Below are 55,777 nucleotides of genomic sequence, written 5' to 3'. Positions count from 1 at the left end.
GAAGCTTATAAAGCGGGTCCATGTGTTTGGAAGTAATGTATATCATAGTCATGTTGCATGCACTTTTGTTTTTTACTCACCACCTATTGAGTACTTTTAAATACTCAACTTTTTACAATTTTTTTTTTTACATTTTTTTTTATAAGGGAAATGTCATTTTAGGGGTTGTTGTGCTTATTGTGATGGTAATGAGATAGTCAAGTGTGATCTAGCTTCAACAATTAATTTCGTATTATAAGATTTTAGTAAAGCTATTTGATACTAGGTTTGAAATGTTTTGTGATATTTAAACCCTTAGTAGAAGTAGGATCATTACATTAATGGAGCTTAGATGAAGGGTCACCTACTCATTCTTGCTAAAAGGCTTGATTGCTTGTTATTTCATGTTTTATTAAGTTTCAACTTACAAATCTAGATTCTATGAGCTATGGGTGAGAATATTTTGAAGCTATTGTTCACAAATTGTTTTGAAGACGAAGACATGGGCATATTCAGCAACAGGTTTGGCGCCACGTTTCATCAATTGCAAGTCATTCTTAAGTTTCAGTTCACGAGCTTTTAAATGATGGTTGAACGTAGTTTCTAACGCAAGTCAAACGTCACGTGCAGTGGAGAGGTCAACAATGACAGTAATGACTTCCTCAGTGAGAGAGGAGAGCAAGAGACAAAGACGTCGTTGATCGGCTGCTTTCCACACCAAATATTTGGGGTTGAGTGTTGAGGAGGTTTCTAGTTCAAAGGAAGGTGGTGGGATCATAGTTCTATCAACATATCCCAACATGTCTTTACTCTTAAAGAGAGGGAGAAATTGGCTTTTCCAAAGAAGATAATTGGAGAAAGAAAATTCAGAAAGAAAGTTTGATGATGATCATATGAATTAGCGTGAATTAGCGTGTTGAAAAGAAGAAGATGATAAGAGGATTTGGAAGCCATAGAGAAAAAGGGATCATGGTTGTTAAATCCAAAGGCTATGATATAATGAGAATATTTAGTAAAACCATCTCTAATAAAATATATTTGCCTCGAATAAAAAGATAAATATGATAAACTTAGGCAAATAATAAACGGTCAAATATCCTTAAACAATGGATACTTCGGGTTGTTTAAAGTATGGCTTGAAATCTAAAATGACTTGGGGTCCTTAGAAGGTGATTGACGTTGACGTACTTGGCATCTGAAACTCAATAGTCTCCACGCAGAATTGATTCATCAATGGTACTATTTTGACAAGGGTACGATTTTGGAGTGTACTCGAGTGTGACCAGTGAGTCGGTACTCACAGTGCCGCCAAAAATCCATGGTTTCCAATGTTGGTGAAGGACTGTGTGGGTCAAGGGTGGGTGTGGGCGTGAAGGTGTGGCATTGTGCAAAACATATAGTCATCGTTGGTGCTCGCGTCCGTCGGTGGAAAAGATGAAGATTGATCAGTTACTTGTACTTACTATTCATGAACTCATCGCATGTTGTTGGATGGAGGGTCTCTAGTCTGAGTTGAACCTTGGAGTTTCTTAAATCTTAAATTAAAATCAAATTTGAGAATTAGATTTAATTAGTTTAAATTATTTTTATAAAAAGTTAGGTGAGTAAATCCCAAAATAAAATTTTAATTTAGGATGGTGGGATTTTCGAAGTAGAATTAAATTTCAAAGAGTAATATTAAACTAACATTATAGGATTGTAGTAGTTTCGGTTGAGAGAATTGCTTTCAATATGATGATATGTGCTTTCAATATCATATATGTACCTAGTGGCCTGCACGTGTCAAATGTATGATATGTTTGATGATATGATATGTTTCACAATGTAATATGTCAAGTAACACTAAAATATAAATGAAATGTCATATTATTCTACGATGAATTATAATATGCTATGAAATGTCATGATATATACTTGGTACAGTTGTGTCATGAAATGTTATGTCATCCTATAAAATGTTTTGAGATAAGAAGATTTTGGAATCACAACCCCTAAATAGGCTACAGGTATTGACTTTGGACATGCGTCTGGGATGGACCGAACGTCGGACTGGCTAAAGCGCAAGGTGGGCCATGCATTTTGAAGCTATAGGTTGGGTCTCGAAACCTAAGGTTTGAGTTTGGAGTCTTCCTGAGGCTTTGATTTGAACTTAGACTCCTTTGGAGTAATCTCCCAAATCTACTATGACATGTTTAATATGTGTGAAAAATCATTTTAAAAGGTATAATGAAATGTTGCCATGGAATTAAACATTCGTAAGTTTCATTCAAATTAAAAATGATGTATCAAATAACGGAAATAAAATAACAAAAATTTTAAAGTAATGAAAACACTCTTGTCTAACCTAAGGTCTACAACATAAATGAGGAGTGGCTGTCCTAACTTCATTCTCATGGTCACTACAGAGATGCTGTCATCCATACAATGGTGTCTTGTCCAAAAATGTAACTACATACAATGATGATGGGACTTATCTTTTTATAAAACATTATGGCTTTGGTCTCAAGCTTACCGTCAGGAGAAATTAGATGTGTAGTATTTCTCTACAAATGACCCACGACATAAACCCACAATTCGGCTAGCATACACTCACACTGTCTAAAGCCATGGAGGGAAAGAAACGAACATAATATCATAGTGTATGCGTCTATATTAGCATAATGGGGAAGTATCCTAATATACGTAACATAAAAGCCCTATAACTTTAAATTATGACATACTACTACGATGCAACTCACACATTCATTCTTTTCATGACATAGTGTTTCTGAGAGACATACACACACAATACTTATCATGTCTTTCATGATTTACATGCATGATTTACCAATATCTCAAACAGAGTGAACATGTTAACATAATGATATACGAAGGTTCATGTTTCATACAATATTGATATCACAACATAACAAAATCATACAATAGTATAATTTATAACATAGAAAAATCGGTATCATAACATAATTTATATCATAGCATAAGTCATCACATAACATAGCACACGTCAAACAATCATAAAATATGACACATGTAGGCTCCGCTCCGTTGATGCTAGCTTAAAACTGCTCCTTGAAATCTAATTCCACTTAATGAGTCTCACAATCATAATTTAGAATTCTAGTATGAAAATTGGCTCATCTAATTGCATAAAATAATCTAAATTAAGCTTGAAATAATTTCAATTGGGTAAATACTAGCCTCAAATGTCTCTAAAAGTATTAGAACCAACGGGTAAAGATGGTCCAAAAATATCAAACTTGACCATGGATTCTCTAACTAGCTTGGAATCTCCCATGTGGGATGAAACGAACCAATTGTTGTGGTTTAATAAGTCGAGCAATTTCTCGAGCCAAACACCAAAATTTTTTGTTTTTTTTTTTTTTTTCTAATTTTTGTTGTTACAACAACACTAAAAAAGTAATATGATGACCATTTGCTTTTAGTTTTTCATTTTAAGCATGAATTTCACTATTTTGTCATCTAATATATTTTAATAAATGAGTCAATTTTTAAACTAAAAAAGTAGTTCTAAAAAATTTGACTTTATTTTTAAAAATTAAAATTGGTTAAAAGGTCAAATATGTTTCAAAAAAGATAATAATAATTTTGAGAAGTTGATTAGGATATAAAATTTAGAATTAAAAAATGAATTATAAATTTGTGAAAAAGTTGGTGACTAAGGTTGAGTTGTGGAAAGGGAGGAAAAAATAAAGAGGTTATTTTTTTCTATAAATCATCTCACTCACATGGGTCTTAGTTGCAAGAGAAAACAGGGAAAGAAAATGGGTCATAAACCTCTCCTCTCCCTCACCTTCCTCCTCCTCTTTCTGGCTTTCGCCTTTCTCACTTCTTCCACCGCTGCTCCCACCACACGTAAGTAAGTCCCCTTTTTTCTTTCACTTTCTACTGATTTTCTCTAATCAATCTCTCAATTTTCTCGTCTTCCAGCAATCCTGCAATCAAATTTTGACGACCCATCTGCCCAACCTTCCGTTTTCCAGGTCTCTCTCTCCCTCTCTGTTTTTTCTCGAGAAAATTTGAAACAATTTTCTCAGCACCCAAACAGGTGTGATTGAGAAATTGAAGCGTGTTTTTGGTGTACAAATTTTGTAGGATTCGAGAGATTTGGAGATGAGGTTGGTGGGAAGATTGTCTGAAGGAAGAGTGGTTGTGGAGAACAATGACTATCCTGGCACAGGAGCAAACAATCACCACGATCCAAAGTCCCCTGCGGCCAAACCGTAGTGAATTGTCCTTCTGTTTATTACATATGCATTACCAAATTCTAGAAATGGAAAAACTTGTTTGGAGTTTTTTGTTCCTAATATATGTAACTTTATTGGGGCTTAATTATTGTAGTTCTAATAAATGAACTTTATGATATAATAATTTATATAATTTATATTGACTGGCTTTGTAAATGAACTTGAGGCTAAATTATTAACATATTCATTTTGGTGAAGAAATAGTTTTGTTTTTAGTAAAAAAGATATTCTATTTGTTTCCTGAATCATTGTTTATATGCAATTATTAATGATTCAAGTTGACTTAAACTAATAATATTTTAAAGTTAATATAAACAAAAACATGTTGGGATTTGGATTATGAAGAATCATAGACATCTCGATTCATAAAATAATCTAAGAACCAATTGTTGTTGGAAATCTATATAACATTGCCACGTGTAGCTATTTAATGTTTTTTTTCCTTCATCATACACACCATATTTTCCGCTTTCAATAACTGATGTACCTATATTTTTGCTTCTTAAACTTTTGTTTTTAACTTTGGGAGTTTAAATTTATTGTTTTTGAGTTTTTTAATATTCCTAATTAGTGGTATTAGAGTCATTTGTTAAACACTGTGATACTCTTCATTGTATATACATTCTCATACTAGTTGCTACTAATAAATAAAACATGAAAAAATTTGAAATTTAGTAAAATGTTCAAGATAACGAAGGATTCAAAGGTTTCTCTCGGTCGTGTTTAAAAACTATATTTGATAAATTACGTATATTTACGTAGTATATTGTCGAGGATAATAAGATATGATATTTTGAGATATATTTTAATAATTAGTTAGGAGTATATCTGAGATATTTAGGGATCTATTAGTATGTTTTAGGTTAGATTTAGATTTGATTAACGGCATATTTTATTTATTACAAAATTTGGTTAGTTATATATTTTTACTATTTTTAGGTATTAGGTGCATATTTTATTTATTTACAAAATTTAGTTACTCATATATTTTTCCTATTTTTAGGTATTATGTGATAGTTTGTATCCTATTTAAACGTGTTAAACATGAATGAAAATCATACTTTCGGTCCCAATTCTATTTCTATTTCTCATTCTTAACATGGTATCAGAGCGTCGATCTTGTTGTTCTTAAATATCAAAATATCCTTTATGGCAGAATCAGCCAAATCCAGCTTCAAAATTTCGGATGTTGATTTAACATATCCTTATTATATTCATCACTCTGATCAGCCAGGATATTCACTTGGAGCAAATTACCAATCCTGGAGTAAATCAGTTATGCATGCTCTTATTGCCAAGAAGAACCGTCCCAAGATGCAAATTCAACCGAATTTGAACTCTGGAATTAGTGCAACAGTATGATAATATCTTGGTTAACTCATTCCGTTGAACCAGATATCGCTAAAGGCATTATTCACGCCAAGACAGCTCATCAAGTGTGGGTTGATCTTCACGATCAATTCTCACAAAAGAATGCTCCAACAATTTTTCAGATACAAAACTCGATAGCAACGATGTCACAAGGAACCATGGCACTGTCAACATATTTCACCAAGCTCAAAGCACTTTGGGATGAACTGGAAGTGTACCACACACCATTTACCTGTAATCAACATCAAATACATATTGATCAACACGAAGAAGACAAGTTGATGCAATTGCTCATGGGGCTCAATGAGTCTTATAAAACGGTGAGATCTAACATATTGATGATGTCTCCATTACCTAATGTGAGGCAAGCCTATTCATTACTTGTACAAGAAGTGATGCAGCGTCAGGTAACTTTTGAACCTACTGAGAATAACTCGATTGCGATTGCACCAGCAGTGCAGAAGAAAACAACATATTCAAAATTCGCAAAGGACAAATCGTGTGAACACTACAATAAAAGTGGTCATACAATCAATGAGTATCAAATCCTTAAGTTTCACTGTAAGTTTTGTGATAGAAGGGGACATACAGAAGATCGATGTAGACAAAAAAAAAATTCTGGAAGGACAAGACAAGTCAATCAACACAATAATCGTAGATATCGATCATCTGCAAATATGTCCGATGTTTTTCAGTTGAATACAGAAGAACAGTCACCTAATTCCATTCCAAAATTTTCTTTTGAGCAATTACAACAAATAGCACAAGCCTTATCTGCAATCAATCATCGCCCTTCTGGTAATTCTGACAATCACATCAATGTTGCAGGGTTTGTTTCCCATATCTACATTATCTATTAACTCTACGAGTTCTAATTCATGGATTCTCGATAGTGGAGCTACGAATCATATAGTATTAAACTGAACCAAAGGCTGCCATCATGTCTACAATAAATTTGCCTAATGAAGAGACAGCACGTGTGTCACATACTAGCAATATTTCCCTTAGCCCTAACCTTAAATTAAACAATGTTTTATGTGTGCCTTCATTTAACTTAAACCTAATGTCCATCAGCGAACTTACCAATAACTTGAAATGTTATGTCACCTTGTATCCTGATTCTTGTGTTATGTAGGACTTGGCTACGGGGAAGATGATTGGCTCGGGTAAACAATTTGGAGGTCTCTATCATATTTCTTCATCTTCAATCAAATCTTCAACTCATCAAGTATCTCAGTCATCTGATTTGTGGCATTTTCGCCTAGGTCATTCTTCTTTTTCTCGTTTTAAATTTCTAGCTGATCAATTGCATTTTAATAATGCGAGTTATTCTCATAATTGTAGTATCTGCCCGTTAGCAAAACAAACTAGGTTGTCTTTTCCAAGAAGTTCAATAACAACTCATTCTGCCTTTGATCTGATACATTGTGATGTTTGGGGACCACATAAAATTCCTACCCATTCTGGTTTGCGTTTTTCTCACTATTGTTGATGATTTTACTCGATGTACTAGGTCTTTCTAATGCAACATAAGTCAAAAGTACATCACTTGTTAATGAACTTTGTTAAATTCGTTCAAACTCAATTTCATTCTACTATCAAGATGGTTCAATCAGACAATGGGACCGAGTTCCTATCTTTGCAACCATTCTTTACTTCTTGTGGCATTGAATTTCAGCGCACTTGTGTCTATACTCCATAACAAAATGGAGTCATAGAACGTAAGCATCGCCATATCCTAAATGTAGCTAGGTCTCTTCTTTTTCAGTTACAGGTTCCACTTAATTTTTGGGGAGAGTGCATTTTAACGGCTGTTTATCTTATAAATAGAATGCCATCACCATTGTTATCTAACAAAACACCCTTTGAAGCACTCTACAATCGACCACCTATATTTCATCATCTTAAAGTTTTTTGTTGTAAATGTTATGCAACTATAGTACATCCTAAGCAAAAATTTGAACCTCGAGCAATTCCTTGTGTTTTCATAGGATATCCTTGTGGTCATAAAGGTTACAAGTGGTATGACATGCAATCTCACAAATTCTTTATCAGTCATGATGTTAAATTTTGGGAAGATGACTTTCCTTTTTCATTAGCTTCACAAACTTTGACATTAGCTCCTTCGACTCCTGTTGTACCACTTCATGATCCATCCTACTCAAACATCCATCCTCCACCTTCTATTCCTTCACCTCCTATCCCTTCACCTACTACTTCGTCGTCTCCTCCACCTTCTCCAAATTCGCCCACTAATTCTAATCCTATCCCACCTGATACATCAGCTCCACTCTGACGTTCTACTCGTACTAAACAGCCTCTAGCTTGGCATAAGGATTATGAGATGTCTTATGGAGCCAATCATTTAACCTCTAGCTCAAGTCCCGGCACTGGCACCAGGTATTTCCTTCATCATTACCTTTCATTCTCTCATTTTTCTCCTACTCAACGTGCTTTTCTAGCTCTTATTACATCCTAGACAGAGCCTAAAACCTATGACGAGGCAGTTGACGACCCGTTATGGCAGCAAGCTATGAATGATGAAATTGCAGCTTTTGAACGTAATTATACATGGTCTCTCGTTCCTCTACCACCTAGTCATAAAGCTATTGGTTGTCGTTGGATTTACAAAATTAAATACAACTCTGATGGTTCTGTTGAACGTTATAAAGCTCGACTTGTAGCAAAGGGATACACTTAGGTTGAAGGTATTGATTACACAGAAACATTTTCTCATACAACGAAACTTACTACACTTCGTTGCCTACTCACTGTTGCTGCTGATCGAAAATGGTTCACCCATCAGTTGGGTGTTCAAAATGCCTTTCTCCATGGTAATCTAGACGAGGAAGTCTATATATCTTTACCACCAGGACTTCGCCGACAGGGGGAGAATACAGTATGTTGGCTCCATAAATCTCTTTATGGGTTAAAACAAGCTTCTCGCAATTAGTTCTCCATATTTTCTCCAATTATACAAAATGCAGGCTACACTCAATCCAAATCAGATTACTCTTTATTTACTAAGAGTAAAGGTACTTCTTTCACTGCAGTTCTAATCTATGTTGATGATATTCTGTTGACAGACAATGATTTCAAAGAAATTCAATATCTCAAGACTAGTTTTCTCTAGAAATTTCTTATCAAAGATTTAGGAAATTTGAAATATTTTCTAGACATTGAATTTTCTCGGTCTAGAAAAGGAATTTTTATATCTCAAAGGAAGTATGCTCTAGACATCCTTCAAGACCCAGGTCTTACAGGAGCACGTCCAGACAAATTTCCTATGGAGCAAATTACTAATCTTGGAATAAATCAATTATGCATATGCTCTTATTGCCAAGAAGAAAATTGGCTTCATTGATGGCACAATTGAAGAACCGTCCCAAGATGCAAATTCAACTGAATTTGAACTCTGAAATTAGTGCAACAGTATGATAATATCTTGGTTAACTCATTCCGTTGAACCAGATATCTATAAAGGCATTATTCACGCCAAGACAGCTCATCAAGTGTGGGTTGATCTTCACGATCAATTCTCACAAAAGAATGCTCCAGCAATTTTTCAGATATAAAACTCGATAGCAACGATGTCACAAGGAACCATGGCACTGTCAACATATTTCACCAAGCTCAAAGTACTCTAGGATGAACTGGAAGCGTACTTCACACCATTTACTTGTAATCAACGTCAAATACATATTGATTAACGCGAAGAAGACAAGTTGATGCAATTGCTTATGGGGCTCAATGAGTCTTATAAAACGGTGAGATCTAACATATTGATGATGTCTCCATTACCTAATGTGAGGCAAACCTATTCATTACTTGTACAAGAAGTGATGCAGCGTCAAGTAACTTCTTAACCTACTGAGAATAACTCGATTGCGATTGACATACACTCTCCAACTTGAGGGGGAGTATTAAGATATGATATTTGGAGATATATTTTAATAATTAGTTAGGAGTATATCTGAGATATTTAGGGATTTGTTAGTAGTATATTTTAGGTTAGATTTAGATTTGATTAATTGTATATTTTATTTATTTACAATATTTAGTTAGTTATATATTTTTTCTCTTTTAGGTATTAGGTGATAGTTTGTATCCTATTTAAACGTGTTAAGCATGAATGAAGATCATACTTTCGATCCCAATTCTATTTCTATTTCTCATTCTTAATAGAGGATTATTGGGAGTGAGTTCCACGTTTGCTAATTTAGGGAATGATCGTGGGTTTATAAATAAAGGAATACATCTCCATTGGTATGAGGTCTTTTGGGGAAGCCTAAAGCAAAGGCATGAGAGCTTATGCTCAAAGTGGACAATATCATACCATTGTGGAGATCTGTGATTCCTAACATGGTATTAGAGTCATGCCCTAAACTTAGTCATCACAATAGAGGTGGTGAGCTCGAAGGTGTAGTAAAAAAAAAGTGACTAAAGTATTGAACAAAGGGGGTACTTTGGTCGAAGGCTCTAGAGAAAGGAGTCGAGCCTTGATTAAGGGGAGGTTGTTCGAGAGCTCAACTCCATAAGCCTCAGGGCCTCAGGGGAGTTTTATAGTGTACTGTTCGAAGGAAGGAACTATCATATCTTAATTTCTATGGTCATTTAAGTATTCACCATTCGTACATGGGCGTTTTATTTATCTGAAAGGTAAGAAATACTAACTCCATTGTTGGGGTAACACACGCATACATGATGAGGCCTCATTTAAAACAACATAGCATGACCTTGAGCTCTTTCTAGTTTCAGGTAGAGTTGGATGTGTGGTACTTACCCACACACGACCCAAGTGTCACGGTCATGCTCGTCCATGGCGTGTTGCCCATGGCCGCATGCCCATGACAAGTCAAACCCTTTATGTCTTTTTCATATTTTAGTATTTTACTTTTGTATTTCTAGAAAGTATAACATTTCAGAAATATCATGCCTAGGCCTGTCAGACATGAAATGCCTCATAATGTACTATAGAGGGATACGACTAGTTGTCAACTTCTCCCTACCCAAGGTTATATAGTGTGAACCGTTGTTATTTCTCTCTTGCCTGCTTATATAACGTCTCTTTCAAAAATCTCTCTCTGCCCTCATTTTCTAAAACCTTCTCTTAAAATCGAGGCCAGAGGCTCGAGCATACGTCGCTTGGCCATAGGCAATGCAAGAACGAAATGGCTTAGCTCACTTGTCGTTGGAAAGTGAGTGCTGCACAATCGCAAGTCTGCTGCCATCAAAAGTGCGATTGTGACAAGTGGTATTAGAGCTTTGTTAGCTCCGTGACATAGCAAAGACAGAAAACATGTCGACGACAAAGTCGACACCCAAATCACAAGCCGACCGGCTTACTTTAATAGAGGAGGAAATGTTGTTCCTCAAAGAAGTCCCTGACACCATTTTCTTCCTGGAAGCACGGGTGACAGAATTGAATGGAAAAGTCGTAGAAATCGACGCAATGGGCAACCGCCTGGATGGATTGCCAATCGCAGAACTGATGTTTCGAGTGACCTCACTCGAAGAAAGAGTTACTCCTACGAGCAGTCCAAGACCGTCTGGTAGCCTCGATAACTCTGTCGTGCACAAGGAGGGACGTGGTGAAGAGTTTGACGTGCTACAAAATACAATGATGAGTTTTTTCATGGATTAGCTGATGAATTCAGAACAACGATTGATGACATCCAAGAAAAGATGGCCGTCATGAGCACCCGAATTGAGGTGACCATGAAAGTCGTGGAGAACGTCATGGCTAGGCAAACTAATACAGGATCCAACAAACTGAAGTTCCCAGACCCTAGACCTTTCAAAGGGAACCGAGATGCCAAAGAGTTGGAGAACTTCATCTTTGATGTCGAACAGTACTTCAAAGCCACAACGGCTTGTACCGACGACATAAAGGTGACAGTAGCCTCGATGTATCTCATTGACAATGTCAAACTTTGGTGGCGTACAAAGGTGCAAGACATCGAGAATGGATTGTGCACCATCGACTCGTGGGAAGACCTCAAGAGAGAGTTGAGGGATCAATTCTTCCTCGAAAACGTAGAACATCTAGCAATGGAAAAACTAATAGCTCTAAAGCAAACTGGAAGCATAAGTGACTATGTCAGATAGTTCTCGACCCTGATGCTAGATATCAGGGGCACATCAGAGAAGGACAAGGTATTCTTCTTTATAAATGGGTTACAACCGTGGGCCAAAACAAAAATACACGATAAAAAGGTCCAAGACCTACCGCAATTGCCAGCGTCGAGAGACTCCTAGACTTTGGGAACGAAGCGGGTTACCAAAGAAGAACAACACAGGCCCCAAACACTGGGGGCAAAACATATAAACCGCCAGTTAGACCAAACGAAAGCCCCAATAGGCCAAATGGAAGTAACGACAGACCAAACAGGTGGACAGATAGACCTCCTCGGAACAACCAAGCAAGGACATCTCGAGGATCTTACCCTCAAAAGAACCACCCGACGACACCTTTACAATGCCTATTGTGTAAAGGTCCCCACAAACTGTCCTACTGTCTTCATTGGGCCTCTCTCAATGCAATCCAAGTGTCCATTCAAGAGAGCAACGACACAGGAGTCTAAACTATGCCAAACAAGAAGGAAGATCAAGACAACCCCCGAATGGGCGCACTCAAATTCTTGTTAGCCCTCCAACGGAAGGTCGACCCAAAGGAGATAATAGAGAAAGGGCTCACGTTCGTAGATGCTACAATAAACTCTCGACCAAGCAAGAGCACCTTGATAGACTCAGGAGCGACCCACAACTTCATTGCCGATCAAGAAGCACGAAGATTGGGACTCACCATAGAAAAGGACCTCGAAAAAATGAAAGTTGTCAACTCCGAGGCCTTGCCTATTGTGGGAGTTTCCAAAAGAGTCTCCTTCAAATTAGGGGCTTGGAGAGGAGAGTTAGACCTTGTCGTGGTTTGCATGGAATACTTCAACGTGGTACTTGGGACAGACTTCCTCCTAGAACACAAAATTATCCCAATGCCACTGGCGAAATGCTTGGTGATCACCGACCGCAACCCCACAGTAATACCTTTAAGCATCAAGCAACTAGGTACTCTTAAAATGATCTCGGTCATACAATTGAAAAGATGACTCGCACGAGAGGAACCTACATTTATGGAAATACCACTGATGGAAGAAGTGACTACTGAGGAAACTATTCCAAGCAAAATCAAGGAGGTACTAGACAGTTACGCTAACATAATGCTAGAGAGCTTACCACAAACATTACCACCCCGTCGAGGCATTGATCACGAAATTGAACTCCTCCCCAAGGTTAAACCCCTAGTGAAGAACGCATATCGGATGGCTCTCCCTGAGCTAGCCGAATTGAGGAAACAACTAGATGAGTTGTTGACGACAGGATTCATCCACCTGGAAAAGGCGTCTTACGGAGCCCCGTACTATTTTAGAAAAAGAAGGAAGGGATGTTGCATCGGTGCATAGATTATAGAGCCTTAAACAAGGTGACAATACGCAACAAATACCCACTACCGATAATATCCGACTTGTTTGACCAACTTCACGGGGCCAAATACTTCACGAAGTTGGACTTACGATCAGGGTACTACCAAGTACGTATCACTGAAGGGGACGAGCCCAAGACGACGTGCGTAACAAGATATGGGGCCTTAAGTTCCTAGTAATACCCTTTGGCTTGACCAACGCCCCAGCTACGTTTTGCACGTTAACCAACCAGGTTTTCTACGAATACTTGGATCAGTTCGTCGTAGTATACCTCGACGACATAGTTGTATACAGCACAACCCTAGAGGAACATAAGGTGCACCTGAAACTAGTGTTTGACAAGCTGCGGCAGAATCAGTTGTAAGTCAAGAAAGAAAAATGTGTCTTCGCACAAGCATGTATCAACTTCCTTGGACATGTCATCAGTTGTGGACAGATCGATATGGATAGCGATAAAATAAAAGCCATCCAAGAGTAGAAAATCCCTACTTCTGTATCCGATGTGCAATCCTTCCTAGGATTGGCAAACTACTATAGACGGTTCGTCGAAGGGTTTTCACGACGAGCCGCCCCATTAATAGAGCTCCTGAAGAAAGACCACCCTTGGTCGTGGTCAAATAAATGTCAAATGGCCTTTGAAGATCGAAATGCAACCATGACAAGGGGTCCTTTGGTCGTGGTCAAATAAATGTCAAATGGCCTTTGAAGATCGAAATGCAACCATGACAAGGGGTCCTGTCCTTGGGTTAGTAGATGTTACAAAGTCATTTGAAATAGAGACAGATGCTTCCAACTTTTCCCTAGGTGGTGTCCTTATTCAAGAAGGCCACCCCATCGCTTATGAAAGTCGAAAGCTCAACGATGTTGAAATGAGATACACTGTCTCCGAAAAAGAAATGCTGACTATGGTCCATTGCCTACGAGTCTGGAGACAGTATCTCTTGGGATCACAATTCGTAGTGAAGACAGATAACAGTGTCATTTTCCACTTCTTCGATCAACCAAAATTGACGGCAAAACAAGCCCGGTGGTAGGATTCGTTGGCTGAATTCAACTTCAAATTTGAACACAAGGCAGGAAAGAGTAATCAAGCAGCCGACGTGCTGAGTCGGAAGGGCGAACATGCGGCCCAGTGCATGTTAGCCCATATTCACTCAAGTAAGATCGATGGATCAATGCGCAACATCATCAAAGAACATTTACATAAAGACCCATCGGCCAAAGCCGTCGTCGAACTAGCTAAAGTTGGGAAGACACGACAGTTTTGGGTCGAGGGAGACCTAATGACTAAAGGAAACAGATTATACGTCCCAAGAATGGGAGACCTGAGGAAGAAGCTCATTCAGGAATGTCACGATACTTTATGGGTCGGACACCCTGGGTGGCAAAGAACATATGCTCTAATAAAAAAGGGGTACTTCTAGCCAAATATGTGGGACGACATCATGCAGTACACCAAGATGTGCCTCATCTGCCAATAAGAGAAAGTCGAGAAAGCCAAAGTCTCGGGACTCTTGGAACTTTTACCTGTGCTAACAAGGCCTTGGGAAAGTGTGTCTCTAGACTTCATACATACCTCCCAAAAGTCGGGGAGTATGACGCCATCTTGGTTATCGTAGACCGGTTCTTGAAATATGCAACGTTCGTCCCCACTCCCAAATTATACTCGGTTGAACTAACAACCCAACTATTTTTCAAGCACGTTGTAAATTTATGGGGTTATTCCATCGAGCATCATCAGTGATAGGGATGGTAGATTCATTGGCACATTCTGGACTGAATTATTCGCCTTCTTGGGAACGACGTTAAACATCTCCTCGAGCTATCATCCTCAAACCGATGGGCAGACGGAACGGTTCAACTACTTGCTCGAAGAATACTTACGTCACTTCGTCGACGTTCGCCAGAAGAACTGGATACAATGGCTAGATGTCACCCAAGTCTGTTTCAATTGTCAAATGAGCTCATCTACGGAAAAGAGTCCCTTCGAAATTGTAAGTGGACGACAACAGGCCTTTCCCCATATTATTGATCATCCTTATGCAGAAAAAAAAACCCTCCAGCTCTAAACTTTACAAGAGAATGGAAGCAGACAACAGATATAGCCCTGACATATTTAAAGAAAGCTTCCAAGCATATGAAGAAGTGGGCAGACAAGAAGCGTCGCCCACTCCAATTCCGAGCAAGAGATCAATTCCTCATCAAGTTGAGACCAGAATAGATCAGATTTCGCAACTGAAAGGACCAGAGACTAGTTCGAAAATATGAAGGTCTGATTGAAGTCCTTAAAAAGATTGGGGCTACCTCCTACAGAGTTGCGCTACCCACATGGATGAAAATTCACCCAGTAATTCATGTGAGCAACTTGAAGCCCTATCACCCTAACCCAAATGACGACCAGCGAAATGTAATCACAAGACCGAGCATCAATCTGAAACCAAGAGACAGCAAAGAAATAGAGAAGATCCTAGCTGATAGGGTTAGGAAGATAGGAAGATTTGTACGGACAATTCGTGAATTCCTTGTCAAATGGAAGAATCTCCCTACTAAGGAAACCAGCTGGGAACGTGCCGATGATCTGGACTCCGCCACCACCCATATTGCCAGGTTTGAAAGTAGTCGGTTGACAGGGACGTCAACCAATTAGGTGGGGGAGGATGTCACGGTCATGCTCATCCAAAGCGTGTTGCCCATGGCCACATGCCCATTACAAGCCAAACCTTTGTCTTTTCATTTCTAGTATTTTACTTTTGTATTTTTAGAAAGTATGACGTTTCAGAAATATCATGTCTAGATCTGTCATACATGAAATGCCTCATAATGTACTATAGGGGAATACTACTAGTTGTCAACTTCTCCCTACCCAATGTTATATATTGTGAGTTATTGTTATTTCTCTCTTGCTTGCTTATATAACGTCTCTTTCAAAAATCTCTCTTTCGAAAATCTTTCTCTGCCCTCGTTTTCTAAAACCTTCTCTTAAAACCGAGGCCAGAGGCTCGAGCATACGTTGTTTGGCCGTAGGCGACGCAAGAACGAATTGGCTTAGCTCATTTGTCATTGGAGAGTGAGTGCCGCACAATCGCAAGTCCGCTGCCATCAAAAGTGCGATTGTGTCACCAAACACGCGCACATGAACCTACCAGCCTAGTTTGTGTATGTTCCACCTGGGCCTGACTTGATCAGACTAAACGCATTAATGTGTTGTCGGATGCCACAAAAGAGAAAGACCTGCCTATCATGACGGCCTTACTTTGATTTTATTAAACATTTAGTATGTTATCAACCATAGAAATATCTTTTAATGTAAGACAAGAGCAATAATAAGGTTAAGACAAAATATGTGGACAATGATGGTTGGATTTATACAGTTTAATAATAAAGTAATGAACTGATGAAGTGTAATCAGCAGTCATAATCAAATTATCAATCATTCTTTGGCGTGAAGGATTTGTACATATATTATGTATACATTACAACTTTGCCTCCACTTGATCAATCTACAACTTAGGTTTCGGATTGCTCTCATGGTAAATTGTAATTTTTTAAAATGAGTAATAACTGGTAACTTAGGGTTGATAAATTTTAATCTCAACTTTGAAAATTTTAATTTTATCATTGGATAAATTTTAGTTATAGCTAGAATTGGCCTAATTGAGATTCTTAGTTTTGGCTGCTCTCCAACGAATCAATAATTTACTTTCTAGTTGATGCTTGTGACTATGTATTTGTATACGGTTTTCGACTCGAGTCGCGACTAACTTAAAATTTTAAAAAAAAATTAGTAAAATACGTTTAAAAAAAATTTGTGTTTAAAAAAACATAAATATATTTTATTGATCAATTCAAAATAAAGTTTGAATACATGGGCCGGGTGAAAAAATAACTTAAGACATTAAAACAGTGGAAACACGGTGTGGTTCTGTATGACAACTATTCCAGATCTACTTCTTGACCAGCTCCATCATATAACCACACAGAATAGAAATGAATAGAAATTAGTACAAAGACTACTTAGTAAGTAGCCTACTTTTAAGTTCATAATCATGTGTCATGACTCAAGTTCCACGCGTGTCCACACTAATTCCAGCTAGAGTTAGATTCGATAGGTACATAAAGTAAACTTTTTCGAGAATAAAAAATAAGAAGTATTAAAATATAATATACACATAATTTACATTATATCGAAATAGAGTTAAAAAAGTAATCTTAAACGTAGGAATGAACTTAAAAACATTAAAACAAAAAAGATTGGAAGAGTGAGACTTGTCCATGGCACCTACTCTAGAGTAACTTAAAAACATTAAAACAAAAAAGATTGGAAGAGTGAGACTTGTCCATGGCACCTACTCTAGAGTATGTTCTCATCCTCGAGCAGCTTCTTGTACCTAAAAAAACATGAAAAATATGGAGTGAGTATAAAGGCTCAATAAGTAGCCTACTTTTAAGCTCTTAATCGTGCCTTTAGGGTGTACTAGGGTACGATACTCTTTCTTGTCATATCCTTGTTCTTGTCCTTAGAACTTAAGCTCTTAAGTTCTTGTGCTCTGAATTCTTACCTTGATCTGGTTCAAGGACCATTGGTCCTTGATTCTGATCTAAGAACTTTAGGTCTAAAGTTTTAGGTTCTTAGTTTTGAGAACTTAAGATCTTGATCATCTTATAAATNTAATTTTTTTTTGATTTTTTTTTTTTTTTTTTTTTTTTTTTTCTTAGTATTTTGTTTTGTTTCCTAAGACACTCCCTAAGATGAACCTGACAACCGGTGTTTAAGGCTTCATGCATTTCAAGAGACACAATTTTTACCTACGTCTACGGCTTCTTATATTTCAAGCAACGTAGTCTGAATTGTCATCTAGGGTTTTATGTGTTCTCTACAATATAGTTTGAAACCAACACCCAAGGTTTCTTACATTCCAAGTAGTGTAATCTGAAAAATGTACACAAGACTTCTTACATTGTAAGCGACACCATCTGAGAACTTATGCCAAAGGTTTCTTACATTCCAAGTGACATAATTTGAATACCTACGCCCAAGGTCTCATATGTTACAAGTGACCTAGTCTAAAACTAGCTTCCAAAGCTTCTTACGTTCCAAACGATGCAGTCTGAAAAACCTACATTTATGGCTTCTTACGTTCTAAACAATGTAATCTGAGTCATGAACATATTGTACCATGGAATCTTGGTCCTTTATTCTTTAGTGGTATCTAGTATTTTTCTTGTCTTAATGGATATATGACTTTTGTTAGTCTTTTCTTCGGTTCTTGTCCTTTGAGCACTCTCTTAGTTTCTTGGGTTCTTAGATTCTTAATTTTTGAAGCATAAGCCATAACATAATTTTTTAAGCCCTACTTAAATCTTTTAAATTGTGAACTCATCACGGTAACATGTATACATCATTCAAAGTAACGTAAGTCATAAAATGTTTTTTAAAAATTCTTGAAAGGTCTTGGAAAAGTTCTTGAAAGGTATTGGGGTCGTTAGGGGTTTTTCTTTTAAGCCTTAACTTATGCCTCAAACTATGTTTGGTTTTTTAAATATCTTTAACGAAACTTAGGGACATTCTCTATAGGGAGGGATAACACATTCATTCACCTAGAGCTTATGTACAACTAATCATGCCCACAATCACACTTTCATATTTAGATGGCTTATCTAGGATTAATTTTATAGCATGCATGCATAATTAAACGAATCTTAAAGGTACTACTGTTAAGAATTACAGATCTCCACAATGGCATGATATTGTCAACTTTGAGTATCAGCACAATGTGGGACTCACTCCCAATAATCCTCCACAACTACTTTCTAAATTTTCGTGTGACTATTTGTTGTGTGCCTTCTCAAGTAGGATTGCAAAAAGTTTCCAAAAGTTTAAAAAACTCCTAGGGAAACCTAATTCAAGAAGTCTCACTTACTACATGTGTGTATCACGTGCTAGACGAAGCACAGTCGGGGGACGGGGGTCGATGAACGGGTCAGGTTGGTTTGCGAGCACGTGGGTCAAATTGTTAGACGAACACGACTCTCCACAATAGTATGATATTGTCCACTTTGAACACGACTCTCATGGTTTTGCTTTGAGCTTCCCCAAAATGGCTCTTACCAATTAAGATCGTATTCCTCACTTATAAACCTATGATCTTCCCTAAATTAACTAATGTGAGACTCACTCCCAATAATCTTCAACACATATTGGGTCGTAGAAGATGGATCGGGTCATGCACAATTTGGGTTAGGTCTCGACTACGCATTCTGTGGGATGGCTGACGCGTTGTTCCAGCCACCTTGTGACATGTTTTATCTTTTCATTGGTACGTGTCTCTCCCGTCGTCGGCTGCCTTGTATTCACCGTTGATTACTCCTACATACAATTATTTTTTTTTCAAATTCCGGTCAGCGATATGCTTCAACCTATTAACTTTATATTTTATTTCCAATCTGCAAACTTGAAATGACTCGATTACTCCACGAAAAAGCATAGATCTCTATTCTACCTATTAGGATACGATTTCCTTGAATTTTTTAAACACACATAGACCTTAATAATTGAGTTCAAATTTGAGAAAAATAGAGTTTCCCCTATTTGTGGCTAGTTGACTAGCAAGAATCCTTCCCTGATCATCATAATCAAATATTATGACCTAAAAGCACTGGAAACCCTCAGATCTTGAAGCAAAATTAGGAAACAAAAGACCTGGGGACTAACCTTATGTTCTTGCTTGTTTCTTGACAAAATCAGATGATCCAACGACCCGTACTGATTCTCCTTGATCTTTTGAGTAGATTTAGAGAGAAATGTTTGGCCAACTCGTCCTCCAAGTGGGAGCATTTTCTTTGTTATCTTCTTCTTCCTCCTACCACAAAACCCTAACTCTCCCTTCCTCTCTCTTCTTTCCTCCTTTCCTTTTTTTACTTCTTTTCTTTTCTTATTAGGTCAGCCATACCCCTGGAAGTAGCATGTGGGGGCAAGTAATATTTTTCTCTCCAATGAGTTTGACCCAAAATTTTTTCGATTTAATGATATTTTTTTAAAAAAAAATTCTAGGTTTCTCGAGGCATCCGGAGCATTTTTCCCTTGTGCATTGATTTGAGATTCACTGTCTAAATCCCTAATAAAACTTCAATACGTATTAGTTTCGAGGGTTACAAGCTCAAAGTTAACTCTTGATTTTCAAGTGATATGGGTGTTGTCTCAAGATAAGCTTTTGGTAGCTTTTAATTTTCAAGTATTTAAGCCTACACTCAATTAGGATGAGATGAATGTGAGCTATTGATTATTTGAAAATCAAATAATCAAGATGAGGTCTCAAGATTAGCTTTATGTCAGATTAGCTTTATGTCAGATTTTGATTACAAGTAATCAATATGCCAGCATAAGGCTAGGATTCGAGTAGGCTTCAGGATCAAGTAAGTTTACAACACACCCATGCTCTAAATTAGCATTATACAAGATTTAAGTCCATTACTACAACATGAAGACTACTAGGGACTACTCAAGAAATAAAAACCAAACACAAGAATCGAGAACACAAATTAAGGTAAATGACAAGAACTAAAAACAGTACTAAGAACCTAAGAACCTTAAAACTAACATCATTAGATCATAACCAAAATTAAGAACTAGAATCTAGGGCCAAGATCCTTAGCCAGACATGACCAGAATTCNAAAAAAAAAAAGCTTACATTCTCGGAACAAAAAAAAAAACCTGACCAGAAAAAAAAAAAAAAAAAAAAAAAAAAAAAAAAACCTCATTCCTTCAATACTCTCTCAATATCATCTATATGATTTTCACATATTTTAAAGCAGTTTTGCATCTCTTCATTGTTGATTAATGATCATGTCTCATAGTGAGGGCGAGTGTTTATAGACGAGTGTCCCGGACGAATTCCTTTAAAATAGATCTTTCAAGGATAGTACCAGACAACATGGGTCGATTTTGCACCCCAACTCATGTGTTAGAGGTTGAATTATGCACCCGCTATCCATGAGTCCATAAATGACATGGTCACAAGAGGATCAATGTATATGGATCGGGCTGACTCAATGACTCAAAAAAGATGGGTAAATTTTTTGCAAAATAAAACAAACAGTATTTAAATCATAATATTCATTAAAACTAAATAGTGTTCATACATGAGTAATTAAAACACGACACAACAGTTAAAACATAAAATAAGGAACGACACAAAACATTTTAAACAAAAAAGGTTGAAGAATGATGGGTGAGGCTTGTCTATAGCACCTGCTCGAGAGTCCACTCCCGACCTCAACCAGCTCCTTATTACCTGAAAAAAATAGAAAATAAGGAGTGGGTAAAAAGACTCAGTAAGTAGCCTACCTATAAGCTCTTAATCGTATCCTTGATATACTAAAATACCACACTCTTTCTTATTGTTTTTTATTGTAAGTATTTAGGCCCCCTAGTTATGCTCTTGACTTAGGGTTCTTATCATGATCTATCCGGAGGGCCTTGGTCCTAGGATTTTGAAACCTTGGTTATCTTTTAAGGGTCATAGTACTACGGTTCTTGATTCTTGGTTTTTATCCTTAGAACTTGAATCTTGATCCATATTCTAGTCCTTGATCTTCATCTTGTTCTTGTACATTCGAGGTTCTTGTTATGTTCTTGATTCGTTCTTGATTCGTTCTCCAAGACACAACCCCTAGGATTTACGGTACTAGTCATGAACTTGACAACTTGTGTCCAAGACTTCATGCGTTCCAAGTGACACAGTCTTAATCTACGTCCAAGGCTTCATGTGTTTCAATTGACGTAATCTGAACCCGCATTTTAGGGCTTGCCCTTTGATAAGGTTTGAAAACCTATGTCAAAGGCTTCATGCGTTCCAAGCGGCATAGTCTAAAAACCTACATCCAAGGCATCTTATGTTCCATGCGATGTAGTTTAATCCTGCATCCAGGGCTTGCCCTGTGATACAGTCTAAATACCTATGCCCAAACCTTCATGCATTCCAAACGGCATAGTCTGAATACCTCGCTCAAGGCTTCATGCGTTCCAAGTAGCATAGCCTGAGTCATGAACATGTTGTACCGTGGGAGTCTTAGGAGGTTCTTGATTCATAGCTAAGGTAACTTACTCTCTTCTAATTCTATCGTGGACCTAGATTACTCCCCATGATAGACCATAAAGATCATGTGATCGGTGCATACATGAACATGGCATCTTGCAAATCTTTGGGTAACCATAACATGGTGTAGGACGTCTCATCTAAGTCGAAAAAACAAGAGGCAAAAAATGACATCTTGCAATGAAAACATGGTGAAGGACATCCCACCTCGAACAGGGAAACATGGGCCTCTAAAAGCACCGCGTGATGGAAGGTCATGGGTCACAATTGGACATGATTAAAGTATTACCTAGCATTTCTTGAGTTTGTGAGTCTAAGGACCTTGATCCCTAATCCTTGAGTGGTACCTAGGATTCTTCTTACTTTGGTAGTTATGGTGCATATGTGGTATTGTTCTTGGTTCTTAATCTTTTAAGTTTCTAAGGTTCATAATTCCTTGAAGGTAACGTACATTCATAAACTTATGGGCCCATCACAATAACAAGCTTAAGTTATTCTAGAAGGTCATAGAGTCATGATGAATTCAGTAGAGGATTCTAGAAGAGTCTTGAGGTGTTTCTATGGTCCTAACTTGGTTTAAGTTCCATACTTACTCTACTCAACTTGAAATCTCAAACATATCTTCATGTTCGGAAGAATAGACCTTATAAAAAGTAATAGGTTATTTGAAACACGTATAGACCTTGAAATATCATAAATAGTCATAGAGGCATTTTGGTAATCTCAAATTTTTCTAGAAAAATCTACAACTAAAAATTCTTCATTCCTTGTCAGCCATTTTTCTGATCTTAATTAACTTGAAATTCCTTCTAGATAAGGAATTAAAAAACTGAATAAATTTTTTTTTTTTAAAATTGGAAAAAAAATGACATTTTCATCCCTTACTATTTTTTCATCCTTCTCCAAAAGTCTTAAATGCTTAAAATTAATTCTTATGGTATATAAATGACTTGCTTAAGATAGTTGTTCATGCTTAAATCCCTTAATTTCTTTCTTTGGATCTTTTAGTCTGACATGAGTGACTTATTTTTGTTGGAGCTAATTTTCTTCATTTTTGGGGTGTTACACAATGCCTCAATAGATAGATGTTTGGGATATTCCAATGTTATGAATGACACATGAGTTTGTCCTCGATGACATGACCGGGTGAGCTTTGATTGCCGACGACACTCCCTAACTTAGGATGGCGTCAAGACACATAGGCCATGTTAATTGAGAACCAAGATGATGTTGGATGTGACGTTGCACACGAGAGACCTTGGCCCCGAGTAAAGGCAAGGTTGAGTCGAATAACTTGGTCTAGTATAGAGGCAAGTTAGTTGTGTCGTAGCTGATTGAACGTGCACACGTAGGTGGTGTGTGTGGTTGAACAAGCTTGGATTTTGTTCAAGTGATGTTCTGTTGGCGAAAACAAATCTTACCTAAGGTTCGACAAAGTCACAAAGTCGATTGAAAAATAAATATGGGGCTTGAGATTCCCTTAAGATTGATCGTGAGAGTATCAAGATCATGGTGCCACGCGGTTGAAAAAGTAGGATCGTGACACTAAACATAGGAGACCTCAATTGATCTGACTCGTAACCCATTAGAAGTAATTTATTCCATGTTTTTAGTTTAGATCATAAATATTCTTAAAATTTGTAATTATCACAAATATTTTCATTAATATTTTTTAACAATACTATTAATCTTTTATAAAAACAAAAAAAATGTTTTTAAAATATTCTTAAGGTTAATTTTGGGTGGAAATTATTATTACTTTGTTTCATATATATAACCATTAAACTTTTTAAAGTTTAAAAGTGTTACAATAATATGCATAAATTTTAAAAAGTCTCATCAATGCAATTTTTTTTAAAATTTAAAAATATTAATATCATGTTTAAAGTGTCCATAAAATTTTAATAATAGCATTAACACGGGTAACTATAACTTTTATTTAAAAAAAATAGTTGTATTGTTAATATATAGACGAAACTCTTCTATCTACGTCTTATAGATCACCTCCAAACTTTTCTTGAAATTTAAGAGTACTAATGCTAATGCTAGTTTTGAAAGTTCACGAGTACTTTTCAAACATGGTACTGATAGTTCTTTTCCTATACGGATGGCAAAGGTACTTTTGAACTTTTTAAAAAGTTTTAAGAGTTAGATAGAATTTTTAAAAAATCAACCCTCTTTAAAGTTAAAAGAGTATTTTTTAAATCATCTTGAAAGTTGAAAGGTATATTTAACACAACTTAATAACCTTTTCATGACAATAAGGATTCCAAATTGCCGAAGGCAAATATAATCATAACTCCACCTTCAATGGTTTTTTAGGAAGGAACTACACTTCGAATCAAAAAAAATTAATACTTCTGTATATATTTGAAACAAAGAATTAACGGTTGACGACGATGAACATATTTTATTTTATTTTATTTTTAAGTTTAAAGTTTTTTTTAATGGAGGTATTTTCAAACTTTTGAAAATATGGAAAGTTCACCTGTATTTTTATTTTTATTTTTTTAATTTTGTTTTTAATATTTTAAAATTATGAAATTTATCTTTAATAGACTTCATCCATATAGTACTTCAAATGATACAATTTGTGTCGTTGTTTGGTAATTATTGTTATAGGCAAACTCTAGAGATGTAGGTGCTCCTCCCAATGCCTGCGAAGTCCATGTCACATGGCCCAACATGTTCTCTAGAATCTAATTCAGTTATTTGGTTTATCTTTTAGTTTGAGGGTGAAAGGTCATATCGAACTTCAACTACGTCCCAAGTGACTTCTACAAACTCTTTCAAAGGCGAGATGTGAACCTCGGATCTTGGATTGACACGATTGAAACTGGTATTTCGTAGAGTCGAACTGTCTTTTCCATTCATAATTGGACCCACTTCTCTATTGGTATGTTGTCATGCCAGATGAAATGGGTCATCTTAGTTAATCTGTCGATGATGACTCATATAATAATGAACCTTTTCTTTGTCTTTAGTAACTCCAATATAGTCCATAGTGACATCTTCACACTTCCGTTGGGACACACATAGGGATTGCAATAGGCTTAAAGGTCCATGTCTTCGTGCCTTAATCTTCTGGCAAGTCAAGCATCGACTTACATATTCTATAATGACCCCTCCCTTTCCCAATTAAAGTCCCGATACATTTTGGTCCTTTATAAGTTGATGGTTTAGGGTGAGTCATGGGCCTTAGTCAATAATTCCTTTCAAACTTCTTTATTACAAGGTTTTAGAGCATCAAACCAACAAAATCCACCATAGAGCCAATGATATGATGAGTGCATCCCGACTTATATACCGAAAGCATAATGACCTAGATGGATCAAAGAGAGGAAATGGAAGCTAAGCGCACCTAGAATCTTGAGAAAACTCTGATGGTTGACTTACAATCTTGGGATAGAAGTGAGATTGGTAAATGGACGAGCTTGAGAGGACTTGATTGACTCAAGCTATGCAATTGGCTAATTCGAGGTCAAGAATAGAACACATATTTTTAAGAAATATTAAATATTAAATAATAGAAGATTCGATGAGATTATACTAGTAGGTGTTAGGATTAGATTAGATTTGGTTATTAAGTTTTCTATAAAGAAGATGATGAAGCTCACTCGACCATGTTTATCACTACTGAACCTTATCTCTGTCCATTCCTAACAGTAGGTTGCATATTAAACATTTTTATACTTGTTCTTATCTTATACCTGCATCAGTGAGAGGACTNTTTGAAATATTTTACAAACATTTTTGTATTTGGTATGTTTTTAACGTAGGAATGAATTTCTATTTTAGTATTTCATTAAGAAAAAAAAAACACTTTATTCCTCAAACCAAATAATACTATATATATTAAATTTGAGACAAAATGAAACATAGAAAATGAAGCGCCCACCGTGGGGCTCGAACCCACGACCACAAGGTTAAGAGCCTTGCGCTCTACCAACTGAGCTAGACGGGCTTATTTGCTGAATTATTTTATATATAAAGTATATTTTATGTGTCCAATGTCATTTTTATTATTTTTTTCTTTGGTAACAATTTATAGTTCAATATTTCTATCACAGATAGGTTTAGATATTGCTTTACTCATATATATTAGATATCACATACGAGTTTAACGATATGAATTGAGGAAGAAAAATATAAATTCGGTCTCAAAATCTTAACCTTATATGTATGCATATAAATATAAAGCTTATAACTTGTTAGAAGGGAGGTATCCATTACCGTCATTAGTAGCATTTACAAAAGTAAAAAACAAAAAAATAAACCTTACAACTTCTTAGAAGTGAGCTATCCAGTAAGAACGTTACAAGAAGTTTCAATCGTTTTGGAAAAAGCATTAAAGGCGGCGTGGAAAGCGATCAGTTGCCCGTCTACGCCAAATGGGACCCACACGCTTACTTTCCCTTCGTGTTTTGCTTACGTCACCTCCCCCATCTATTTCTCATTAAATATCAATATTGCCACTCCCTTTAAATAATGTTTTCTTAGTTCACAAGAATATGAATTCCAACCTAAACCTTTCAAAATCAAACTACTCATATACATTATTATCGTAAGAGTTGAGATGTTTCCAAAATCTAAATATTAATTATTATGAAGGAGTCGACTTGTATCCAGCCAATTAAAGAAAGTAAATTTGGGAAAGATGGTAGGCCATTTTTCTATAAATTCCAAAATAATAATTAATGCTTCTTATCTTGTTTTATTTTTTATAATTTTGTCTAACTTTCATTAATGAACCAAATTACATACAATAAAATTAAATAAATAAATAAAAAGATGATGATTTACGTTGGTTTCGAACCTGTGTCTTAAAAAGAAGGGAAAAAATTTAAAAATAAAAGAGGCTCTCCTAGCCAAATAAGAGCCCAGGACACACGGGACAAAAAGTACTAGGGACTTATCTTGGTTTCTTGAATCATGAGCCAAAATATGGATATGACATCCTACGAGAAACATAACTAGGGCATCCTCTAATATAGAGCTGAGGAAAAACATGATGCCTGAATATGACATCTTGCTAAGAAAAACATGGTGCACGACATCCCACCTAGAACAAGAAAATACAAGCCTCGAGAAGCACTGCGTGGTGGAAAGTCATGGGTCACCCTTGAACGTGATTAGAGTATTACCTAGCATTCTTTAAAGTCATGATAACTTTAGGGCATGAAATGTGTAATGTTCTTGTCTTGTTCATATCCTTAGGCTAGCAAATCTTTGCATAATCTCATGGGCTAACCCTAAGGTAATGCGTACTAGTAACCCATCCCATCTTCACGACAGGTTTAGAATTCATGGCCCTAAAGTATACATGTCTTATTCATGTAACAAGTCATCCTCGTGAGCTCAAGTCAGTCGTGACACCATATTTATTATAACTCTTGAGTTTGGAATTTTCATGAATTCTTTTAAGTTGGTCATCCGGGGTATTTTTCTATATTTACTACTTGAGTCTTTGGTCCTACCACATATGTCTTTGTTGGAATTTATGTTCTAAACCCTCGTAATTAATTATTTAATTTTGAATAATAATTATTATTATTTTATTTACCATTTAATATTATCCTTAATATGAAAATTCAAGGTTATTAAGTATGTGTTTGACATACAAGAGAATCCTCGTTTTTAAGTAATAACCTAAGGAGTGTACAGTATATGGATAAAGTTTGGTGTCGTATCCTGATAACTATTGATACGACGCACTTTGTAATTGTCACAAATAATTTGATCCAAATCGTTCATGCAGAGACATGTAAGTAGGGGTAGTTTGTATAAATTGATCAAGAAATATTTAATTTCTCCTTATAAATCCGTTAATTGAGAAGTTGATTAAAATGTTATTGTCTATTGATGAAAGATTTTGAATTGCAAAAATCATTTAAGTATGAAAGATATGAATACTAATTTTGGGCAGAGAGAAAATATTGTCCATTTTTCTTTCGGATATTATTTTGAAAATATATTGTGAAGCGGGGAGAGAAAATGCTTTAAAAATTTGTTTTGAATTAAGGTCCAAAAATGGTAAGAATTTGGGAAATGCCTATTTTAAATGAGATTATATTTTTCCATATTTGATGAAATTAATTTTGAATTTCTGAAAAATCGTTTGAAATTCGTATGCATCTGCTTCCTAGGAGATTGAACTGTCTTGCTAAAAAAAAAAAAAACAAGAAGGCAAATGGTTAGTTATTTTCGTTTTGTTCAACTTTCATTGGACTGTTTTTACTATGATTTTCATATTAAGCTTAATATGACTTTAATTTGGACCAATTAGTGAAATTTTTAGAGACTTGGAGCTCCAAGTGAGTGGAAAATAGGAGCTGGCAAGGTATACACAATCATGTAAGTAGCCGTTTGGATTCTTTTGAGTAGTACTTACCAAAATCATTGGGATTTGCTAGCATGCAAATATGATGGGTCACATATAGCTAGATAATGGATGTTTAGGGCATGAGATGAAGTTGAAATGTTGTATTCTATAATTGATGTCTACGAACGTCTAAAGTGTCCATAGAATGAGATTTCACAATTGTATGTTCTCATTTTGCGATTGAGAATGACATTTGTATTCTAGGTAATTGATTGAGTTCTCTCTATTTTAGCATACCAAAATGTATTGAGAATGATACTATATTTTAGGCCATTAATTGAATTATCTCCCTGTGTGTTGAGCATGCATGAGTGTAATGAGAAGAATAGGGCACTAGAGTTAAAGACAATTTTATAATGATTTAGGTTAGGACTTTTAGACCGAACTCTAGGATAGTAAGTGGCGATCAAAGGTCAAGACCCTAGTGCTCCCAAAACCACATTAATCCCATAAGCTAGTTTAAAGAGTCATAGAGATTAGAGTTTAAGTTTTAATCTACCTAGATGACCTAAAAACCTAGTTAATCTCTAAGACACCTGAGAAAGATTAAGAAAACTTGTTAGGCCTACTAGCAACGTGAACAGTATCACTAGAGCTTTCACCTCCTATTTTGTCTAGTACATTATTAGCTTTATCAGTGACCCAGGTGTTGTATACTTCATTATATATCTTACATTTGTCAATATATATATATATATTCATTGTTACATTGTTTTTTTTAAAAAAAAATAAAATTTGGGTAAGATTATAGAAAGGGGAAAAAAAAGCATCCAAAGGAATCTTAAATATAAAAGGTAAGAAAGAAAAGAAAGTGTTGAAAACGCTTTATTTAGTAACATAATAATAATAAATACATAAAAGGGTAACAGAAAAATTGGTGTTATTGATATATCCATTGAATTGAGAACAAATTGCCTTGTAAGTTTATTAATATTATCACATAGCAAAGGAAGAGAAGGAAATTTAGGTCAGCGTTGTTGATTATTTGAGGAATTATTTGTGTGGGTTAATACGTTGTTTGTGCTTTTAGGCTCTTAGAGAAGAGCGCTTGAAAAAGGGTTATCCCTTCTGCTTCCAACCCTCTCTTCCTCCCAATCTCCTCTACATTTCAATGAGTTTTGCATTTTTTTTGATTTCAACCATTTCAAACGCCCCCATATCATGACTTCCGCTACTCACGATCTCCTCTCCGCCCCACATTTCAAGGATCTCGCCATTAAACTCTTCGGCCGCACCATCCCTTTGCCGGAATCCAACATTTCCGCCGCCCTGCAAAATCTGGTATCTATTTTCTTTCTATCTTCTCCGTTTTCTATTTTCCTTCCCTCTCTTCTTTCCTTCTGCCTTTAATCTCACTGTTTACTTATTGTTTCTGTTGCTGATTGCACTCTCCTGTTCATATTCTTCATCTTCTTCTTCCCCATTTGGGGCCCTATTGAATCTCAACTTGATTTTGTTTCGATTTCTCCATTTTGTGTTGTACCTGCCTTCATTTGTTCATTTCTCCCTGTTTCCTTTCCTTGTCATTCATAAATTTAAGTCTTCCCTTATTTGGAAACATTGTATTCAGGATGGTTGCAACCATTTGAAAGAAGGTGAGCAGTGTGTGTCAGGTGCAGAAGAGTCGAGGTCGAGCGTTTTAGTAGGCGATGATGAAGAAAAGCAAGCGTCCAAGGAGGATGAAGAATTGGAGGTGCATTTGAAAGAGGAGCAGGGAGATGGTAATGAAGAAAGAGTTTTGAAGAAGCCGGACAAAATCATTCCTTGTCCTAGATGTAACAGTTTAGAAACTAAGTTCTGTTACTTCAACAACTACAATGTCAATCAACCTAGGCATTTCTGCAAGAACTGCCAAAGATATTGGACTGCTGGTGGCACCATGAGAAACGTTCCTATCGGTGCAGGACGACGAAGGAACAAGCAATTGGCATCTCAATACCGACACATAATAGTATCATCCTCCGAGGGACTTGCGACGTCTCGGTTCGAAGCATCGGATTCAACGAATCACCATCAATTCATATCAGGCCTTGAGTCTCCTGCTTTCAGGCCTTCCAATGCCAGTGCCACTCTTCTAAAGTTTGGACCTGAAGCACCACTTTGTGAATCCATGGAGACCGTGCTCACTCTTGAAGACCAGAAGAGGTCCATTGAGATTGGCTCTGCATATAGCAGAGACAGTCCTGATGAACCATCCTCCTGTGGATCCTCCATGACAACGAATGAATTCCCTAAAACTGTCGTCGAGAGGGAAGCAGCCAGATTGTCGGGTTCAAGTAATGAGAACACTTCACCCAACATGGTTCGTTGTTACCCCGTTCCACAATTGGTTTTTCCATTGAATCAGGGTGGGAACGGTGTAGTTTCATCAGCAATGGCTAAAGGTTCAGATAGCACGAGTGTATCCAATCCAGTTCAATGGCTGCCTACGACAATGCTGGCAGTTCCAGGTTATTGCACGCCTAGCCTTCCGTTACAATTTGTGCCAGCATCATATTGGGGCTGCACGCCTGTATGGACCGCAGCTGGTGTCCGTGCATCTCAAACATCCGCAGCTACCATCGGCAGCTGTGCCATGAGTTCGTCACCGACACTGGGAAAGCATTCGAGAGATGCAAGTAGCTTGACAGAGGAAGAGGAATCAGAGAAATGCGTGGTGGTACCAAAGACAGTACGGGTTGATAAGGTGAGCGAAGGGTCGAGGAGTCCCATATGGACGACATTTGAAACTACAGAAAGTAATGCAGATGGCAAAGAGCATTACAGGGAGGCTCCTCATCTCTTGGAAGCACAAACTGGAAGCTCTTACTTGTAGATTTTCCTTCAGACCACATAAAGTGTAATTCTTTTTTAAAGCTGTTCATATATCTCTGAAAGCTTTGCCAGAAATTTGGTACATATTATGATGTTTTTGGGTCACACAGTTGAGAGAATTAATCTTCCATTCTTCCATTGCCTCTGCCATCATCTGAGAACAGTAATTCTAGTTTGGTGCTTCCAGTGTTGTACCTTTATTCAATTTGGTTTATAATTATGGATATTAATATTGAGCTTGAACCCAGCAAATTGGAAGGTATTATTATTATTATTTTTTATCCTATGTCTTTAACAAGCTTACAAAAGTATTTGCTCTTCTTTTTTTTCTTTTTCTTTTTTTTTGTCTTTTCTTTATATTTATATATGAAAGTAAAGGGAAGAATAAAATTTAAAAAGTGATCTATAGAAAGGAAATAATGGAGAGATAGGGATTATGAAAAAGGGGAAAAAAGGGAGTAAAAGAGATAAAAAGAGAGAAAAGAGGAGGGGATAAACTTTTTATTGATAGATTTAAAGAAAGAAATGCACAAATAACACACAAGTCTCATAAACATTCAATGCGAGGACGCTGATAAAATTTAAGGTCCCACATTGATTGGAAGAAGAAAGAGTTCCAGCGAGGACGTTGGACACCGAAGGGCGGTGGATTTAAGGTCCCACATTGATTGGAAGAAGGAAAGAGTTCCAGCGAGGACGTTGGGCACCGAAGAACGGTAGATTGTGATATTCATATCGGTCATCTAAAGTACGAAACACATATTCTCAACACCACCTTGGTTATCTCTGGGTGCTAAGGAAGTCTATTGGGTTCTTTGGGTGGTTAGGCTGCTTATTGCAGACTTTTAATTCCATGGTATTCTATATTGTCTCTTTGAGCCTTTCTTAGTTTGGGACCACTGCGTCTAGACCCCCTGATCACCCCTTGCCATCCTAAAGTCCTCAATCTAGTATACGCATCTTGACCTAAGCCATCATCTAGTCGACATATCACTAGTGTCCTAGTCTGATCTCATTGCTTTTATCTACATTCTACAGACAATTTACTAATCTTTCGATACTCACCATAATTTAATTTGAATCAAGGCCTACTAGTGAATGTATGATTTTATGATTTTTATGCATTAGGTATATTATAGAAATATCTCCCTGATAGACATGTATGAATGAATAGAATATGTTTTATTTGCTTTAGATGATCCATAGGAATATTTTCCTAGTAAAAAATGGATGAGAGAATCAAGTTCAGATTAGAGCTCCACAACTAGAGTGACTTACGTGTTAACCTAGATCAAAACGTTCAAGTAGACCTAGCACCCTAGAATCGTAAGTGATGATCAGAGTTTTAGACATGAACGTACCCAAGGATTGGTTTAGCCCAAGGGGCTAACTCTGAGCATTCTGAAAAACATGAGATATAGACTAAACTACCTAGACACCCCAAAGGACTTAATCAACCTCCACGACATCTAAGTATGATTAAGGAAGCCTATCGGAACTCTAAGGCCACTTGAGTTATTAATGAGTGTAGGATGAAGACAAGGTTGACATCACAATCTCGTTAAACTTGTTCTAAAGAGAAACTAGGGACTACATAGGTAGTTAGCTGGACGAAGACTCTATTAAGTGTAGAGACTGTTAAACGTAGAGTAGATCATATTTGTGTATAGTAAGATAATCTAATGATTTCATAGTTTGTTAACAAATCTATGATTTAGAATGTAATCTTCATTATACACATCTATCAAAGGAATGTGCCTTTCTAGGCTACAATTCTTTACATAAAGGGTATAAGTGTCTTGACATAGATTCTGGTCGTGTCTATATGTTTAGAGACGTCATATTTGATGAAAATATTTTTCCATTCAAGAGAGTCCCACCTATTTCTTCTTCAATCATGCAGTCAACGCATAATGCTCCTGATTTGGGTGCCTCACATTTGGGTAATAGCAGTACTAATTTGGAGAATGATCACATGCATATGTCTGTGCCTACTAACTCTTTGGATGCAGAAAATTTGGTGTCTACATCAACTTCGAAATTGCCGCAGCAATCCTCCGCGTCGCTGCCATGCGAATCGGCGTCGGTTGTTCAGCCAATGATTGAGGCCTCGACTCCTCCGCCAGTAGATGATATTGCACAATGCCCGGTCGAATCCTCGGCCGCTGGTCAACCAACTACTGTAGCATCGGTTGCTCCCCTCGCAATGGCTGATACGGCTGTCCCCTCAAATGTGGATCCTGCACCTACTACTCATCCGTATGGTACTCGATTGAAGCACAATATCAAGAAACCCAAGGTGCGTACAGATGGAACAATAACATATTTTGTAGTTCGGTCTTCTGCCTCTGAACCTACTTCACATATTACTGCTATGGAGCATCCTCTCTGGCATCAGACAATGAATGATGAGTTTCAGGCACTTCAAAAAAATAAGACATGGCACTTAGTTCCTCCTCGTGCTGGTCTTAACGTTATTGATTGCAAATGGGTTTTCAAACTCAAGCAAAAGCCAGATGGCTCTGTTGATCGCTACAAAGCACTCCTGGTTGCTAAAGGGTTTAAACAGCAGTATGGCGTTGATTATGATGATACCTTTAGTCCAGTTGTTAAGCCCACTACCATTCGGCTCTTACTATCTCTTGCTATTTCTCGTGGTTGGGCTATTCAGCAGATTGATATTCAAAATGCTTTTCTTCGTGGCGTTCTTAATGAAGATGTTTATATGAAGCAGCCCCCTGGATTTGTGGATTCTCAACATCCTGGTTATCTCTGCAAGCTGGATAAGTCGCTTTATGGCCTTAAACAAGCTCCGCGTGCTTGGTTTTCTCGCCTTAGCTCCAAATTATTACAGTTGGGTTTTACACTTTCAAAGGCTGATGTTTCTCTTTTCATTTTTAACCAGACGAGCATTCAGATGTATATCCTCATCTATGTTGATGACATTATTATTATCAGCTCATCTTCTACGGCTACTGAGAAACTTCTTACACAGCTTCAGGATGATTTTGCTGTCAAGGATCTTGCATTTTGAGTTATTTTCTTAGGATTGAGGTCCGCCATACTTCCAATGGACTTATTCTGACACAACATAAATACATTCAAGATTTATTGTCCAGAACCAATATGCTCACCTCCAAAGGTGTGCTCACACCTATGCTTCCTAGTGAGAAGTTATTATTGGATGGTGGTGAAAAGCTTTCGCCTGAGGATACTACTCGCTATCGGAGTGTCGTTGGTGCACTCCAATATTTGTCTCTGACACGTCCTGATATATCATTCTGTGTCAATAGAGTGTGTCAGTTCATGTCCTCCCCAACATCTATACATTGGACGGCAGTCAAACGAATTCTCCGTTATCTACATGACACTATTGATATGGGTTTGTGTCTTACAAAGTCCAGCACTGATTTGTTGAGTGCCTTTTCAGATGCTGATTGGGCCGGGAATCCTGATGATTGTCGAAGCACTGGAGGCTATGTAATCTTCTTTGGTGGCAATCTTACTCTTGGAGTTCGAGGAAACAATCAACAGTTTCTCGTTCTAGTACGGAGGCCGAATATAAGGCAGTTGCTGATGCCACTGCTGAATTAATTTGGATCCAAGTTCTCTTGCGTGAGCTCGGGATCTCGCAAGCGCGAGCACCTAGCCTGTGGTGTGACAACATTGGTGCCACCTACGTGTCCGCCAATCCAATTTTTCATCGACGGACGAAGCATGTTGAGGTTGATTACCACTTCGTTCGTGAACGAGTATCGACTCGTCAGCTTGATGTTCGACTTATTTCTTCGAAGGATCAGCTCGCCGATATCATGACAAAGCCATTACCAGCTCCTTCTTTTAGCAATTTTAGGCGCAATCTGAACTTAGTAGTACATCGTCCAGATTGAGGGGGGGTGTTAAACGTAGAGTAGATCATATTTGTGTATAGTAAGATAATCTACCGATTTACTAGATTGTTACCAAATCTATGATTTACTGGTTTGTTACCAAATCTATGATTTACTGGTTTGTTATCGATGACACGAGTAGGAAGACGGTGTTGGAGATGGTGGATGGAGAGGAGGAGGAAGATATGGTAGACATTTAAAAATAAACCTTTGGCTCTGACACCATGTTAGGTTGAATGGCTCAATGACCTGACCTAGGGTCACGACCTCATGTATTTATAGATGTGTATAATGAAGATTACATTCTAAATCATATATTTGGTAACAAACCAGTAAATCATAGATTTGGTAACAAACCAGTAAATCATAGATTTGGTAACAATCTAGTAAATCACTAGATTATCTTACTATACACAAATATGATCTACTCTACGTTTAACAGAGACAAGTCAAGTGTCATGACTCCGTAAATCGATCTTCGAAGAAAATAAATACTACACAGGTAGTTGTCAAGGAAAGTGCTTCTATTGAATATAGAAACGGGTCAAGGTCAAGGACAACGCGGTGATTTCGTAAGTTGGTATTGGAAGAGACTAGGGACTACACGAATAGTTGTCAAGGGAGTGCTTGTATTGAGTAGAGGGATGGGTTGAGGCTGACACGGCGATGCTGTAAATCTATCTTGAAAGGGTACAAGGGAGAATACAAGTAGATGATGACTCATGATGACAATCTCAAATTGAAAATCTCGAGAATGATAGACCATTCATTTGAAGATGAAAAGCACACTAGAAAACACGTGGGTGAGTATCCATTTTTAATAAGGTGCAGAGACGATTGGTTAGATTTTTGTATGGGTTTGGTTCTTCGGTTTTGGGCTTAACATTTATGAAATCGTTTTTGGGCCCAAACAAGCCCAGTTATGCAAAACATGTGTTGAAATAGTGAAACGTGAAGATGAGGTTGCTACCACAGCACCACTAACGGCGATATTAAGACTTGATAACTGAGGAGGTGTTGTTATGATTCAATGACCGATGGAGGGGCATTTGTGATGCTACAACCATCGACACTTCTCATACAACATGACGATCAAGTTGTTGCACGATGAACAAAGTTGTTGTATGTAACGACCAATAATGAGGTTAATTAAAAGATTTTGTTTCATAGTTTTTAAAATTAAAAAATTCAAATCTAAAATCATATTTATATTTAGAAGTTGGTTGAGAAAGTAGTTAAAGAAAAGTCAGAAATCCAAGTGGCAGGTTTGAGCTACAGCACAGAAATAAAGAAAGAACAATGCACGTGAATGCTTAGATCATGACACGTGGCACTTGTTTACCGACCATTTTTTAATGTCGGCCAGATCGCGGGGTTGTGTAATAAAAAAGAAACAATAAATAAATATGGGCCCTTCCACCTTCCCAAAACGTCGGCAAACGAATCGTGTCCACGCGGCAAGGTATGAGTGGCCAAAAAATCATTAAACTCTCTTATTTTTAAAAAAATAGTTAAATCAGAGAGTCTCCTAAAATGAAATAATTAAAAAAAAAAAAAAAAAAAGTGTTGAAAGGTATGGTGTATGAGTAGTGGCAGACGCGGTATTGGCGCGTAAACGTATAAGAAAAAGAATCGCAATTATTAAAGCGATATAAAACGTCAATATCAAGGATATTGGATAAGTGAATTTATTCGTTAATAATATTATTTTGTGGTCCAAGGGATTGTGGTTGGGGATCTATAAATACGGCTCCTCCTTCCCATTCATGTCATTGGATCTAGCAAACAAAGAAATCAGAGCATCATGTCAGGGATCATGGAGAAAATAGGCGAGAAGCTCCACATCGGAGGAGACCACAAGGGGGAGCACAAAGGCGAGCACCACGAGAAGGACAAGCACGAGCACGAGAAGAAGCACGGCGAGAAGTCGGAGCACCATGGAGAAGGGCACAAGGAAGGCCTGATGGAGAAGATCAAGGACAAGATCCATGGGGGGGGTGATCATCACGATGAGAAGGGTGAGAAGAAGAAGAAGAAGAAGGAGAAGAAGAAGAAGGGCGAGCACCAGGAGGGCGGCCACAGCAGCAGCAGCGACAGCGACAGCGACTGATCTGACCCTCTCTTTCTGCGTCTGTCTGTCTCTCTAGTTTCCTTTCAATAACATCAATATCTAATCTTTGTATTGCGTTTCTCTGCTTTTCTCCGGACTTGTAATATCCACTGCGACTATATTATAATAATAAAGCCTCCTCATCTTTCTAATTTTGCTTTTATCTTCACCAATTCATCTCAGCTCTTTTTTCTTTTTGCATTTTTGAGAAAATTCGTAATTTAGGACTCCAATTTCTGATAAAATAAAGTAAATATATTAGCAGTATTGAGGAGATGATGTAGCTGTGCGAGATTTAAGGTGGGAAATTTAAATCAAGGAGAACCCAAAGCTTTGAGGAAAATTGAGAAACGAACAAAAGTGGCCAGAGTTTTACCCATCCTTCACCATATCTTCTTCTCCCGATTTGACGGAATTTGAAGGGAGATTTCAACAACTCCTCCAGGGCTTTTGTTCATCAAAGAGGGGGCAATACTTTTCTATAACTCTTCTTCTCTTCCATTTATTGGAACCACATCTACAACTTTGATGAGAGAGTCCAACCAATTATGCTACAAGTGAGGAAGAAGCTTCTAAAGTTCAGTGATTGGAACACCAACCTTACCTACACCGGTTATGCTCTATTTTAAAGAATTTGAATTAAAATAGGGGTTTATTTTGCAACAAAATAAACATTCCAAACAAGTAACTAACTATTTGATATTTCCTTTCGTGCCAGGCTTATCGGAGGAGCACACTTGCTAGATATTATGTTTGTAAGACTGAGTTGATACTTTTACTATGATGAGACTTGTTAAACAGTGAAATCATGTACATAGCCACTTTGGTTTAATCCCATTAAGCTTTGCTTTCTGCGTATGCAAGATTATGAATTGTTCATTGATATATAATCAAGTTGAATGTATTAAAGAATATTAAGATATAAATGAGCAATTAGGGACAATTTATAAACTCTAACTAAGCTTCATTGGAAGGGTAAGAAAAGTATGGAATAGGAACGATTACAATAGACAAATAGTGATTGATATAACTCGATAAAAGCATGGATGGATGATTATGAGCATAATGCATGAATATGTTGATTCATTATCGTTTCCATATGATGTATGATATAAAGTTTATGATACTCAGTATGCAAATGATTAGGGATCACCAACTAACCCTTATTTGTGAACTAGTCGAGATAAGGACAACAGTCCATAGAAGAATTTGAGATCTCAAGTAGTATATAAAAGTGTAGATCTCGAAGTAATACTTGAGATGAGTACTAGATCTTGAGTAGTACTTAAGATGAGTATTGTATGAGAATTATGATCTCTAGTAGGATCGATGAGTACTATAAAGGAGCATTAGTATCCGAAAATAGTCAAACTCTAGGAATACATGATATGAGTATGTTGCTACAAGGAGAATGGAGATAGCTAAGATCTTCTAACTTACTTATAATACTAAAATGTAGTAACTGAGTAATCTAATGACTAGATTATACGATTATATTTATATTTACGTGTTCGATAGTTTATTCTTAATCATAGACTATTAAAATGGTCTTTCATAGTATATTGTTTGTGTATGATTTCATGATTGAGGAAAATTATGAGTTTAATAACTTATTTTTAATAATAAAAAAAATATATTGAGATGGAGTCCAGATACACATTAAATGATGATTGTACTCTAAAGAGATAGAAACATGATGAGCTCTAAAGTGTTATATTTAAAAAGGTAGTTGAAGGACTAGAACCGAGCAAATTAGATGATAAGCTCCAAAAGAGCTGTATGATAAAGTTTGAGGAATGAGTTAGGTTTCAAAAAACTAGCCTATGTAAAGAGATAAATTCTCCTGAGTTAAATTTATGAGTTACAGACTGCTCCTTGGAGCTAAACCATGAGAATTAATGAATCGATAAGATGATAATAAACTATGAACTTATAGTACTAGAATCCTAAGTTAGGCCGTTAGTAAAACCTAAATATTTGACTTAGATACTTGGTATTTAAGTATGAAACAAGGTTTAAGAATGATATATTATGTAAGGTACATCGAAGTATATAAGTGAGTTATTTATTGAGTATATTTATATACTTATTCGTGCTACCGTTCTTTCTACAAGATAGAACTGGATGTTGGGATATATTCCCTACGGTTTTATAATCAATTATTTTATTTTAATAATAATTTTAATTATTTTAGTTGCAATTTAATATTATGAATTTTTTTAAAATTATTAGTACAATCTCGACGAGTATGTAATTGGCGTATGAAAAAAATCATATCATGTGCAAATAATAATGTAAATGGTCTATAAGTATATGAACAAAACTATTAATATGAAGCATTTTGTGAGTGTCATAAATGATTTGATTCAAATGGGTGAGGTAGAGAAAAACTATTAATATGAAGCATTTTGTGAGTGTCATAAATGATTTGATTCAAATGGGTGAGGTAGAGACATGCGCGAGAGGATATTTATATGATGAGTTGGATATGATTAAACCCCATTACTTTTAATCTCTCTTTATAAATTAGAATATTAATATTTCACTAGATCTTATGATATTCGATCTTGATCTTAATCTTGAGGGAGTTATAAATTTTTGCTTGTCAGAGCTTGTTTTTTATATGCATGGGTAAAAATGACTTTTCCAACTGATTCAATATGTCTATCGATTCGGGGACTTGACCAAATAGAGAGCCGTGAAGATAATTTTATAAGATGAAATTCATTCATTCTCATGTATGGTAAATAGATGAGTAGTTCTGTCCAGGATGATTTCAGAACTTAAACAATAGGGTCATACTCTCTCATTAGCTCAAGAGAGACTTAGCTTACAGTTTAGTTGTAAGCAAATTGTCCATTAGATGGTAAATAATACTTGAAGCGTAAGATGTAATTACATGGGTAAAACACAATTTTGACGTAGCTGTAATTACATAATACATAAAGGATCGACTTACAAACTGTTGTATGCGACATATTTTATAAGGCAGAAGAGTATAATTATAAACAAACTTAAAGTCGATATCAGTGTAGGAATGAAGAAGCAAGTATAGACCAGAGTCATGAATAGGCAATAGAGTTTTTGGTGTATATTTCATTACTTATAAATTGATTTTAAGTGTATTTTTCAAATATGTTTGTAGGTAAATTTCTTTAAATTTTAAATAAACATTTCTTGTACGAACCCAAAAAAATACTTTTAAAATTAACAAATTTTCTAATGTCAAAAAATAAACATGTGATTAGATAATAACAACACTTGAATAAAAAGTAAAATAAATAAATAAAACAAGTTAATTAATAAAAAAAAAAAGATAGCCCATTCTATCTCTCCACCGACCTCTCACAACTCTTCTCCGGATGAACATCAACCAACTCCTTTTCAAATACTCACGACTGTTCTTCTAAAATAATTTAATTAACTCCTCCTCAGATCACTTCTATTAGTAATTAATACTCACGACTGTTCTTCTAAAATAATTTAATTAACTCCTCCTCAGATCACTTCTATTAGTAATTCCAGCAAAGAAACAGCATGCACTTTAAGGAGAGTATCATTTGTAATAGGTCAGTTTAGTCATATTTAAAATTTTTCACTATTTATACAAAGTGTTTAAGGTCCGCATGAAGTCTAACAAAGGGTTGTTGTAAAATTTTGTTAGGCTCATATGGTTACTTGGATTTCAAAGAATAAAATCAAACTTTTATTAAGGATAAATTGGTTACACCATCTTTATAACGCTAAAAAGAAAAAATGTCGAAGTCAGATGGGCAAAATGGGCATTTTTCTCCTCAGCCCATTATAAAGGTCTTGGGGTTTCTCGATCGAATACCTGCAAAAGAGAAAAGTATGAGAAAGAAAGTTGAGAGAAAACTTGAGAGGGAAAAGTAAATCGCCAGTGTTCTCGTCGGAGAATCACCAACGAAATTCATCCTCTACCGAGACTTACACTCTGGAGCTTCTTCTTGGAGAGAAGAAAGACTCGTGTTGTTGAGGTTCCATCCTCCATCAAGATTCGAGAGAAATCTGCAAGGTAAGATCTTGAACTTTACTCTTTAGATCTGAGATCTTTGTTTGGGAATAGAGTGTTAAAGTTTACTATCTTCATCTAGGGAAGATTCACCACTGATTTTGTGAGGAAATCGGACGAAACATTGAGATCTAAGAATCTTTCCAAGAACGGTAAGAATGTTATCAGACCTCTTTCCGACACTCATAACTCATCGTATGATTAAGTAAAAATCAAGAAAAAAAAATATTGGCACGTAAGTTGTAGTATGATCTAAAACTTTGTTGAAGAAATCATTACGGTTTGGATTAAGAATCGAGAGATAGAAAAATGAGAAGAACGTTGGAAAACTAATTGGAAACCTCGTTTTTCTGCTAGGAGGAGAGAGAAGGCGACAACGCGCCACATGTCAATCGACAAGCAGTTCGCGTGTGCCAATAACCACCGGACACGCGTTGAACGCCGCCTAGGGAGACGCGGCTCCAACCTTCCAGCGACATGCGTCCACGGCCTAGCAACCCGACCCGTGTTCCTCAACTGACTCGGTATCCGTGCGACGAAACGAACCGCGATCCACCTAAACCACTGCACTTGAACTGGACCGATGAACCGCAGTTGTAGAAAAACATGTGCGCGTGACACTCGCGTGTGGAACCTACGAGTGAGCTTGTTCTAGTGCGTGGCTGGCCCATGGAAGCACGTGTAAGCCCGTTTTGTCCCGTTCGACTTATGTTTTCCCTATTTTCCTCCCGAATCCAATCATAACCCTATTTTATATGAAATAGGATCTAATTGAGGAAAAATCAGTCCTTTTTGATACGCTAATTGTGTGAAAATGCTACATAAGGGTACGCATCATCCAGGTAAGTCACCATTGATAGTGTTGTTATAACACATGCGGAAGCAATTTTGATCTTAGGCACTATAAGTACATCAATTATAGTAAATTAGCTAGCATGTTCATAAGCATTAAAACTCAAGGAGTTTGAGTACTAACCTTTTGTAGTTCAGATTCATTTTTTTTCACGAACCGATTTCGAACCACCACTAGTGTCTTCTCTACTATTCTCTGGCCTTAGAACAGAATTGTGGAATCCGGTGAGTGACAAAACATGGAAGGGATGTAGTATATGTGAAAGAGAGAGTTTGTGAGAGTTTTTTCAAGAAGACTTTACAGGTAGGTTGATCATTCTATTTATAGAGTCTACATGTTCATGCAAAGTTGAGATTACAAAATTTTGACACTCAAAATTTCACTAACTCAAACCTGGATTTTAATTCAACCATTAATTTAAATAACTAATTTCAAATTAAAGTAATATTAAATGATTAATTAAACAATTTAATTAATATTTAACATTAATTCAAATGTTAATCCCAATGAATTCCAACTCATATTGATTAAAATATCTAAATCTTATTTAAATATCTCCAATTCTTTCTTTATTTAAACAATTCTTTCTTTTTGTTTAATTCGTATATAAAACAAAAATGTGGTAAAATATATCGTATATATTTAGCGCATATTCCCTAATTTGAATTTGAACACTTCGAACTTGCTCGTCACACTGTTCTATGGTTTAGTTCGATATGAGCTAGCAGGGGGACCTAATGAACCTATAGATCATGGGCTTCAACGATCCTAGATTAACCAGCTAAACTCATTAAGCTTGTTAACCAACATTCGTTAACTACTAGGACACTCTACTGTAGCCTATTAGTTGAACTCCCCTCACTATGGATATATTTCTGTCCATTTGATATAACAATGATTAGTTAGTCGATCCTTTACAGGTTGTTCGTAACTAGAGATGGGTCAATTTACCGTTTTACCCCTGAAGTTACTCGTTCCTTGTGTTCCATTGATCCTCTAATAAACAATTGTTTTGTGGTCCAACCAGTAAACCAAATCCCTCTTAAACCAATGAGAGGGTGCGACCTCTTGTTCAAGAAATGAAGTAAATACTTAAGGAAACAACCTTTCTACTATCCCTAAAAGTGGGTAGGAGTGAATTCCATCTTGCACCCCACATCCTCATGTTATTCACCCAGTCTTACCCATGAAATGGGAGGCTTATTGAGTCGACGAACTTGAGCCACTCTCACCCATGCAAATCTAAGGATAATTTTGAATAAACAGGAGTTCATGGTTAGCTTAGGATTAAGATTGAGTTACCTAGGTCATCGAATAGGAAAAATCAGTCTCAACAGTAAATGACATTATAAAGTGAGAGTGATTTTCTTCATGGTCCGATCTTATACAATACTCATTGCATAGGACGCCCCCACCCACATGTCTCTGCATGTACAATTTAGTGATCACATTGTTTATATCATATACAAAAGTGGGTCGCATCCATAGTGTCTCCAGGATAAGGTACTCAACCTTATTTTTATACTTAGATCATTTTGACTATATACTTGAACTTGAAACACTCTTATGTCTCTGCATATAGTTCAAATAATCATACTATAGTCAGAATGTTCTTGGTTTATTGGATTTAGATTAATAATCGTAAAATTCACTTTATTCAATAACAATTTTTACTGAATAAACATCAATAATAACTTTATTAAAAATAGAATATATATATATATATATTTACAAACTATGAGTTTTATGACATAAAACCCAAGAAACTCCCACTTTGGACTAATACTCTAGTGGAGTTTTATAATGTTGAGTAGAGAGAAAGACATAAATACAATAAACTAGGGCATCACATACTCATGCCTTTTCTCCCACTTGCCCTAGATTACATAACTCGTAGTCCTAGACTCACTAGGTGACCTTCAAACACTTTAGTCGTGAGAGGGTTTGTAAATGGATCAGCAATGTTGTGCTCTGAAGCTATCTGTGTGACGATCCCATCTCCTCGTTGCACAACCTCCCTTATGAGATGATATTTGCGCTCAATATTTTTCTATTGTAGTAGCTAAATGGCACCAAAGAGATGTGGATCCTATCTTGGGCCTAGACCTAGAAGGGGAAGAAGAAGAGTCGCTCAAGATACTGATGTTCCGTCACTTGAGGTAGAACAACCTGTACCTGAACCTCAAGAGGAGGTTAATGAAATGCCCCAATGATTCAGAGTCCTACACCACGGGCACCATGATTAGGAATGAGTCAAAAGAGAGCAATGACTCAAGACTTACCTGACATAGATTCTACTGCTCCTTCTCCTAAGGCGGTCCCACTGGTGCCCACCAATAATTTAGAGGTTCCACCTAGCCAGCCAACAACTAACCTCACTATAGACGTACTACAGGCACTTATGTTAACCTCCATGGAAAATCAGGCACAGTTGACTCAGATGATGTAGACACTGGTCACTAACTAGGCTACAATGCAACAACCAATACAACAGACAGCAATACAACAGACAGCAATGCAACATGCAACAATGCAACAGACAACATTGCAAGGGTCCAGAGACTCGGGGACTATGATTGTGGGTCCCATTATCTGAAAGACTTTGAGAGGCATAACCCGCCTTCCTTTGATGGTAGCAAAATAGATCCCGTCGCAGCAGAAAATTGCCTCGAGGCTATGGAAACAATCTTCTTTTACATGAACTGTCCCCTGGAATATTAGGTTCATTGCGGAACTTATATGTTGAAGGGAGAGGCTTATTTCTGATGGAAGGGTGCTCAAAAAATTATTGCACTGCTTTGGAGAGTCTATTTCTTGGTGTCAGTTCAAAGAGGCCTACCTCCACAAATAATATCCAGTCACTGTCAGGATGAGGTTGCAGGCAGCGTTTCATGAACTCAAGTCGGGTGACCAATCTTTGGAGGATTATGATTTGGAATTCAATAGATTGGCAAGATTCTCTCCTATATTTGTTAGCACTAAAGAGCTTAAGGCTGAACGTTTTATCGCCAGTCTAAGGGAGAACATTAGAGGTTATGTGACATCTTAGGCATCCACAGATTATACAACAGCCCTCAAAATGACGACCCTCATTGATGCGCCTCGTATTGACAAATTACAGTCAGGGTCAGCCCAAAAATCTCACATTGCAGTTCAAGGGTAAAAGATAGACCGGAACTATCCCAGGACTGGAAGACCACCCCGTGGTGGCAATGCCAATCGCGGAAGAGCCCCAACACAGAACAAGACTAATTGCCCTCAGTGTTAGTGCCCTCACAAGGTGGAGTGTCGTGCTGCAACTAATGCATGTTTCATTTGCGGCCAAACAGGGCACTTTGTAACGATCTATCCTCAGATGAGAGATCAGAACATTAATCGACCTGTAATACAAAATCCAAGGGGTCGGGGTGCCCAAGAATAGCAGGGACGAGCTGTAGCCCATGAACCATAGGCAGGCAAGCCGACGCACCTGACGTAGTTGTTACAAGTACACTACCCATTTTTGGTCATTTGGCTTTTATACTATTTGATTTGGGTTCTACACACTCGTTTGTGTCTGAGGAATTTGTTGGCTACTCATAGAGTTAGGGGAGGTAGTGTGACAGTGTCGGGACGTGTCATATAAGCTACTTTAATAGTATTAAATATGCAAGGCTTTGATGTCATTTTGGGTATGGATTGGCTAGGCGTGAATCGCGCTCTAATACTTTGTGAAACTCGAATAGTTACTCTCTTACTTCCGTCAAGGGGTAGTTTAACATATAAAGGAGCCACTTCCAAAAGAACCCCAAGCGTCATAATTGCACTAAAGGCTAGGAAGATGATCCGTAGTGGTGCAGGCGCATTTTTAGCCAGTGTAACCCCTGCGTCTGTGTATTTTTAGACAGCAGAAATGATCAGACAGTCTCGTTACACATTATCAGGAAATTCAATGATGTTTTCCTAGAGGATTTGTCAAGTTTGCCCCCAATTAGGGAAGTTGACTTCGGGATCAACCTAGAACCAGGAACTGCGCTGATCTCCAAGGCACCCTACAAAATGGCACCAGCAGAACTCAAGAAATTAAAGGAACATTTACCGGAGCTATTGGATAAGGGTTTCATACGACCCAACGTATTTCCTTTGGGAGCCCCTGTTTTGTTTGTCAAGAAGAAGAATGGATCCCTGCATCTGTGTATAGACTATAGAGAACTGAACAAGGTCACCATAAAGAATAAGTACCCCCTCCCTAGAATCGACGACTTGTTTGATCAATTACAGGTTGCAACGGTATTCTCCAAAATTAACTTGAGGTCAGGGTATCATCAATTGAGAAGAAGAGAAGAAGATATACCCAAAATGGCCTTCAGAAGTCGCTTTGGACATTTTGAGTTTCTCGTTATGTCCTTTGGCCTTACCAATGCACCAGCCGTCTTCATGGAACTAATGAACAGGGTGTTTAAAGAATTCTTAGATACTTGTTATAATGTTTATTGATGACATTTTGGTGTACTCTGAGTTAGAGGTAGAGCACGAAGAGCATTTAAGGAAAGTTCTGACCGTATTGAGAATGCAACAACTGTACGCCAAGTTTTCGAAGTGTGAGTTTTGGCTATCTGAGGTAGCGTTTTTGGGTCATGTGGTGTCTAGTAGAGGAATCACAGTGGACCCAGGTAAGATAGAGGCAGTGATGAAGTGGCCAAGGCCGATCATAGTCACTGAAGTACGGAGTTTTCTAGGACTAGTAGGATATTACAGAAGGTTTGTCTAGGATTTCTCCAAAATATCTTCGGCACTAACTCAGTTAACCAAGAAGGGCAAGCCCTTTATGTGGACATCAGCTTGCGAATAGAGCTTCCAGGAACTCAAGGAGAGGTTGGTGAGAACACCAGTCCTCACAGTTCCAGATGGATCTGGGAATCTAATGGTGTAGCGATGCATCAGGAAAAGGTCTAGGGTGCGTGCTCATGTAGAAGGGTAAGGTGATAGCTTACGCTTCTAGACAACTGAAGGAATATGAACGAAACTGTCCCACTCATGACCTTGAGTTAGCAACATTGGTGTTTGCACTGAAAACATGACAACATTATCTGTATGGATAAAAAATCCAAGTATTCACTAATCACAAGAGCCTCAAGTACCTATTTACACAGAAGGAGCTTAATATGAGATAGAGGAGATGGTTGGAACTAGTAAAGGATTATGACATCAAGATCTTGTACCATCCAGGCAAGGCCAATGTTGTGGCGAATGCATTGAGCAAAAAGGATGTTCATACTTCCGCGATGATCACCGAGTAGGAAAGAATACAAGATGAGATGAAGAGGGCTGGAATCGATGTTGTAATTAAAGGTGGTACTACTCAGATAACACATATGACCATGCAACCCACCTTGCGAAAATGAATTATTGACGCTCTGAAGTCTAATGAACACCTTGGAAAAGTGTGGAATTAGACAGAGACAGAAAGACCAGTAGGTTACTCTATCTCTTCAAATCTGAGATCTTTGTTTGGGAATAGAGTGTTAAAGTTTACTATCTTCGTCTACAGAAGATCCACCACTGATTTTGTTATAAAATCGGACGAAACATTAAGATCTGAGAATCTTTCCATGAGTTGTAAGAATGTTATCGGACCTCTTTCCGACGCTCATAACTCATCGTATGATTAATGATAAATCAAGAAAAAAAATATTGGCATCTAACAATTTGTTGAAGAAGTCATTATGGTTTGGATTAAGAATCGAGAGATAGAAAAATGAGAAGAACGACGGAAAACTAATCGGAAACCTTATTTTTCTACTTGGAGAGAGAAAAAGCGACGGCGCGCCACGTGTTAACTGGCAAGAGGTTCGCGTGCGCCAATAACCCCTAGACACGCGTCGAACGCCGCCTAGGGAGATGCGGCTCCAACATTCCAGCGACACGCATCCGCGGCCAGGCAACCCGACCTGTGTTCCTCAGCTGACTCGGTACCCGCGCGATGAAACGAACCGCGGTGACCCTCACTCCACCTGAACCACTGCACTCGAACCAGACCGACGACCCGCGCCTATAGAAAAACGTGTGCTCGTGGAACCTGTGTGTGAGCTTGTTCCGGCGCGTGGCTGGCACGTGGAAGCGCATGTTAGCCCGTTTTGGTCCCGTTTGACGTCTGCTTTCCCGATTTTCCTCCCGAATCCAATCCTAACCCTATTTTATATGAAATAGGATCTAATTGAGGAAAAATCAATACCTTTTAATATGCTAATTGTGTGTAATCGCTACGTGAGGGCATGCATCATCTAGGTAAGTCACCACACCGAACTTTAGGACGAAATACTTGTAGGAGTAGCTTGGTTATGCATGCATGCTAGCTTAATTATCTTAGGTGGTAGCCTTCAGTGATTGAATGTAGGTATTTGATTGTTAAGAGTAAGGATAGGATATATTATGTGAAATATTATGAGAATTATTTGAGTATTGCTATTATGTTTTAAGCTTCTGCTTTATATGTATATGTTTAATTCATGCTGAAAGTTAGATAGGAACTTGTGAACTCTGCGCTCTAGAGCTTGATGGATGTTATCGCCCCGCTGAGCATGTATGTTTATTTTACATGAATTTTGTATGATGTTGCTGAATGATAGTTGTGTGCACTTAGTTAATTTCCATGACCCACAGGTATGATAAAGTTTAGGGATTTGTGGTTAGAGTGACAAGTCGCTAAGGTATAAACCTGACCTTTCCCCAAGTAGTGTAACAGACCACCACAACATACGAACCCTCTCTAGAGTGCCTTAGGCTACATGTGTGTGATTGTGTCATAGCTTCCTGGGGGACCAAGGGGTTCCTGATCAGAATCTGAGTGCTCTTAGTCGTTTTAGCATGGAAAACGTGTGTCCATGTCGTATAGACCATTTAGCGGGATGGATTAAGGGGGGTAGCTCTCCTCTACCAGGGGGACTGTCATGGGCCTAGGGGGTTGCAGCTCACTTCCTAGGTAAGATACCAGATAGTCTCAGAGCCATGCCAAAATAGCTATAGTCATTACACAGGTCGGCATAAGGGAACTCTTAAGGATTTTTAAATGAAAGGACAAAGAACCAAGAAGCCCCAAGGAGCTAAAACGAAAACTAGATGTCTTAGAGTTAAAGTAGAGTTTGTCGGTGTTTGTTAAGATTAGGATGTGATAAGAGCCTACAAGTAGGTGGCTTACTGAGTATAATTTTACGTTCATTCTTGCTATACCTTTCTTTTTCAGGTATGTGAGGCGTTGGGTCAAGAGAGGGCGCATTGAAAGATGTTGATTGTCATAGAGGAAGCGTGTCCCGGGGCATCAGTCTGGTCTTACTGATTAGTACACTTTGTCCTTCATGTTTTCTTTTCTTGTGTAAAACTAGTCACCTATGTCCTCTTTGTATTGAATGCTTTTATTACAAAATAAATGATTGATTTTTGAAATAATGTTTTTCTTTGAATTTCTTGCATACACACTACACATCATAGTCATTGTTATTCACAGACTTGAGGTTAATTTCTTTTGGGCCATGACAGGCTTAAACTAATCAATAAGGTCACTTACTATTGTGGTTAGATAATTGAATGATGATGATGGTGCATGCCTTGTGGCCCCTCCATGCACCATATTATTTATGCTATGTGTATGTGGTCTATGTAATGGCATATGATGTTATGGGTATGCATGTGATATCCATTACGCCATATTGTGAATGAAATGAAATACTATGTATGCCATGTTATGTCTTGACATGTAAAAATATGTGATGGATTATGTGACGAATGTCATGTATATATGATGCATGTATGTACTGTGTCATGGATGAAAGAAGAAATGAAATGATATTAATGTTATGTTATGCTATGAATTTAAATCATGGGGAACTCATGGATGTATGTATGTCATGTGCATTGGGACACTTCCCTATTATGTTATGCTAGTACAAACACGTACCTTCGATATTTATATTTTCCATGATCTTATGCAAGCCTTTCCTTTTATGTGGTGTCTGGCTGGTGGGTCCATGTGTGCATAGAGCCCGTCTGGTGGGATCATGTCCACGTGCATGGACCGTGTGTGCGAAAGTACCATAAGTTCTATCATGTCCGGATTTTGAAAAGAGCTCAAGGCTATATGACGATTTTAAAGTATAGGTTCCATGATTATATGTGTGTGATTGCATTACTAACTCAAATAGTGGGGTGACTTACTGCATATTTCTTAAAATGCTCAAGTCATGTGTTACTCTTAGTTTTTAGATAAAGGTAAAACATCTCTGCACGGATGACGGTGAATGCTGGAATGACCATAGAAGTCAAGATATGTCATTAACATGCATTGACTTTTCTTGATAGATAGATTTTCATTTTTCATATTCAAATGCTATGTTATTTCTATTTTATGTTTTTAAATTAAATGTGCAAAATCCATGGCTTCGTTTAAAAAGGTTTTATTTTAAATTTTTGCATATGTTATTAAATACATGTATGTGGTGACGTCTCTAATTAGACAAGAAAATTAGGAGCATTACAGTTGGTATCAGAGCCCTAGGTTTTTAGATTTTGTAGACCGGCCTATGATGTAAGCCTAACATACTTCCATGGTCCTGTAATAGACCTACCATCACCATCAATTATCCTTACAAAAGATAATAAATGATGTTTTTTTTGTTATGATATGATTTACCTTGCATTGAATATGAATGTGTTGATGTACTGATGGTATTTAGATTTAGGGTTTGTACTATGAATAGGGAATTATAGTTTAGTAAGCTATTAAACACTAGTATATGCATGAAAATGATTTTGCTAAAAAAGGTCGGATGTTTCAGTTAGAAATCTCGAACATAGTTAAATTGCACAGTGTTATAGCCATAGAGATGGGAAGGAATGTTCCATCGTATACTAACGAGTAAGTAGTTTCAAATATAATTGACTAAAGAAGCTTGATAGGAAATAATATCTTATCGTCTACTAAAGATATTAAAAGTGGTAATGCCAAAAGAAAATTGTCACTACGAAATATATAAATATGAAATTAAAGTATTGTTATGAACAAATATCTAACATCATAAACATTGATACATTGTATACTTAAATTGATTTGTGAATAACACAAGTGCGTTTAATGGAAGTTGAGCTTTGGAAGTAGTGAGATATAGAAAACCCCTCTGTCTTAATACTTATTGGAACATTTTAAATCTATGTTTGAGAACAACCGCAAGTATGAAAGTTATGAAGTGAGTTAAAAGTATCGAACCACAGTCTTGATGAAGCATTTTATTTACAAGTATGTATGGAGATGGACTACTATAAGAGATTGTCAACCTGTCTTAAATTTAGGAAGCCTTTATTTAAGATGGATTTGGGTTGGGGATCCATGAGGTGAAAATTGTCTCTAAATCAACTAGAAGTTCTATGGTAATCTTTCCTATACCCCTGCACAAATACATTGCAAAATCTCACTATAAACAAATTTTTGTAGAAATTTATTAATGAATTTTTCTAGTAATGTGTTTAAAAGGTAATATCATAGTTAAGGTTTCAAGACTGTCATTTTAAGTTGGATTATTAAGTATCCTAAGTTTTATGACATCCATTGTGCTTATATAATATTAGTTTTTAGAGGAGAATTTTGTTATGCTTCCTTCTTAGAGTTAGAAAAAAAAGGTTGTGGTGCCTTTTTGTTATGGTTATGGGAAAATTGTTAAAATGAGACCTTGAGAATGTATGGGCAAAGAGATCCATTATAGTTTAGAGAATTTGACTCGGAAGACAATGGATTGCATGAAGTTTGTAAGGTTTTCCAACATTAGTGTCCACATGAATATTGATTCCGCTATCCCAGAAACCAACTACATGACTTCCGTTGCTTATGAAATTTTAGGAGAAGGCTCAATATGACACGATAAGGTTATGTACAAAATTTGGTGATAATTAGATTATGATAAGGGGCTAAACCAAGAGTAGATTTAAAATGCTCTTACAATTATGTTATACTGGCTTATGACCAAAGTGACTCCTTATTGGTATGAAATTTGACAAGATGTCTTATTTCATGGTTTAAAAGGATTATAGAAAATTACAAGACCATTGGAATATGGTCACGATTTAAACCAAGATTTGGGATCTAAGATGTTTTCAAGAGCCTAAAAGACTCAAAATACTATATAAATTTATAGGAGACACATTTGTGATATTAAGGGTAAGTACGAAAGATGGTGAGGGAATTAGAACAATTTTGGGATATGAACCAAGAGGAAAAGTATGTAATTATCCTCAAGACACTCTATAAGAATTCAAGGTTTGTGAATACCAAGTGACAATATGCTTATGAAATATTTATGCAAGCGAAGAAATAGTTGACTCATGGATTAGAGCAAACTTGTTAAAAAAAATTTCTTAGTTGGGTTTCAAGACTTAACAAACAACTCTTAGAACGAGAACCCGAGATATCCTAAAAACTTCCCGATAAGCAGTGCAACATGGTCTTATGACACAGATTACGTTGCAGGGAACACATGAAACCCTAGGCATGGGTACTCAAACTATGTTGTAAGGAACACATGAATCCTTGGACATAAGTACATAGATTGTATCGCACGGAGTGTATGAAACCTTAGGCATAGATTAGGATTGAGTTTTTCACTGAGCATGAAACCCAACCGTTCTCTTAGGGAGAGTATCTAAGGGATAAAAACTCAAAACACCAGACCAATATCTTCTCTACAAAACTAGGTACCAAAACGGGTTAAAGGCTATATGCTAGAATTATAAAGAACTCAACCAACCTAAGTACCACACATCCAACCTTGCCCAGAACGGGAAAGAGACAATACAAAATGGTTGTAACAACTATTAAAAATAAAAAGTACAAAAAAAAAGTATATAATGTAACAATCAATTCGAGATTAAGACACTACAACATGGTTGTTACATCATATACTACAAAACTAAGTATCACATATCCAAGCCTGCTCGAAACTGGAAAGAACTCGAGGCCATTGACGGTTTTAAAGAATAGGTTTCATCATTATATGTATACCATTGTGTTACTAACTCCAATAATGGCTGACTTCCATATAAGACTTTAACTCTTCATCCACATTAATTTACATAGTAGAATCAATATCTTAATTCTACAAAGTTAATATAATAAAAAAAGAGTAAGAGTTAGAGTTAGTTATCAAACTTGCTACTATCTTTTCATTGAGCTCTTTTGTCCTCTCATTGTTTTAAGCTATACTTCTTAATTAGGGTGCTACTTCTCTATAGTCTTTTTTTTTAAGCCCTTTTTGATTCTACCATTTTTCCTCCCTTGATTAGGTGACGTTTCATTTTTGGAACCTTTTTCTTTTTCTCTTATATACTGTCATGGTCTCTAATTGCGATGTCGTCGTCAATCATATAGGGGTGTCTTGCCTTTACCTAAAAAAATGAGGTAGCACACATCCTAAGTATTTCAAAGAATACTCAGTAAGTGACCCCACTATAGGGGTCGTAAAAATGCAAACACATGCAATATGCTCTAGGGACCTATCATTAAAACATCCTAGGGGAGGCCTCCAGTCTAGACTAAATTGGATGTGCAGTACTTTCATACACACGACCTATATGTGCGAGCGCCAATTCCCAACCGGTTCGCACCCCCTAGACCCATCATCATCGTAGTTGTCTGTAGCAACATTTGGAGGTGAACAGACCCTTGAGTGTCATGCACAACATGATCACCATCATCATCGTAGCGTATGTGTCTATACTCATCATTATAAAAGGGGAAGTATCTCGATGCTTATGTACATACAAAAATGCATGAGGTCTCTATGGTTTCTCGTCTTTAAAACAGCTTTAGGACACAACCTTAATTCCATCGTTATATTACTATTAGTAATATGCATGTATTCGTCTTCCTTCTTTCATCATTATTAATACTAACTAGGGTTGTTCCTTATAAAGTCACCTTCTTAATGCAGTTTGACATTCATAACATGCTTCTCGTCTTAATATAGAAAATAATGTCATATCAAGGAAATAACATCATCTACATCATTGTTTTAATATGCATCCTCATCATCATACATCGTCATCATATAACACATCATAAGCATAGTAAAATATCATCAAACCTCATCATAAACTCATACACGTCATCATACATCATAATCATAAAGCATAAAGGACACGTGTCGGTGCCACTAGGCACATGTAGCATACATCAGACAATTTTCTAACTTATCCTATAGTAAGACCACTTACATGTTTGGCCTTAGTCGGCCTTTCCCTAATTTCAAGTTTGCTAAGCTTCGGTTCCTTGAAGCTACTCCAAATGTGACTGAGATTCATTTCCTATTAGGTTGTTGACTTCCTTTAGTTAGTAGTTTAAAATTCTAATATAAATTTAACTTGAAATGGTGAAATAGAGTATTTTATTGACCTTCGTTACCTTAATTAGGGTCAAAATTAGCTCCGTGGGAAAATGTGGTTTTTTTCCTTTACAGAGTGGAGGAGCTGAGATTTGAACCATGGAGCCATAGAGCCGAAGCTGGAAACAAGCCATTTAATCTGCTGAAGACGAAGGAGTGTCTGCCTGCAGGTGCAACACGTGTCACCGAGGGAGAGGGACATCTCTCAGTTCCCTCTCGGGTTGAGGCGCGGGTTCGGGGCGTTGACGCGGGTGCGCGTGTCGCAAGTGCTGCAGTTTTGGGCTGATCCGTCTGTTGGGCCTGAGTCTCGTGCTCCAGGTGGATTGGGCTGCAGTGGATCTTGGGTTGTCTAGCAATTTGAGCCGAATGGTTAATGGGCCGAGCTGGAATGTCTCTCGCGTCGAGACTGGTTGTGGGTTGAATCCGACCCAGATCCGACCCGATGGATCCTTTCTTCTCCACTGGACTTTGCAACTTTGTGGCTTTCTTTCTCTCTCCTCTCCGCAGCCATTTCTGACATCTTTTTTCATCTCTTTTCTTCCTCTACCTCTCTATTGTGTTGTCTTTCGACATCTTTTCTCATCTCTTTTCTTCCTCTACCTCTCTATTGTGTTGTCTTTTGACATCTTTTCTCATCTCTTTTCTTCCTCTACCTCTCTATTGTGTTGTCTTTTGACGATGGACATTGGTGAAAGGGAATCGTTCAGCGGAAGACATTTATGGGAAGAAAATGAAAACAAATAACGTAAGAAAATAACAAAGAGAGAGAAGGAAATTGGAATTTGATTTTATGGATTTCTAATTATATTCACTCATTTAAATAACACCCACCTAAAAATGGTCAAAACCGCCAAAGATATTTGTTGGAAGAGAATGAAAAAAGAGTGAACTAAATCTGTGCCTCCCACTCCCCTACAAATAGCCACTTAAAAATGGTCAAAACAGCCGAAGATATTTATTGTTTCTAATTAGATTCCGTCGTATAAATAATTGGTTGGTCGCCACTTCCCTACATATAGCCACCTAAAAATGGTCAAAAAAAAAAAAAAAAAAAAAAAAAAAAAAAAAAAAAAAAAAAAAAAAAAAAAAAAAAAAAAAAAAA

At 37.0% G+C, this 55,777-nt stretch overlaps 2 protein-coding genes, 1 long non-coding RNA gene and 1 other non-coding gene across 4 annotated transcripts; 2 read left to right on the top strand and 2 right to left on the bottom strand.

Moving 5' to 3' along the window:
* Positions 1–24,264: 24,264 nt before the first annotated feature.
* On the bottom strand, positions 24,265–34,244 carry LOC111473447. The gene is made up of 3 exons (XR_002715701.1): positions 33,925–34,244; positions 33,504–33,505; positions 24,265–24,276 (listed from the first exon to the last, which is right to left on the bottom strand). It is a non-coding gene; the product is annotated as an uncharacterized LOC111473447 (long non-coding RNA).
* Positions 26,084–26,156, bottom strand: TRNAK-CUU. The gene has a single exon. It is a non-coding gene; the product is annotated as a tRNA-Lys (tRNA).
* On the top strand, positions 29,655–31,526 carry LOC111473446 (cyclic dof factor 1-like). The gene is made up of 2 exons (XM_023118941.1): positions 29,655–29,855; positions 30,145–31,526. The coding sequence occupies exons 1-2, from the start codon at positions 29,736–29,738 to the stop codon at positions 31,387–31,389; spliced, it is 1,365 nt and encodes a 454-aa protein (XP_022974709.1). The 5' UTR covers positions 29,655–29,735; the 3' UTR covers positions 31,390–31,526.
* Positions 34,245–37,030: 2,786 nt separating the features above from the next.
* Positions 37,031–37,543, top strand: LOC111473441 (protein SRC1-like). The gene has a single exon (XM_023118934.1). It carries the CDS (start codon positions 37,083–37,085, stop codon positions 37,386–37,388), a length of 306 nt encoding a protein of 101 aa, XP_022974702.1. The 5' UTR covers positions 37,031–37,082; the 3' UTR covers positions 37,389–37,543.
* Positions 37,544–55,777: the final 18,234 nt, after the last annotated feature.

The sequence above is a fragment of the Cucurbita maxima genome, unplaced genomic scaffold (assembly GCF_002738345.1).
Source record: "Cucurbita maxima cultivar Rimu unplaced genomic scaffold, Cmax_1.0 Cma_Scf00120, whole genome shotgun sequence".
NCBI lineage: Eukaryota > Viridiplantae > Streptophyta > Magnoliopsida > Cucurbitales > Cucurbitaceae > Cucurbita > Cucurbita maxima.
The sequence above is the reverse complement of the archived record's forward strand: the minus strand, read 5'-3'. Positions and strand labels throughout refer to the sequence as shown.

Excerpts from the sequence above, each read along its gene's own strand:
- LOC111473446 (XM_023118941.1), top strand. The coding sequence starts at position 29,736 with ATGACTTCCGCTACTCACGATCTCCTCTCCGCCCCACATTTCAAGGAT. Across the intron at positions 29,856-30,144 it reads CCGCCGCCCTGCAAAATCTG|GATGGTTGCAACCATTTGAA; the intron begins GTATCTATTTTC and ends CATTGTATTCAG.
- LOC111473441 (XM_023118934.1), top strand. The coding sequence starts at position 37,083 with ATGTCAGGGATCATGGAGAAAATAGGCGAGAAGCTCCACATCGGAGGA.